Source organism: Pseudophryne corroboree, chromosome 2, assembly GCF_028390025.1.
Source record: "Pseudophryne corroboree isolate aPseCor3 chromosome 2, aPseCor3.hap2, whole genome shotgun sequence".
Classification (NCBI taxonomy): Eukaryota; Metazoa; Chordata; class Amphibia; order Anura; family Myobatrachidae; genus Pseudophryne; species Pseudophryne corroboree.
The window spans coordinates 351,163,871-351,235,959 of NC_086445.1; the positions used below are offsets into that span (position 1 = coordinate 351,163,871).

Sequence of the window (72,089 nt, forward strand, 5' to 3'; positions counted from 1 at the left end):
GCCGAATCTTCCCCCTGGGGAACAAAACAGTCTCCAGCCCTCCCCAAAAGGAGAGGGCCTTGATAACTAGGGGAGAAGGTGGCCCATAAGGGTCTCACCTAAACCCCAACAAAACTGTGACAAACACAAAAAAAACACAAAAAAGTGCAGTGTGGTGCAAAAAAGTTAATAAATGAATAAGCCCCAGCCCAAAGGCCGGGGGGAAAGTAAAAATGATCCTTGCCCTAGACAAAAGGCCAGGGCAAAGGAAAGTGGGTGCAGACAGGAAGGGTGAGGTGCTCAGTGCAAAAGTGCCATACTAGTGCATGGTGTGGCAGATCCCCAGTGCATTTTCAGGCACCCCTGGCTCTTCCAGCACCAGGGGCACATAGCACCTCAGGCTTCAGGCTGCTCCTGACCTCCAGCCAGACCAAGCCTCATACCCACTCCATGCCAGGGTAAAGGACCAACCCTCAGTACGAGAGTAGATACTAGATCAGGTCGTTCTCCACCCCACGCAAGGGGTGCATTCCCCTCAGAAGGATGTGGATACTAAGCCCTGTATTTCTCCACTCTTGACCAGGGCCTGGTACTCCACACGGTGTTTCTCCATTCCACACTAGGGTCCAGTTGCACCAGTAATGTTGGACTGTTGTTATCTCTCAGCTGTTGTGCCCCACCATCTACCCCAGGAGATGGCACCTGTTCCTTAACCCGCTACACATAGTAACATTAGTGAGAGGAGAAGCCATCTTGAGAAACCTACACAAAGCACTTTTGTGCATGCCTGGTAAAAAGCCAGACTAAAGATAGAGCCCAGAGTTGTGATATTTTTCTGCATGATTATGGAAACTGTTAAAGTTAATGTTACCCCTCCTTTTTGTAAATCAATGTTGACAAATGTCCTAGGTAATTATAATTCCACACACAAGAGGTGGATTTTTTGGTCCTTTGCCCAGGCTTGTCAATGACTTTCTTCTTATCATAGACATGAAATGCTTCCACTGGTGCCTGACAAACAACATCCTCATTATCGCTGGTATCAGCTAAACAAATATCCCCCTCATCCTCTTGCACTTCCAGGGTGGCATCCTCAATTTCTTTGTAATGAGCTATACTTCTACTGATCATTCCCACATATGCAGAGGGAACAGAAATGGTGGAAGGTGGCTTCTCTGCAAGCACAGTATCAGAAAGGTCAGATTCTCACATACTGTAGCACTCGTGGACACACTTAGACTCTCATCAGGGAGCTGTGACATGTATGTTTCTGAGCACACAGTTTGTTTTACTGTCTTAGTGGTTTTCATTTATTTACACCTCTTCTAGGCTCTAAATGAAAAGGTCTTGCATCAGACAAAGATGCCTCACTGCATGTGGTGAATGGTATGTTGACAATTTTATGTCTTTCTGCATGAAAATTTCCCATTAATAGAAGTGTTTTTGTTATTGTCTTTATCCCCTGTAATATTTTTTTTTTTTATATTTCAGATGCCTTGACTTAATCCTTCTATGCACTTGAACATCGGCTTTAGGTGACATTGAAGGTCTAGTATAGTCATCATTACTGATTGTAGCAGTTGCAATGAAAGTATTTGGTTGCTGTTCCTGCTCTTCTCTAAACTGATTGTTATCTAGTTTTTAACTAGCAGTTTGGGTTATACTGCATAGAGTCAGACCACTTTTATATGTACTTGAAGTGAACAAAATGCACTGGGGTAGAGAGTGTACTGGGGTAGAGTTCACAAAACAGTACAAATAAATTATACAACAATATATGTTTTATTCTTTTTTTAATTGGCAGCTTGGATCACACTGCATGGAATCACACTAAGCGCAATGGGGTAGAGAGCATACTGGTGGAAAGTGCAAAGTATAGTACAAACAAATTATACAACAATATATATTTTTTCTAACTGGCAGCTTGACTCACACTGCGTTGAGTCAGACTGCTTTTATATGTACTTGAAGTGAACAAAATGCACTGGGGTACAGCACACACATTATACAAACATAAAAAAAATTAAACTTTTTAAAAAAATGTTTACTTTTTCACTTTTTCGGCAACGGACAATACAGAGTCACACTACTTATATGTGAATGCTGTGGGCGGGGTATGGCCTATGCAGTAAGTGCAGCACCACTGTGTGACAGAATTAGGCTAAGGGGACCGGACACAGCTTGTGGATAGACACAGTGAGCACAGCCACTTGTAGATGGACACAGCACAGCCACTTGTAGATGGACACATCAGAGTACATTGCAGCACACAGCAGTGAAATGGTGCAGAGTTACGGGGGCCTTATATAGAATCTAAAATCTACGAGAATCTGATGCCTGGAGGATGACATTTTGTCTCGATTTGGAATCCATGCCTTGCAGGAAAACCTGAGCCAGGTCTCGGATTGACTCGGAACCAGAAGTTCGGGTGGGTTCGGATTTCAGTAAATACAAACCACTCATCTCTAGTTTAAACTGGTGACAGAGCATGCTCTGTTAAAAGAGATGTGTGTAAATAAAGGCCAGAATGCACGGGTTCCAAGATTTTTTTGCACTTCAAGACTTTAATACCCCTTTCTCACCGCAGTTTTAACCCGGTAAATTGCCGATTTTTCAGCCTTCCTAAACGGTTCTAGCTGCGATCTGAAAGGGCCACCTTGAATTTACTGTTTTCAAAATACTGGTATTTTGAAACGGTTAAAAAGCAGGGTCCTAACCGGTTCAGAACCGTTTCACTGTGCAGTGTGAAAGGCTCTGAAATGGTATTTCCAAGCCACAGGAGGTGATAGGCTGTCTCCATGTATGATGTCACCAGGCAGAAGCAGGAAGCTGGAGGAAAAACACATAAGACACCTGAGAGTGGGTTTAGAAGCGTTTTCTTACTGCAAATATATTATACAAGGGCAACTTGGAGTGATGAAGAGGTGAGAGAGCTGCTAAGAATCAGAGGGGATGAGGAAATCTGCAGATAAATAACTGGGACAGTCAAGGATGCACTCATATATAAAAACATGGTTAAAATGCTTCAAGCTGCTGGGTTCCATCGTACGACTATCCAAATTATTAATAATTAATTAATTAATAATTATTAATAATGTGTGGGCCAGAAAAGTCCATTTAAAATGACAACCACTGTTTTGTATGGGTGAAACAGGTTCAGTGTGAAAGGTACCAAAACGGTAATGAAATGGTAATATACTGGTTACAACATGCGATGTGAAGGGGGTTTAACTGCTCAGACCCGTTTTAATAACCGTTTACAGAACCGTTTCAAAAGCAGGTTTTGCGATGTGAAAGCAGCATAAGTTTACAGTTAAACTTAGGCACTCAACTATCCAGTTCAGGGGCCAAATGTAGAGTGAGAGTTTCAGAAAGTGACAGATTTGGTAAGGATTTGCAGGTTTTTTTAAAGTGGCAATTATTTACACAGCAAGATCAATCTGGTTTCGCAGTGTAAATGATTGCCACTTTAAAAAAAATTGAAAAACCTTACCAAATCTCTCACTTTCTGAAAATCTCACTCTATTACATTTAGCCCTAGATGCGATGTCTCTGGGCTTATGTTTAGGGCAGTTGTTCCCAAACTTTTCTGAATCATGGTGCCCTAGAGCAGTGGTTCTCAACCTCGGTCCTCAAGTACCCCCAACAGTTCATGTTTTCCAGGTCACTTAGCAGTTGAACAGGTGTATTCATTACTCACTGACACATTGTAAAAGACCCACAAGTGGAGCAAATTATTTCACTTGCAATCCTGTGAGGAGACCTGGAAAACATGAACTGTTGGGGGTATTTGAGGGCCGAGGTTGAGAACCACTGCCCAATCAGTATCAAAAAAAATGTTCACAGCACCCCTAGGCCAAAAGTTTCTTATTCAGAAATTTAAAAAGACATAGTTAATTAAGTCAATTGTGCTTTTATGTCATCTTTATGTTTAACTGTGTGATGAGGGAAAAGATTTGATTCTGTTTGTCCATATATTTTATGATTGACAACCACCAGCACTGGTTTTGCTTGTTACATTGACCATAAATCATTTTCTCAAACAGGGTGCCAGGGCACACATTTTGAGAACCACTGGTTTAGGCATTACAAGTGTTGCACTTGGATAGTGTTTGTGGGCAGGTATATTTGTCCAATTTGTCCCAGGTTTCTGACCTACATGTTTTAAAAAATCCCTGGAAAATGTTTAAGTTGTGTTGCTAAGAGCTATTAGAGCAAAGAGTGATAGAAAACCAGCAAAGGATTCATGGGGTTGTGGATGGAGAGTGTGGCAGGCTCCTTCCATTAGGCCCATTCTGATCCTTCAGCTACAGATGTTTGCATTTGCACCTGGGTGTGTTAAAAGTAGAGATGTGCACCGGAAATTTTTCAGGTTTTGTGTTTTGGTTTTGGATTCGGTTCCGCGGCCGTGTTTTGGATTCGGACGTGTTTTGGCAAAACCTCCCTGAAAATGTTTTGTCGGATTCGGGTGTGTTTTGGATTCAGGTGTTGTTGTTTTTTTAAAAACCCTCAAAAACAGCTTAAATCATATAATTTGGGGGTAATTTTGATCCTATAGTGTTATTAACCTCAATAAGCACAATTTCCACTCATTTCCAGTCTATTCTGAACACCTCACACCTCACAATACTATTTTTAGTCCTAAAATTTTCGCAGAGGTCGCTGGATGACTAAGCAAAGCGACCCAAGAGGGCGGCACAAACACCTGGCCCATCTAGGAGTGGCACTGCAGTGTCAGACAGGATGGCACTTAAAAAAATTGGCCCCAAACAGCCCATGATGCAAAGAAAAGAGAAAAAGAGGTGCACTGTGGTCGCTGGACGGCTAAGCTAAGCGACACAAACACCTCAATATCACTGGAATTATTTGTTCTAATCAATGGTATTATTGGTCCAAATCACTGGAAGAAAATGACAAAATCACTGGAATTATTCGTTCTAATCAATGGTATTATTGGTCCAAATCACTGGAAGAAAATGTCAAAATCACTGGAATTATTTGTTCTAATCAATGGTATTATTGGTCCAAATCACTGGAAGAAAATGACAAAATCACTGGAATTATTTGTTCTAATCAATGGTATTATTGGTCCAAATCACTGGAAGAAAATGACAAAATCACTGGAATTATTTGTTCTAATCAATGGTATTATTGGTCCAAATCACTGGAAGAAAATTACAAAATCACTGGAATTATTCGTAAACATTTGTAGAAAGTCGCTGCTTTCTGATTACAGAAATGCTCAGATATTCCTGCGAATCCACAGTCCCTTCCCAGAGGAAAAAGAAATTGAGAAACCGTTGTTTGAGAACGTTTATTCTCTGTCCCTTACAAAGAAACAAACCACTTTCCAAGAAGACTGACGTTTTTGGGATTATGGAGACATAATGTTTTTGAATATAAATCCTAAAGCAGGTGGCGTATTAGAGCAAAAGAGTGCAAGAGACCAGCCATGCAGTTTCTGAAATATTATGACAAAATGTTACTGTATTTCATAAGCACTCATTCCTAACTCTGCTAAGTACTGTTTGGTATACTGTATCTGGCTTCCATGAGGTAGTTTTCCATTATTTCAGCTTCCATTGACCTTTTTGAAAGCGGTAGAAGTTATCGATTCTTTTTTTTTTTTTTTTCCTATTTTTAATTTTCTCCTGCATAGCCCAGTAAAATGTTGCTGTTTTGACTTGTGCCTTCTGGGGGTCCACTTCTTCACCAAACCCAACCAAATCTCATCCTAACCCTCTGTTCCACTTTCTCTATGTACCCCATCTGTGTCACCCATGTCTGTCTACCCCTCCCCTTTAGATTGTAAGCTCTCACGAGCAGGGCCCTCTTCCCTCATGTGCTGATCCTTTGTCTTACTTTAATAATCTTCAACTGTACCACATCCAGCAGTCTTCTGCCACCTGATACTTATTCCAGTGTCATCTGCTGATGTAACTATGTTTATTTACCCTGTACTTGTCCTATACTATCATCAACTGTAAGTTGCTGTTTTCCTGTTTGATTATTTATGTACTCTATAATTGGGCGCTGCGGAACCCTTGTGGCGCCATGTAAATAAAGGATAATAATAATAATATAGGGTGTATAATCCCCAGGTGTATCTCACACATCGCTCAGTACAGTATACAGGGTGTATAATCCCCAGGTGTATCTCACACATCGCTCAGTACAGATTACAGGATGTATAATCACCAGGTGTATAACACACATCGCACAGTACAGTATATAGGGTGTATAATCCCCAAGTGTATCTCACACATTGCTCAGTACAGATTACAGGATGTATAATAACCAGGTGTATAACACACATCGCACAGTACAGTATACATACTGGTCACAACAATGCAGCAGATATTGAGCACTTCTAGGATACTAGAAGTGACACAGAGCTGCAAGATACAGCAAAGGCCTACTGTACTGTACTATATATGTATACTGCTGGTTACCAAAATGCTGCACTGTCCTACTATATACTGCTCACAATAATGCAGCACAGATATGGAATGAATACTTGCAGTGACACAGAGCTGCAAGATACAGCAATGGCCTACTGTACAACTATATACTGTTGGTCACCAAAATTCTGCACTGTAATACTATATATACTGCTCACAAAAATGCAGCACAGATATGGAATGGATGCTTGCAGTGACACGGAGCTGCAAGATACAGCAATGGCCTACTTTACAACTATATACTGTTGGTCACCAAAATGCTGAACTGTAATACTATATATACTGCTCACAATAATGCAGCACAGAGATAGTATACTTGCCACAGAGCTGCAAGATACAGCAATGGCCTACTGTACTGTACTACTATAATTATATACTGGTGGTCCCCAGTCCCCACAATAAAGCACACTGAGCACAGATATTTGCAGCTCACTGAGCACAGATATGGAGCTTTTTCAGGCAGAGAACGTAGACATTTTCAGCACACTGAGCACAGATATTTTCAGCACACTGAGCACAGATATTTGCAGCACACTGAGCACAGATATTTGCAGCACACTGAGCACAGATTACGGAGCTTTTCAGGGAGAGAACGCAGCCATGTCCTCTCCGGTCAATCTCCAATGCACGAGTGAAAATGGCAGCGACACGCGGCTCTTTATATAGAATACGAATCTCGCAAGAATCCGACAGCGGGATGATGACGTTCGGGCGCGTTCGGGTTAACCGAGCAAGGCTGGAAGATCTGAGGCTGCCCCGGAACCATGTAAAATAGGTGAAGTTCGGGGGGGGTTCGGATCTCGGAGAACCGAACCCGCTCATCTCTAGTTAAAAGGCTATATATTTTGATGTTTTATTTTGTTTTTCTGCTTAATAAAACTCGTTGAGACCAATTGTACCAGAAACCCTTGACTTGTGTGATCTCTCAGCTGATGTACACCACTATCAACCCCAGGGGATTTTATCTGTTCCCCTACCACTGTTAATATATACCAGGGTCAGATTTAGGGGTCAATTTATTGCTCCACTTTTACCGTATGTTTCACAGTACATTCCTGTAAGCTAGCTAGATCTTTGTCTGTGAAAAGCTTCCAATTAAAGATCAGTAATCAGTAGCAGCAGGACACCTCACATATTTATTTATTTATTAGCAGTTTCTTATATAGCGCAGCATATTCCGTTGCGCTTTACAATTAGAACAACAATTATAGAACAAAACTGGGCAAAGACAGACAGACAGAGGTAGGAAGGTCCTGCTCGCAAGCTTACAATCTATAGGGAAATAGGCATTGATACACAAGGATAGATGCTACCTGTCACATAATGGTTCCCCAGGTTGCTAGGTTCTTAATGGGTTGTATATGATATGATCACCCAGCAATGTTGGAAGACAAAATGTGAGTTTATGTGGACTGTACAGAGGGGATGTAACTTAATAGGGAAGCTGTGAAGGTTATGTGTGTGGGTCTGAAATTTGGTAGGCTTGTCTGAAGAGATGAGTTTTCAGAGAACGTTTAAAGGTTTGGAGACTAGAGGAGAGTCTTATTGTGCGTGGGAGTGCATTCCACAGAGTGGGTCAAGCTCGGGTAAAGTCCTGTAATTTTGAGTGGGAACAGGTAATACATGTGGATGAGAGACGCAGATCTTGTGCAGAGCGGAGAGGTCTGGTAGGGAGATATTTTGAGATGAGTGAGGAGATGTATGATGGTGCAGTTTGGTTAATAGCCTTGTATGTAAGTAAAAGTATTTTATATTTGACACGGTAGAATACCGGTAACCAATGGAGGGACTGACAGAGCGGATCAGCAGATGAAGAACGTCTGGCGAGGAAGATTAGCCTCGCAGCTGCATTTAAAATGGATTGAAGTGGTGATAGCCTATGTTTGTGAAGACCAGTAAGGAGACTATTACAATAATCAATGCGGGAGATGATGAGTGCATGGATTATAGTTTTTGCAGTGTCTTGTGTAAGATAAGGGCGTATTTTGGATATGTTTTTAAGGTGCATGTAACATGATTTAGAGACAGATTGAATGTGTGGAACAAAGGACAGTTCAGAGTCAAGGGTGACACCTAGGCAACGAGCTTGTGGGGTGGGGTGGATAGTTGCATTGTCAACAGTTATAGAGATATCAGGTTGGTAACTACTCTTAGCTGGTGGGAAAATAATTAATTCAGTTTTGGAAATGTTGAGTTTGAGGTGGCGAGATGACATCCAAGATGAAATGGCTGACAGGCATCCAGTGACACGAGCCAATACTGGTGGTGACAAATCTGGGGAGGATAGGTAGATTTGAGTATCATCAGCATACAAATGATACTGAAATCCAAAGGAGCTGATTAGTTTACCAAGAGAGGAGGTATAGATTGAGAAAAGCAGAGGACCTAAGACTGAGCCTTGCGGTACTCCAACTGATAGAGGTAGAGAAGAGGAGGTAGAATCAGAGAAGTGAACATATACGCATCAGGTCACTGCCGGTTCTGCCCGATTATGTCTAGGCTAATCCTGATGGCATTCCAAACCCCCACCACAGCTACCTACCACTCCACAATTCACGATAGATAGATAGATAGATAGATAGATAGATAGATAGATAGATAGATAGATAGATAGATAGATAGATAGACAGACATTTATATAAACAATAAGAATATTTACATATGAATACAGCCAGTGGTAGTGTAGAAAAACAACAAATATTTATACTGAAATGTACCAGTTATTGTACAGAAACAACAACATAAGACTTCTTATCCAGTATCTGGACTGCTAGTTTTATTCGCTATGTGAGATGATGGGGGTAATTCCAAGTTGATCGCAGCAGGATTTTTTTTAGCAGTTGGGCAAAACCATGTGCACTGCAAGGGAGGCAGATATAACATTTTCAGAAAGAGTTAGATTGGTGTTAAAATTGCAGAGTAATAGGGGGTTATAGAGAAGAGCAACACTTATCACTATGCAAATGAGTCATGTGGCTTTTATCTTCAGTCATCCAAAATTGCAAAGGAGAAATGCACTGAATACTTATACTGTAATCTGTAACCTTTGAGTGTTAACATGTGTGGTCATTTTTGCAGCATCATTCATAACCAGGGCTAATATTGTGATTATATATAAAACATTTTATGACTGTGCTTCCAAACTTTCAATTCTAGCAGAGTCAGGTTACACATGTTAGATGTCATTTTCCGAAGTGCAGAACTAATTTGGGGATTACAACTGGAATGAAATAGCAGGTGATACTGAAGAGAGGATGAAACAGCAAAGGGTGGTATGAGATGGAACAAAATAGACAAGGGACGAGAGCAGGTAGTGAAATGTCACCAGAGTCTCTACAGAGAAATGAAATTATGTGTTGAGGAATCGGGAGGAGGAGAGATGAAAATCTATACAAGGGCTTGGCTTAGAATAAAACAAGTGGGGTGTGTAAAGATGTGTTGGAAAATGTTTGAGAGCTTGGCCTGACAGTTATATAATAAAAAATGGGGGGACATTTTCATCTATGGCCTGTTTTTTCCAGGTAACTTGGATATGTAGAAAGTGTACTATTAATAATAACCCAGTTTTTACTGATCTTCCTCTGACTTCATGTGCAGAAGATTAAATGTATTACAACATAGAGGGCCCCGAATACCTAAATGTCTACATAAATTCAGGGAAGCGATTTCTACTGCCGAATCATCTATATAATAATCGTTGGTGGTCTGCCCTGTCTCCATCTGCCAACAGGAAAGTACAAGCTTGTCAGTTTGTTATAACACTGCGTAACAAGCTTAGGGGTCTATTTACTAAGCCTTGGATGGAAAGAAAGTGGACGGAGATAAAGTACCAGCCAATCAGCTGCTAACTGCCATGTTATATGCTGGTGTTTGAATAATGACAGTTAGAAACTGGTTGGCTGGCACTTTATCTCCGTCCACTTTATGTGCATCCAAGGCTTAGTAAATAGATGTCCCCTTAATGTCCAATTTAGTCAGATACATGGGTTGCTAAATGAGGGGGGATCTGACATTTGAAAGATATGGGTTGCTAAATTAGGTGGGATCTGGTATTTGCAAGAGGTGCTATGTAGTAGATGTATCATATGAGCATCCTAAAGAGTGGAAAAGTGGAGAAGTTGTCCATAGTAACCAATCAGCTTCTACCTATCATTTATCACAAACATTCCAAAATATCATATAAGAAGTAGAAGAAGCTGATTAAGCTGTTATGGGCAACTTCTCCACTCTTTAGAAAGCTTGATACATCTTCCCCTATGTAATTTCTGGACCACTTAAGGGCCTGTTAAAGTGGTGAAATAATGACGGACTAACAGGTGAATAGTTATAATCTTACAATACAATTTTCAGACATACCCAAGAGCTAAGTGGGATCATTATCAGACTTTCTATTTGTTCTGTTTCCATACTTAAGGCCAACGTGTTTGATAATAAATCTGATTTCTTACCACTGATATTCATTGATGATGTCTTCAGGCTACTTAGAATATAATACTAGGCCAGTCACACTATATCTGCTGTTATATTGTAGTGTATGTGGTCATCAATTGTTAAAGAATATCAGACATACTGTATCTACTACACTGAACATGATGCAGAACCCTACGAATAAATAAGAAGAGTAAATATGTACAGGTATGCTGATCTTTCTTGGTATCTGGATGATAGGTCAACAGTGAAAAGGTCAACAGTCAATAGGATGACACAAAATGGTGGACATGTATATGGTCGACATGGTCAAAATAACGATTTGGACAAAAGGTTGATATGACAATGGCCAACACATAAAAAGTTTGAAAATTTGTTTTTGTTTTTATTTTCAGGACTTTTTCATACTTTACGATCCACATGGCCTACAATTGGAAGTAGTAACCTGTACGGAGTGAAGTAGAGCAGAGCAAGGCACACCGCCCGAAGCATGGCGAGTGAAGCGAGCCATGTGAGGGGACACTGTGCACTAATTGGTGGTTCACATGCTGAAAGGAACATTTTGACAACACACAAAAAAATAAAAACTCATGACAACCTTTTGATGTGTTGACCATTTCCATATCAACACGCCGACCATGTTGACCTTTTCACCATATTGACCTTGTGCATGTCCACCATTTGGTGTCAACCTAGACATTGTCGACTTTCTGACTGTTGACCCATGAACTAATATGAAAAGAGTTTAAATAATATTGGACTGTAAACTGTTCTATTACACCCTTTAGGTAGAATCTGTTGTTGTTTATTTATTTATTTATTTATTTATTTATTTATTTTTCTTGTAATTTATTTTTACATCTAGGTGAGATAGGTGCAAACCGACCTCAGCATTTTCCATGTGATCATGGATATATATTTTGGAGTACATGCCAGGGGCATTAGGTGACTCAATAAAACTAGCACTTATTGTACACTATTAAGGTAGACAGCTTCAAATCCAGTGGAGTCTAATCCCCACTATAATCACTACAATATAAAAGCACCTCTTCAGCACACACTACATGTCCTGTTCACTGCTCCCTGGTGATAATGAGGGTAAGCTGAATAGTTCACTCTGATTGAACTGATAAGTATTTTGTCCTTAGCAGTAAACGTCTACGAGTATCACCCCCTCTGTGAAAGAAGGACTGCTCCCTTCTGTTTTAACTAGTTTTCAAGCAGTAAAAACATTTTTATTGCTCTCAATAATTGTACTTTAATCACCAGACTATTGCAGTAACTAATGAACATACAGAGTTGTTTGTAAAGGACAGATTTAAGGAGGTAGAAGATGGGTGGTACAGTATTGGCATAGAATGTGGGTTTAGTTTGTTTATATGTTTGTTTGTTTGTTTGTTTGTTTGTTTGTTTGTTTGTTTGTTTGATTGATTGTTTGTTTGTTCATTATATTTGTTCTAACAAGGATAGAGAACATCATAACATAAAGAATAGACACATGTTAATACACCAGTCAAATTATTCTGAACAGTATAAAAAAGAACAAAATCTCACCCATTTGTTTGTTTCATTGTATGTATCAATAAGTGATGAATTTCACTGAGTGATAAATTGCACCAGCCAATCAGCACCTAACTGCCATGTTACAGACTGTGTTTGAAAAATTACATTTAGGATCTGATTGACTGGTGCAATTTGCCACTCACAGTGAACTGTATCACTCATTGATATATAAGGGCATTAGTATATTACTCATTTACCATATTAAAGATGACAATACAATTAAGAGCTGGTAACGTCACTCACACTTGTAAAGATGTATTTTCCAGTGAGAACAGTCTGGTGTTCCACCACTAACACATATGGATCTTGTTTAAATCTACATGCTCAATGGAAGGAAAGAGGATGAAGAGTTTCATTAATGTGGATCAGAGCCTGTGTGTAAAATATGTGGCACTTGATAGGCTGTCCTGTGTTCTATTCAATTTAACTTTGACGTGAGACAGGATGCGCCCAAAAGTGAAAGGGTGGGCTGTCATTGGGACACTTTGATGTTACATAGAAGGTCAGAGCAAACAATGACATGTACAAAATACCACAAAGTGAGATGATGCTGGGGCAACTTCGCTCTATGTTCAACATTAACACATTAAAACCCAGTACAGTGTTTTGGCCTATTTTGTTGCTCATATTGTTTTACTGAATTGTATGGACGATGGTTATGATTCAAGTGAATTTGCGATTATAGGTACACTTGAGGCATCTGTTCAGGGGAATCATTTGCAATGATTATTTTATCTAAACCATCCATAGGTCTACGGTTTCAGCATAACATAGAGCCTTGAATCAAATTTGTAACAATATACTGCTTTAGCAATAACATTAGACTGTGACAAAGTCGTTTATAATATAACCATGTAGAGAAACCGAATATCCTGGCTCTAGAACTTTGCTGTATCAGTCGGCATTCCCGGTTCTTAAATATGTGAAACACATTCTGTTATCTTTAAAACCCCGCCGAAATATTTGGAATGGGCGATTAAACTGCCTGTGTTTTGTTATATCATTATGGCATGTAATGTTCTTGTTGCATTTTCCTCTAATATTTGCATTATTTCACCAAGTTGAGCAGTTTAAACTGCATGACCATAGCATACTTTGCAGTTTATTTGTATATTAAAGCATACATAGTAGTGTACTGTGGGCTGATATGTAACCAGTACATTGCGCCCTACATAAAGAACTCATGCTAATTGGGACCACCACCCCCTCCTGATTTGGATCCCAAATTGTGCAAGATATGCAGTACTCTGCTGTAAGGTGGGAGGCTGGCTTCTGCCCAGCCAAGTCCAGCCGCTTCTTACTGTAGCTTTGAGCCTTGCCTGGGGCTAAAATGCTGCGCACTGGTTTAAAATGACCAGCATAAGCACCCAACCTACTCTGTACCAATCTCCATCACCCAATGTCTACTGAGCAGGTAAATGAACTGATTGCTCCATTAACGCACTTCACCCTCCAATTATATTCTAGAAATCAAAAGAGAATGATAAGCGTTTAATTGCTTTAATTGGCCTGTGCAAAAATAAAAAATAAAAAAATAAGCACTTAAGGGGTTTCAGTAAACTTCTTAAGTTGTCTCTTTTTAGTGTCACTTTTACACTTTAATAAAATATTTGTCCTGTTGTGTCCTTTTTTCTGCCGTGTTATCTTTGCTATAAGTAGCATAGTAAATAAATACTTGTCATAGATTGCAAGTGATCCAGCGATCAGTATATTAAGCATTTTACCAATAAAAAAAGGTTACAAAGCAATTAGTCGTAGCAATTAATTTAAACAAAAACATAATGACTCTGTAAAGACTATAGAAGTAATAATTTGAAGAAACCATATAATAAACTTCGTTATGTAAAGGCATTTAAACGCATTCGTTTCTGTGCATACTCCAAACACTACATTGCTTTCTCCGGTCAGCCAGGGATTTGTATGAATGATATATTGCCTGATGAACGCTGTTAATAAACGAAGGAAATGAACAGTGCATTTAATGACAAAATATTTCCTATCGCAACATTGGAGCAGATAATGTAATTATGGGTCCAGATATGGCCGACATAAGGGCACATTTAATTAGTTAAAAATATTAGTTTCAATAATTAGCTATCTGCCAATGAGATGTACAGTATATGAATTAATTGCAAACTCACACAATTTTTCCTTTTTTTCCATTTTAGTTCAGGGCGAAACATAAACTTGAAGATGTAAACGAAAATAGGACTATGTTAAAGCTTATAAATACAAATTAAGCAAAATATAGAAATGGAGGATGTGAGGGCATATACGGTATAAAGCATTTCTGTTTTATAACGCGATACCCGTGAAAACATTGCTAGTGCCGTGAGAAAACACAGCTCTCTGCTTATATGGGACCTTGACAATTGTCTCTGTGTAAGTGTCTGTATATTGGGTCACTTTAATTCACTGTTTTTTTTTCCTTGCTCCCAGTTGCTAATTCCGTGCATATAAACTTAGTTTACAACTTGTACATAATATTCCCCTGAGTTGCACATTCTTCTGAAAGTAGATGGCACTGGGACAAATGAAACATCACACGTTTCCCTATATTTTCCATTTACAGATGTAAAGTAGCTACTAAGTTAATACTAGGTTCCCGAATGATAAATACTTTTAGCCCAATTAAATCTAATAGCTTGTATCGTGTCACAATCTGTCATGTCCCTGGTTACTAATTGCCTTAATTAAATATTCGTGTCTATTGCAAAGCAATAGGGACACCGAAGAACTTATATCACCAGCTTAACTATTAAAATACTTTTTATTAATTAATTAATTAACCAAAAAATATGCAAAAAAAAGGAACTGACTATTTGATAAGTCTTTATAGATTAACTTCCCGGTTATATGAAATATGGCTCATGTTTTTACCAAATGAGGGGAAGAAATTATACAAAATGTAATGAAAAAGAAAAAAAAAAGGAAATCTTATAGCTCATAATGTTATTTTTCATAGGTATATTTCTAGATAATATAATTGTATAAATAGGATCTACAAATTCAATAAGGAATTGTAGCTTTATGGTACGCCCGATTTGTATAGCACTATAACTTAATAAAGTAATATAGGTCCATAACAGTAGTCGTGTGATATATATAGTCTTCTACTTGTTAATAAAAACAGCCTCTGGCTGAGAGGAAACATAGGTAGGAAAGAAATGAAGTTTATGTGTTTAAAAGAATCCGGTCTAATTATGAAAATGTCATTTATTTGTGTGACGGAAACGTTCAGGATCAATCAACCTCAAATAGGATTAAACAGTTCATTCAATGAAATCTATTAGCGTCTCATTTCAGGCACAGATTCTGTGCGTAAATCAATAAACAGCATAAAAGGGAGACCAGTAGCAAAACATAGGTTGCTAAATTAAAAAAAAAAAAAACTTACATCCAAAAGACTTGTAAAGAGTTAGGCGTCTGTGCAATCCGTAACCCGTCGATCAATACAAATGAATATTTAATGTTTAAAAGACACAAATTGAAATCCATTAACACGGCATTCTACCTTATTATTAATATAAAACGCCCTCGGATTTATTTGCTGAGGAGCAGCAGAAAAACTGCATATGCACTCTCTGGCTGCATGTATAATCTATGTGCACTACCATTTTTCCAGCGTTATTAGCAGATTGAGGCAGTATAAATGCTTCTCGTTATTCCTGACTCTATCAAAGAACTGCAGATAATATAACACCCCAATGTTAATCAACAGACCTCAAAACTCTACTAGGGCTGAGTTTTATAAGACTCCATCCGTGACGTCACAGACATATAGGAAGCAAACTGTAATGTGCAAATTGTATATTACACAGAAATGACCTCTTCAATAATGTGGAGAGACCTCAAGTTCAATGAAACCGTCTGATTTTGAAAATAATTTCAAATTCAAATTGTTTTTACAGTAAATTATTTGAAATACCATTCATGTGGTTGGTCTGGATGCAATAGCTGGTGCATGTGTGTGGCTTTATTTTTTTTAAACTTTCGTATTTTGCCTAAATACACTAGCCTATTGATAGCTGTATGACAGCCAAACATGGCAGAGAAATCCAGTCTGCGTGAATGCAAGAAGTGCAAGAAGTATGTTACATTTTTAAATCCCACTGTCTAGAATAGATCAATATTTATCTGTTCCCATGTCATTTAAACATAATCCATTACCGCAATTAATTGAATTATTAATATATGAATATCTATCTGTCTGTCTATCTATCTATCTATCTATCTATCTATCTATCTATCTATCTATCTATCTATCTATCTATCTATAAAATCACTTGCCCAATGTGGCGATATAGTTAATTACTGTATGTCTCCCAAGTCCCACTTGTTTTTTACTCCTAATCTGCCCAATTATAACATGGATCCTACATTAAGTTTATGAGGTGTAGTACTTACAGCAGTGCCTTAAAATAATAATGGATTGTTGCTTCTGTATCTGATGATGAATTACTTCGATTTTTATCTTTAGTTTAATGTGATACTAAAGAACGAGACTATTTATCAGTACAATATAAATTGCATTTTATGGATGTAAAGTTCTTGTAAAATAATGAGACTGGCAATGGAGTAAAACTTTCCAAATCTCCTTTCGGCCCCTTTCCTTCACCCACCCACAAAGAAGATTATTTATTATGATTTATGCTTATTTTATATATATATATATATATATATATATATATATATATATATATATATTTATATATTTATTTATTTTATCTATATGTGTGTGTGTGTGTGTGTGTGTGTGTGTGTGTGTGTGTGTGTGTGTGTGTGTGTGTGTGTGTGTTTAGCTGTATTACAAGCACGATACACTATGTATTGTATACAATATTTTAGGCCTTTCTCTCAGGGCGCTGCAATGTCCTGCCCCTGCTATATACTGTGCACTGTATCACACTAGGACGCTGCTGTATCCTCACAGCTCACTTAGTCTACACAGTAATTGTCTAATCATGATATAGAGACTATTAATCACAATCACTGTGATCCCTCGGATCACTTATCTGTTATACAGTTTACCTATACTGGTAAAAACGTGACCAATGCAGGGCCGTATGGCAGCCTCTATATACACGTGGGGGAAACCGCATAAGGTATTGTCGTGTCTGTTTCATAAACCGGCACCGAGTTGCTTGTTATGCATCAGTTTATGAAAATGTTTGAATCACTGTTTTAAATAGTTTGATCCATACCAATGTGTATATGTATCTATGTGACAGAACATTAGATTTCAAGCAGCACTGAGGCGAGGAGTAGATCTCAAAGGCAAGACAGTCTCTACAGCGCTGCGTAATATGTGTGCGCTATATAAATAGCTGGTAATAAATAATAAGTTACTAAACGGTGCCATAAATGCAATAAGAGTGTGCAAAAATAGATATGCTTTTTTTTCACAGGATGACATGTATACTATTGCTTGGCTTTCCTTTATAGGCCAGTTACTCTAATATTTCACCTAGCTCACTCACCCCCAGTAAGAGAGGACAAGCTAAGCAGTGGCAACAGAGAGGTTAGTGGACAGAGCCAGTCCATGCCGCTTTAGGCACAGAGCACCGGAGATTTGATGCGTTCTGTTACCATGGAAACGCTTAAGTGAAATGAATCTCCATTCCAAACATGATATAGATTTAAGACAAGACGGATTTTACAGTAGTTACTTGGAGCCAGTGTGGTCTGTGCATAGGATCATAGGCACACTTGCATGAGGGATGCGATTCCCATGGCAGGTCACCTCTCACACGTGACTGGTGGTTCTCAGACCTGTGATTAATGTCAGCCTTTCATGTTGGAAATATCCTGCCATAAAACCAACTTTTAATTAACGTAATCATGTGTTTATTTTATTTCTGTTCATTTATTGTACTCGAGTGTGACACATTCTGTTGCGAACAAAAATTAGCATTAGTAACAATTATGTTTTTTTGTAGCATTCTGATTATCAGTTTAATGTATGTAACAAGCTATTTTGCATAACATTAGTAGGATTTAAGTGTCAGTGCACTGGGAGCCTTCATCTTACTCAGGGTGGAGTGTAATGTGCTATTTCTGCTTGGTGATTGATGATAGATGAAGCTCAGGAGTCGTTAGTAAAGACACACACTTTGCATGATGCTTATCAACGTCAGTTGCAAGTTACCATATTGCTCGCCTCATAGAGAAATTGAGTATTACTTCTCATTTTTTACTTGGCGCTTGGCTATATTTAGAAATTTTGCCCTAGTTCTGTCTTTTACACCAGTAGTGTAATATACTGGTAGCCGGGGTAAAGTTATAGATTTTTATGCTCAAGAGGTATCATTTCCTCAGACTGCCTGTATGCTTTTGAATACCGATTTGGGTTGGTGGTCATTATGACCTCCGGAGTTCGTGTAAATTCGCACATTCCTTTGTATTACTGTATGTGCAGAGATTAATACTGTACGCCCCTGAAACTGGCCACAATACTGGCCACAATAACACCAACACTCTGAGGTGTGTGTGTGTGTGTGTGTGTGTGTGTGTGTGTGTTGTGTTGTGTGTGTGTGTGTGTGTGTGTGTGTGTGTGTGTGTGTGTGTGTGTGTGTGTGTGTGTGTGTGTGTGTGATAACATGCTGGAGGGAGGAGACGACAGAGCTAGGATTCATGATTTTATGTAACTATAGTATAATTATTTAAAAATGCATTGCATATGTCTATCTATCTATCTATCTATCTATCTATCTATCTATCTATCTATCTATCTATCTATCTATCTATCTAATCTATCTATCTATCTAGTTATATTTATCTTCATATATGTGGTGGTGTGTGTGTGTGTGTGTGTGTGTGTGTGTGTGTGTGTGTGTGTGTGTGTGTGTGTGTGTGTACACACACACACACACACACACACACACACACACACACACACACACACACACACACGATACATTTATTATTTATTTCTGGGGCGTTACATCCATACTCTTGTTTAATATACACCAGATGTAAATTAGCAACCAACCTTTCTCCAGACTCAGGATGCCCCTAGACCCTTGTACTTTGCTTGTGCTGTAACATAAAGACAGGCGTTTAAAAGGAATGTTATAATATTTCGACTATTGAGAAACGTTAACCACTCACTCATATAACATTCTGCATCAGTCATCAACAAAAGTGTGCTATTTATACAATAATGTACATATAAGCTGCTCATAAGTAATATTCTTACATTTAATACAGAACATTCTAAATAAGGTAATAACAAGAGGCGTGTACATATCGAATCATGCATTGAGGAACATATATTTATATAATAGTAGTTAAATAGTCAAAGACCTACATCTAGATAGATGATACATGGAGAGAGAAAGAGAGAGCGAGAGATAGTGCCAACATATTCCGAGAGGCTGTACAATCATCTCAACATATATCAGTACTAAGAGCCATTAGTTGTAAAATGACAAAATAACTGATACAAATGGATTTATTTAGCATGTTTTCATGAATGAACGCTTAAAGTAGAAATTATCTGAAACATAATATAATATCAGATGAGGATTATATGTCAGGAATAGTCCATCTGCTACAGACCAGAAACCCCGCCAGCATCACCTTGCTACATGACCTTGCCGCTCGGGCTGCACCAGGGTGTATTGCGCCGCCAGACATTGGACCCAAACAGCATCTAATCTAAGGGAGAAATTGAAACAGATCAATGACTAGATTGACGCTTCAATCTCCTATTCCCAGACCTGCTTGTACCCTACCTTGTACAGCCGAGCAGGACAACACTACAAGGGGAAACAATGTTAGTAAGTGCTGATCTTGTGGTCACATATCATTCATTTAACCCATCACGTCCTTTGAAATGTGGATAACACAGGATGTGGAAATATTCCCTGAGCCAGGCCCCTGATCACATTATCCGCTATCCTACCAATCCATCAGCACACTGTAAACTTAATTCTATTTATAGTTAATGTTCAGTGTAATTATTTTTTTCCTTGTAAACATGTTAATACAGTTTAATATTTACACGAAACTGACTCACAACCTCATAATTGAATGTGTTTGAAAACAGATCCGTCTCCTGGTGTTTGGTAAGGATATGCCCTTTTCTAAAAGTATTTTCTATAAACGCATCCTCTATAACAATAGTAAATGGGGATTAAATATGTTTTCAAAAAAATGTAAGGAAATGTATATATGCGATGTGTGATAGCAAAGGTGATAGTAACAACCAAGTGTTTTTTTTTTTTGTGTATATGTGTACTGCCTTGTATGAAAGTAGATATTTAAATCAATAAGTGGATCGTGACTGTGATCATGGATTTCTTCTGAACTTGATAACAGACACTTTCTATTATTTGGCTAATTCAATGCGTTTTCCTGGTATACTGTTAGGACTTCTTCATTTTCCTCGTAATTAGACACTTCAGGGAATGGAAACTAATTACACCTAGTTTCTGAGTAACTTATGCAAGATCCCATGGAGAATGGACTCACACATCTTAGGGTGAGCTCAATTATGTAATGTGATTAAATGATGATCATGAGGATGAAATCATGCGGCCAAAATGCTATCACACAGCGGAATTTATAAATTTATTTCATACAAGACACGTTTATTCATAAAATGAATCTAACCCAAAGGCAATAAAACAGATTCACTTTGTCAAATAAATATATATCCAGTCTCCGGAGAGCAATGCATAGGTTTACACGTTTGCGTTAGTGAGTTCCATGGCGTTGGAGTAGTTTATATTTTGACATTATTTTATCTCCTAAAATCCTTACAAATCCTTTAAACGCTTGGAAACGGAAACTAGTTGCTATTTACCGGCGATAATAAAAATATATAAAAAAACAGCACTTTATGATGAAAAATTCTCAACATTTTCAAACATTTTATATTAAGAATATGTATGGGTGTTCCTGAGTACTTATGGACGACTAAAAATACATTGTTCTGCTTACACATTCTTCAAATACAAAGCAACATGCATAACAGGAGCAATTATACAAAACTATTATAATCTACAAGGATCCCCCAGTTAATCAATTATCTGTTTCAATTGTCTTCCCCTGTTATAACCTACCCTAAATCCATTACAAAACAAATGACACCAGACAGTTGCCTTTAGCTCCAGAAGTCACAGTGCTGCTTGCAAAGAATCTCCTGATTATACATTTCTTGACTTTGTTGTGTATTATTGGTATTATTATTATTTTGAATGCAGATACCTGATGTCCCCCTGCCTTTTGCTTGCTTTATTTGCCTTTTTTTCCCCCTCTCATTTTGGAGCATCTTATTTCTCTAAATCAAGGTGCATTGATGCCAAACAGTGATGAAATAAGAAGAAAGCCAATTGCTGTACTGAGGTGGGGGATAGCTGCTAGGAATCCGCCTGCAACTGTGGAGAACTCAGTAATTGCTGGAGACAGGGAGAGCTGGGGGCTGGGCTGAGGTATCCATGTATAAATAGTGTGATCTCAAATTGAAAGGCATAAATAACAGCAGGAGTGATCTAACCCTATGCAGTTCATCCTCGACGTGAAAAAAAGGGGGAGAAACAATAAAAAGCTTCCAGGAGACGTGGAGATCTCCTAGTGAAAAAGCAAGTGGATCTCTGTGGATAGGTGCTACAAGATCACAGGGCAGCCATGGAAGAACTTACAGCTTTTGTATCTAAATCCTTTGACCAAAAAAACAAGGATAACAGTGGCAGTGGCAACAGCAAGAAGGAGAGCATTACATACAGGGAAGTTTTGGAGACGGGCTTGGCTCGGGCCAGGGAGCTAGGGAACTCTGATACAAACCTCCAGGACATTACAGAGAACAACAACCACTGCTCGCTGCATCTCTACAAAGAGCACACAGACATTGACAAAGACAAGCTGAAAGACTACAGCACGACCAGGATTTCTGAGGGTAAGTATGTGAAACCTCTATGGATGTAACGCAGCAGATCTGTTGCATTGGATTCTCGATGCTGTGCTGGAGTAGGGTCAGGAAAAAGTTACAGCCATATAGAGACAACACACAGACATGCAGTGCATGCAGAATCATTACTAGTATTATGCTGCGATCACTCCTGGTAACTGGACAGCTTCGAGTCATTCTACTTTACCAACACCATGATTACACTACATTCAACACACTACTTTCCATGTACAGCATGAGGTTGGCAAGATCATTTTTAGTTATTTATTAAGCATGTAACATGAATTCAATTCGAACGATTACACACATTACGAGCTGTTCCATGCAGGCCAGCGTAAGCATTGTATTATGTTCTAGTTAGAAACAGAAATGATGGTTACATCTGTGCTGTATATTTTATACCCAGTTAGTAATTAGCTGTGTGTTTTGAACAAAAACGGGAAGGTCATACCTTATTGAGTGCAGATCATTTGATATAGCAGGGATGTTGGAGAAATATGGGTCTGAAATGACTATTTTCGGTTCTTCAGCTGATAGTGTTGGTGAAGTTCCCGGCTGTGTAAATGCTAATAATAGGAAGTGATATGACAGTGCGGCCCAGTTCTACACTGCACACACACTGCTACATGTACTTCCAGCATAATACCCTCTGTTGCACCCACTCTATCCCTTCATCTTTGTCAGAGCCATCAGGAGGCCAGACACATGGGCAAGACCCACAGAACAGTTTCTGACCCGGGCACACAGGTGTCCGTCCCTCTTTCAAATTGCTATCATGGCTGTTCCATACAAAAAAAAAAAAAAAAAAAAGACATATTGCAAACAGCCTGTAAAACATGTGGCTCTGGGAGAGAGGAGGCCAAAACGTTTTCATCTGGTGTAACTCAAGGTGAAACTAAATTAAAAACAAGACATGTAAGAGAGCAGGATGAGGAGAGTATAAATGAGGTTTGTGTTACTATATGTTTCCCTTGTGCTAGGACACGCCATCTGTGTGAGGCACACATTGCAATTTTCATACACAATCACATCTATTCAGATATATTTTTTATTTATTTTTGTAATGCAAAACAACTGTATAGAAATAAATCGTATAATTCCAAAGCAGAGACTGCAGTATGATGACGGACCAGTAAAATTTCACATGTATTTTTGAATATACTACAATCCAAGTGGAGGTTTCTACAAAATACCTTGTTACCACAATAATCCTTACGACGATCAAAATTTCAGATCGTTTGAAAATGTAATATTTATTGCAATAGCAAATGTCACCGCGTGGCCATTCTAGTCTAATATATCACACTAAGGAGAAAATGGGATCCTCATTGTATAATTAAATGTCAGTGTATCGCCTCGGTCAGCTGTTCGCTGCCACTGCCCATCTCGACGTCTGTAATGCCACTTGCATGCATTCCTTTCAGCCTAACTGCAAATGTAATAAAGTTTAAGTGTAGTGGAAGAACAAAAGGATTAAAAAATGATTAAAACTACATAGAAGTACTCTATAAACACATGGAAACAATTACACATCCATTTTCTTTACAACCTTTGCAAAGTTAATTTTATGTAATGGATTACACCAATCTGACAGACGTTTTTGCATGAGGGTCTAATAACTACTTAAAAAAAAGAAATTTAATGTACTTTATAATTGACATAGAATTAAGATTTGGTATCTTTAGGTGAACAATAATAATAGGAATTAAAACTGTTACTTAGACACAGGAAACATCATTATTATTATTATTATTATTATTATTATTATTATTATTATTATAATTATTATTATTATTAATAATAATAATAATAGTAGTAGTAATAATATTTTACTGTTGCTGTTTTACAATGTCGTTCATTTTGCATATCATTAGCATATTACAAGTTGTAGTATATGTGTGTGTGTGTGTGTGTGTGTGTGTGTGTGTGTGTGTGTGTGTGTGTATATATATATGTATATATATATATATCTCCCTCCAAGAGCATGAATGTATTTATAAGTAAAGTAAAAGGTTTGGCACTTGACTATCATATTCCTAATTGAGGCTCCATTAACCCCCTCCAGAGCACTTTCTTGTCTTGCTGATTGAAGAAGCATTGATAAAAGCTGAGATTTTGTACAACACTGTGCTGTGCTGATGTCAGAAGAGCATACAGGGAGGCATGCTCTAATACACCATGTGCGATATAGCTGTAAACACCCTCCAATTCTATCTATCTATCTATCTATCTATCTATCTATCTATCTATCTATCTATCTATCTATCTATCTATCTATCTATATATCTATCTATTTCTCTCATCTATCATCTATTATCTGTCGTCAATCCTCATCGATATTTATTTGTACGATTTCTACTATATAATATATTATAGCAGTTTATGGATATTGTCTGTGGACGAAAAGTTATATATATAAAATGATAATAAGTGTCAGTACTGACATATAATAGATCACAATGCAAAAGAATAAGAGCCCCAGAGAGTGAGTGCAATGTAACATTTGCTGTTAATCTATTTATCATGTGTAATGAACCAAAATTGCAGAGTCTGCAGTGCCATTGACTGGATTCATTATCATTATTAAATGATTGCAAATAGATACAAATCCTTGATCCCCTTGTATTTGCATTCAGTATGTCTACAATTGATCTTTGTGCCTGCGCGCCCTACACCGCTATTGGACTAATAAAAATCGATTGAGAATACATTAGAACATATCTGTTACAGCGGAGTAGTTCATGAAATACATGGCGGATGAAGAGTAATTATTAAGATTACTAGCTTCTTCCTACCGAAGGACAATCAAATCGCATCGATCATTTTTTTTCTAGGGTCAAATAAAAAAAATATATATACAATTGATAAAATACAGGTTGTTAATTGAAGTTTATACATTGGGTCATTTGTCAAAGGGGTTTCGATACGTATTGCAGAAAGAGAGGGGGAAGAGGCTCATGTATCAGAAAGATGAGCTGTTTGAAGCAATAGGGGTTTTTGTTCCATAAAACTCGCTGGAGTAGTGGGAGAGCAGTGAAGCTTTGATAGCAGGTCCCCACCGAGCTGTTTCTTTAATGACACTGTCTTCATTCTTGCCAGGGATCTACGAGTGTAAAGACAAGAGAGAAGACGTGAAATCAGAGGATGAAGACGGACAAACCAAGCTGAAACAGAGGAGAAGCAGAACTAATTTTACATTAGAGCAGTTAAATGAACTTGAAAGACTGTTTGATGAGACTCACTATCCTGATGCATTCATGAGAGAGGAGCTGAGCCAAAGGTTGGGACTTTCTGAAGCCAGGGTACAGGTAAGGAGAATACGATCTTAAGGAACACACTGTTGAATTGCTATCGCATATACTGTAGTAGATGCCCTATAAGAATGCTGTACACTGCTTCATATAGAAAGTGTTGTATTATGCAGATATTCTTGTAGCAGAGAAATATGAGACTGAATAAAATGCAAAATGTCTGCAAATGTGGCCATAAGGATGTGTACCTTTAGTAAAATGGCATAAAATATGCAATGCTAATATAAAAAATTGCAACAATATTATTATTATTATTATTATAATATTTATTATTATTATTATTATTATTATTATCATCATTATTATTAATAATAATAATAATAATAATAATAATAATAATAATAATATATCATGCATTTTGAACATATTTTAATGAGGGACGATAATTTGGCTCCTACCAGTTTAGGCATATAAATTATGCGCTACCAGCTTCCTGGAGATTTAGCCCCATACATACTTATATATCTGTATTCTGTATCAACAATATTTTGGCACAAGAAGCAGATCCCGTCTTATTAGTTTTCAGCACAGTTTTCCACCTTATGTCGTTGCCACCGACGAATAAAATAGGCCTTTTTAAAAGGTTATTTGGCTGCTTTGGGCTGGATTATCATGAGCCGGGGGGTAAAGGTGCCCCAGCTGACCTGCTTGACAGGCATATGGATTTATGACATCCAAGTCTATCCCATCTGCTCTCTTGCTGCTTTGAAAGTGCTGGAAACACAATCCTGAAAATTATTATTTAGTCAGTAAAACGTATTTACGAGCTTTTAGCTGAGCGGTCAACGTTTATGACAGGACGCATTGAATTAAATCTCTATTAGACATAACTTTTCCTGTCTAAGAATTAATCGATCAAGATAACAATTCAAGGACTTAAAAAAAGAAAGAGGAAAAGAAAAAGTAGAGTTGTATTCAAAACAAGTGCAAATTGTGCATTGTAATTACATGCAGGAAGGAAACCGCCACAGGTATCATCCATAACAGTGAACATAATTATACAGTAAGTATAAGAAACTGAGCACTTATGTGTTGCTGCCAGGGAGAGTAGGCTTGTTAAAACATCTTTAAAAAAATATTTACAAGGAGAATATATCAATTGCAGCAAAATGTAGAAAAATGAAAATATGCGACATGTAGAGAACAAATAATCTTTTATTATTATTTACCTATAGAGTATTTCAGATGTGTTTATGATATGAGTGTAAAATGTGGCTTATTAGAAGGGTATGTGTGTGCTATACTCTGCCCATATACAAGATTCATCTGACCAAACTACCCAAATTCATTTAAGAAAATATATTTAAAAAAATTAGTATTTTTTTTATTTAGCTAAAGGGGATATCAACTTGTATGTTATTTCCAGTTCTCATGGTCATGATCTGTAATATCTTCTAGTGCCTTGATGTACTGTTTCTGTAAAAACAAATTACTTGTAATTTCATTTTGCAGTCCTTCGTTTAGTACTTTATTACAGAGTAGCACCTTAACAGGATGTTCAAAGTTGCAGAAAATTGCTCCTTAAACTGTTTTCAGATCTTGAAAATCTCAGCCAAAATGTCTATATTGATTCAGGTGGGGACATGAAAAAAACTTGGCAGCTTTTTTTTTTTAATTTGTTTGCATTAAAAATAGTTGGGCATTTTCAGAAAAAGGAAGCTAATTGTGTGAGTGAAACGAAGAACATTCCTAATAACAAGTATTAGCAAATGAAAATAAGAGGTGGATTTGGGCAGGGGGGTAGGGGAGGGGGCCAGATATGAAAGTAGAAGACAGAAAGGCATTTTTTAATACTTTCTTGCTTGTTGTAATAACCTCCTATCAGCACACACTGTCCTTGTTGTTAGAGGATACAGTTTCAATTTAGAGTGGAAATTTGCTGTAAATAAATTGATGTTCCTATGCCTGCCTGGTCCTTATTAACCTTTTATTTTTAGCGTGTCCGGGAACCCCATACCACCCAGCTGTCAGGGTTATAATTGAAAGTTATGAGACCATGGTGAGGAGCAGGCAGTAATTCAATTACAAGAAATATCTCTTGGTTTATGGCGCACAGCTAAATTAAATGTCATTATTCACTGTCTCTAATGGAAATCAAAAGGAAATCAGATTAGAGTATTTGTGAAAGAAATCACTGAGTGATCCTTAATGAAGAAATAACTGTCTAAAACAGTGTACCGCGCTTTACTTAGCATATTCGTGCTTAATTGGAATTGATCGCAAATCGCGCCAAGACTGATTTATTATTGCTTAACCTACTGGCTAATTTATCACTATTATTTCTCATAACTTGATTTTTTTCCCCTCTCTCATGACTGAAGTCGGTTCATTTCTCACTCTTAAGTCGTTTTATTATTTCCAAAGGTGCCGTGCCAATACGCCAGGAGCAATGTTCAGCGCACCCGCAGATGCCACCAAATCAGTATTAGATAATCATATTACACGCTGCTTATTACAGCTCTCTCTTTGTCTGCAAGATCTACATACACAGCAGAGTGCAAGTTGTCCTCCCGGCCGCCCCAGTAACTTTATAATGCCCATTCATACAGGATGGGTGCTAGTGCCTGGCTGGGATAGACAAGATCAGTATTATGGGGCTAGTCAGAGATTATCGATGGGCATGTCAGCTACACTGAGCCCCTATAACACAGTGCATCTATTAAATCTCCATCTAATGTCAGAGAGGAACGTCCAGGGCATGTAATCACATCTAGCATAGCGTGGCATTGCACTGTGAGCACTGCAATGATAAATGCCTTAAGAGAGTTTCTTGCACTAATTACTGACTTGTAAATGACCGTCATTAAGGCAATTGAACAAAGCTTGGAGGGGAATGCAATGAAGAAATCGCAGCTAGTATTAATTAAACTGTAGGATCACTTGACAGACATTAAGCACTTCCAATTTTGGGCATTTGTGCAGTAAGTATCTATTGTAAATGCTATACATGCACTTGTGATAGATCATAGCATAGTGGTATTACAGCTTAGTGTCATGGTGAATCATCTCCCACCTTTCTGTGATTCCTTCCTTGCTGATTTATCGACACTGATATTAGGAACTAATGATCCTGCATATTGTGTCTGCAATCGATGTTGATTTTTATGGAGAGAAAATGAAGGAAGATTTTTCATGTATTATTAGTAGCAGAAGTACGCCCCCATTGTCTTACTTATACCCGAGAGCTGTTTAGCAGGCAGCAGTAGAGGTATAATACAGTCAGCCTAGTACAGTATATTTCATTTTATGCGTCCTACACTTGTAGAAAGTGATTGCAGCTATTGTGTGAAGTTGCGCTTATTAAATAAACCAAGCTGCTACACTGCTTACCGTCTTAACTGCTCAGTGTAAATCTATGTTACTCTTCTAGAATGTAAGACAGGTCCCTGACGCCTCACCTGCCTTAAGCACGAATATTGAGTGATTATGAACAATTAATGATGCCTCATTTCAAGGTTACATGGAAAATGTTGTATTTTTGTATGTAGATGAGGTAAATGACTGGAAAATAATGGATAATTAGCTAGTGTATGTTTTGAAAAGAAAAAAGGTCTAGAAAAGTATAATGTTGCTACAATATTGACCCATTTTATCAGGTTAAAGAGACCCATCAATAAGCAAATGTCTGACATTGACCAGAGTACCAGAGTTGCAGGGTACATTAGTTTTGTAGTCAAACTTTGTTTACTATATTTTTTTATTAATTATTAGAGCATAAGGAAAATCCCATATCTATCTATCTATCTATCTATCTATCTATCTATCTATCTATCTATCTATCTATCTATCTATCTATCTATCTATCTAAATGCTGCACATAATTGAAACAACAGTTTCCTCACATGTATTAAAGATTTACTTTTAATGAGTTGTACATTATCAGCATTACAAATTATGAGCAGCCTTCAAGGTGAAGGAATTTAAGCAATTGTAAAATGCATAATTACGTTCTGTCAAATGAAAATGTTGTGAGTGTGCAAAATAATTATGCATATACAGCAGGTATTTTATATTTGCCCAATAGATTGAAAACAGATAGAAATATAGAAACTCTCAATTGTGCTCTCTTATTGGGGGTAATTCCGAGTTGATCGCAGCAGCAAGTGTGTTAGCAGTTGGGCAAAACCATGTGCAGTGCAGGTGTGGCAGATATAACATTTGCAGAGAGAGTTAGATTTGGGTGGGTTATTTTGTTTCTGTGCAGGGTAAATACTGGCTGCTTTATTTTTTACATTGCAATTTAGATTTCAGTTTGAACACACCCCACCCAAATCTAACTCTCTCTGTACATGTTATATCTGCCCCCCTGCAGTGCACATGGTTTTGCCCAACTGCTAACAAATTTGTTGCTGCGATCAACTTGGAATTAGGCCCCTTGTGTAGACAAAGTCACCATATATTACATTATAAGATGTAAGTATAGTAAAGGGCAGGTTTAGTTTAAGTTTAACAAAATGTCACTGTGTACATATACACATATATACACATATACAAATATCAAACACAACACTTTACAATAATTTATTGATTTATAGTGCAATATTCATGTTATATAAATATTATATGCTAAGGCATTCACAACATTACGTGTGTGTGTGTGTGTGTGTGTGTGTGTACACAAATACACACACACACACACACACACACACACACACACACACACACACACACACACACGTGAGGTTCAAAGTTACAATTTCAACTATTGCTAGGACTGCAGCCAGTCTTATACAGTATATTATATGTATTTGAGCATGCACAAAAATTAATCTTTGGTGCAAGTATAACCAGTTGATATGGTGATATATATCTGGATAGCACAAAGTTAAAATAAATATAGGATCTATGTGAGGTGGGTGACACTCTTCGCTATAAATAGATTTCTCTCTCTCTCTCTCTCTCTCTATATCTATCTATCTATCTATCTATCTATCTATCTATCTATCTATCTATCTATCTATCTATCTATCTATCTATCACTTTGTATTGGTCTCAATAGCTTTCTTTAGAAAGTTTTTTTGGCATCTTTGTTAAAACATTTATGATTACTGATTGTTAAAAATAGCACTATACATCCAGGCAGTATGGGCATTACACCATCCGGGCAGTACGGACAATGTAATGGTTAGCATTACTGCCTCACAGCACTGAGGTCATGGGTTTGATTTCCACCACGGCCCTAACTGTGCAGAGTTTGTATATTCTCCCCGTACTTGCATGGGTTTCCTCCAGGTGCTCCGGTTTCCTCCCACAATCCAAAATTATACTGGTAGGGTAATTGGCTTCCAACAAAATTAACCCTAGTGTGAATGTGTCTGTGTGTACATGTGATAGGGAATATAGATTGTAAGCTCCACTGGGGCAGGGACTGATGTGAATGAGCAAATATTCTCTGTACAGCGCTGCGGAATATGTGTGTGCTATATAAATAACTGGTAGTAATAATATTAAATATAATATATATATATATATATATATATATATATATATATATATGTACTGTACAATTTCATCATTTATATTATTATTATTATTATTATTATTATTATTATTATTATTATTATTATATTAAAAGTATAGCTAATATATAAATATTTTGACAAGTAAAAACCAGCAATTCATGCTATCCTGCAAATCATAGTCAGTATTGGTACCTTTGCTTTACAGTAAAATAGACGGAACTGCCTATGGTGGGTTGTTCTGTTGTTAATTTACTGAAAGCTGAATGCAGCATGAAGGGTCGTTAGAGACAATTGATCATTATGAGGACCAAATTCTCAGAACTTACTGTATGGTACTAACTTAAATGCTGGCCAGACTTTTAACACCACTTAATGCATGTTTGATATTGTAAGTCAGTACTGTGAGAACTGACATTGAAGTGCTCTTGTTGTTTTTACAGTCACATTCTGCAGAATGCAGCATTATTGTCATATTGCAGCCATTCATTTAGTCCGACTGGTTTGGAAGAGAATCTTCCTATATATGTAAAGACTGCATTTTGCTAAACTATCTATGTACTATGAGAAATATTTCACAGGCTCAAAAATAAAAAAAATCTGTTTACTCCAAAAGTGTATCAACTTACCATATAATTTTTTCTCTTACAGACATGTATTGATAATTATTTTATTAAACATATTTTGTGTAATACATACTATATATGTAATAAATGTAGCAGATATTGGGGGGAATTCAAATGTTTGAAAAGTCGGTTGGGTGTCTGTTTTTTTCTATCTATTAGATAAGAAAAAACAGACTCCCAATTGACTTTTCAAACAATTGTATATCCCCCAGTGTTTGTATAGTTTTCCCCATAATGGCCCAAAAGTTATCAATATAGGAGCTAATTTCAACATCTACGCAAGTATAACAGATCTTGCAAATGTAATCACTACGCTTGCTCCATAGCATACCACCTGTATCTACAGGAGATTCTGTTCTGAGTCATACGTCTCACAGTCACAACTCTACTTGCAGCTAAATGGCGTAATTGGTCATCAACATGCTGTCCACAAGTAGGCTAGGTTTAGTGAGGATGTGTAAACGGACTTGTGTGCTATGATGAGTTGTGAGCACACAGATATATATCTGATTTCAATCTCTTGCACTTCAGATAGGGGAGGTGCAAGTGCTTGCTAAAATATGATGGACATTTAACCAAGTGTATGCATGGGATGCGGTCAAGATCCCACTGGTCAGAATACCGACACCGGAATCCCGACCGGCACAATCCCAACATATTCTCCCTCTGTGGGTGTCCATGACACCCATAGAGGGAGAATAAATTTGTGTGCCGAGCGTAGCGAGCCCACAAGGGGCTGCATTGTGCTCGCCCCCCTGTCTGGATTGTGCCGGCCGGGATCCCGGTGTCGGTATTCTGACCGCCGGGATTCCGTCCGGCGGGATTACGTACTGATCCCGTATGCATAGAGGAAAAGTGCAGACACATAGATGAATGCAACTTAGCATACAGGTGACTATCGACCTTTAGTTCCAGGTACACAGTCTTGGTGTAATTGCGTTCAACAATGAATTGTTACTTTATTCAGCAATTATGACATCAGTTGGTCTGTACACTACAGATGTATTTAATACCGACAGCTATACCATTTATGAATAATTCCTGTAGGATGAAGGATCCTAACCCACTAAAATATGTTTTATAGGTATGGTTCCAGAACCGAAGAGCAAAATGTAGAAAACAAGAAAATCAAATGCATAAAGGTGGGTATGGTGAGTACCTCCAAATTCGTTACACTTTCTTGTCTTTCCAGTAAAAGTGGTAGAGGGTTGTTTTATTTTAGAAATTGTAACAATGATATGACTATTAGTCACTTTGAAGATATTACATCTGTTAATGGTAAAATATCATTAATTGCTTGCAAAATGTTCTTATTGAGCAGCTTGCTGCAATGATACACAAGGTAAGTAGTAGGCCCCAGATACACTAGGCAAGTAGTAGGCCCCAGATACACTAGGCAAGTAGTAGGCCTCAGTCTTCCTAGGCAGCTGTTACTTTTTCAAGCACTTATTTAGTTATTTGCCTTAAATAATATAAATCTCATGTGAAAAGGCTTATGGGATATGAGAGTTTAATACTAAACATTGTTGGTCATCAACATACTGTCCACAAGTAGGCTAGGTTTAGTGAGGATGTGTAAGCGGACTTGTGTGCTATGATGAGTTGTGAGCACATAGATATATATCTGATTTCAATCTCTTGCACTTCAGATAGGGGAGGTGCAAGTGCTTGCTAAAATTTGATGGACATTTAACCAAGTGTATGCATGGGATGCGGTCAAGATCCCACTGGTCGGAATACCGACACCGGAATCCCGACCGGCACAATCTCAACATATTCTCCCTCTGTTGGTGTCCATGACACTCATAGAGGGAGAATACATTTGTGTGCCGAGCGTAGCGAGCCACAAGGGGCTGCATTGTGCTCGCCCCCCTGTCTGGATTGTGCCGGCCGGGATCCCGGTGTCGGTATTCTGACCGCCGGGATTCCGTCCGGCGGGATTACGTACTGATCCCGTATGCATAGAGGAAAAGTGCAGACACATAGATGAATGCAACTTAGCATACAGGTGACTATCGACCTTTAGTTCCAGGCTTTTAATGGAAGGTATTGGTGAAACTTTTGAGAAAAACTACATTTCATGTTGTGCATATTATGGGGGATATTCAATTGTTTGAAAAGTCAGTTGGGTGTCTGTTTTTTCCTATCTAATAGACAGGAAACAACAGACACCCAACCAACTTTTCAAACATTTGATTTCCCCCCTATAGGTCTCTTTTAGAGTTGGGAACAGAAACAGCTTCAGGGTGCACCTCGATAAACCATATAAATCAGGGGTGAAAATGCATTTTTGTTTTGGTTGATTTTAGAGTTCAGCTAGAATGTACCCGACTGGTCATACACATGACCAACTTGCATCCAACTATCTAGCTAGTTGGTAAGAATGAAAATCTGGTAAGGTATGGGAGTAAGTAAAAATCATCAATTTGCTCCCAAATCCTGGACAATGGACAAAAACTGTTGTTCAGACAAATAGTTTCCATACGTTTTTAACCATTTTCCTGTGTTTGGGATCTAATTTTGGTGACATGCGGTTCGTCCGCATGTCAGTCCGCGGTCTCCTTCCCTCCGCCGCTTGTTGGAGGGACACGGAGGGCCCATTCCAACAAAACCACGCCCCTTTTTGGCGCGCACGCGCCTTCGGCGCGCGCATATTTATCCCTTTCTTTCTCCCAATTATGGAGCATGAAGGGGCAGGGGGGGGGGGGGGGGCGCCAAAGAAATGTTTGGCTTGGGGGAGAAAAATTCTATTTACGCCACTGGTCCCTGGCCATGCTGCAGCGCACAGCAGGTAGTGTACCTGCTGCGGGGGGGGGGGGGGGGGGGGGTGTCTGCTGCTGCAGGGTTGTGTGTGTTTGTGCTGCAGGTGTGTGTGTGTGTGCTGATGGGATGTGTGCATGCTGCAGGGGGACTGTCTGAGATGCAGGTTGGGCTCGGGGGGGGCGCACAGGTGGTGCTCAGGGTTTGCCAACACATTTACTGGTGGGGGCCCCCACAACTTAATTGCCCCTGGGACCCCACCAGCCTTAAGCCAGCCTGTTTGTTGGATAGGAACAGAGGAGGCTTTTTGACCACTGGAACAGGTCAACCTCACCGCCACCTGCATCCTTCCCGCACCAGCCACCAGCCTCTTTCCCGCACCAGCCGCAGGTACCGTCCACCTCACTGCCGCCAGCATCCTTCCCACACCAGCCACCAGCCTCTTTCCTGCGCCAGCCGCAGGTACCGTCCACCTTACCGCTACCTGCATCCTTCCCGCACCAGCCACCAGCCTCTTTCCCGCACCAGCCGCAGGTACCGTCCACCTCACCGCCGCCAGCATCCTTCCCGCACCAGCCACCAGCCTCTTTCCTGCGCCAGCCGCAGGTACCGTCCACCTCACCGCCGCCAGCAACCTTCCCGCACCAGCCGCCAGCCTCTGTCTCGCGCCGGCTGCAGGTACCGTCCACCTCACTGCCGTCAGCATCCTTCCCGCACCAGCCGCCAGCCTCTGTCCCGCGCCAGCCGCAGGTACCGTCCACCTCACTGCCGCCAGCATCCTTCCCGCACTGGCCGCCATCCTCTGTCCCACGCCGGCGGCAGGGGCTTGCCACCTCATCACCGTCAGGTTCCATCCTGCCGCTCAGTGCCGTTTCTAGCGGCGGGCGAGCCGTGCAACCGCACGGGGTGCCCGCCGCGGCACTTTGTTACTTCTTATCGCCTCTCTCGAGCGCTCCTGCTCGGGGGGGGCGGAGTTTCGCGGAATGACGCGTAGCGTCGTGACGTCACGACGCAAACGCGTCATTCCACGAAACTCCGCCCCCCGAGCAGGAGCGCTCGGGAGAGGCGATAAGGAGATAAGCATGAAGGAGGAGGCGGCCGGAGCGAGGCACGTGAGGCGGCGGGACCGAAGAGCGGGAAGACGTAAGTATTCTCTCTCTCTCTCTCTCTCTCCCCCTTCCTTCCCCTCAACTTGAAACCTGCCTGCCGCACTGTGTAAAATGGGGACACCTGCCTATGGGGATTCCTGCCTGCCGCACTGTGTAAAATGGGGGCACCTGCCTGCGTACTGTGTAATATGGGGTCACCTGCCTGCGTACTGTGTAATATGGGGGCACCTGCCTGCGTACTGTGTAATATGGGGGCACCTGCCTGCGTACTGTGTAATATGGGGACACCTGCCTGCGTACTGTGTAATATGGGGGCATCTGCCTGCGTACTGTGTAAAATGGGGATATCTGCCTGCCGCGCTGTGTAAAATGGGGATACCTGCCTGCCGCACTGTGTAAAATAGGGATACCTGCCTGCGTACTGTGTAATATGGGGGCACCTGCCTGCGTACTGTGTAATATGGGGGCATCTGCCTGCCGCACTGTGTAAAATGGGGATACCTGCCTGCCGCACTGTGTAAAATGGGGATACCTGCCTGCCGCACTGTGTAAAATAGGGATATCTGCCTGCCGTGCTGTGTAAAATGGGGGCACCTACCTGCCGCACTGTGTAAAATGGGGATACCTGCCTGCTGCACTTTGTAAAATGGGGGCACCTGCCTGCGTACTGTGTAAAATGGGGATACTTGCCTACCGTACTGTGTAAAATGGGGACACCTGCCTTCCGTACTGTGTAAAATGGGGACACCTGCCTGCCGCGCTGTGTAAAATGGGGACACCTGCCTGCCGCGCTGTGTAATATGGGGACACTTGCCTGCTGTAATGTGTAAAAAGGGGACTTTTTTATTTTTATTTTTCCCCCCTGTGGTGGGTGTGATGATATCAGATGAGGCCATGCCCACTTTAATGAGACCACGCCCATTTTAATTGGGCCACACACCCTTGTCGGGAGCGCGCATGCTTTTTCTTTTTATGGCTATATGGGGGGGGGGCACACATTTTTTTTTTTAGAGCAATTTGGGGGGGGGGGGCGCATTTTGAAATCTCGCACTGGGAGCCAAATTGTCTAGAAACGGCCCTGCTGCCGCTGCCTTCAACATCGCAGGGACCACCTCCAACTACAGGAGGGACCAGCCACTTTAGTGCAGTCAGGCTCCATCCCTCACAGGCTGCAAGGACCACTGCCTTCAACGCCGCAGGGATCTGCCACTCATCGCCTCCTTCCCGCTCCAGCTACAGGAGCCAGGGACCACCTCACAACACTGCAAGCTCCAGTCGCAGGGCACATATGGAGCTGTGCAGCACACACGCACCGCTCCAGTAACATAGTGGGCTCCAGCCTGTCGGACAATCCACGGAGACCACTTAGGTGGTCAACTATTGTCCCTCATACACTTAAGATATGTGGGGGTGTGAGAGAACGAGAGAGAAGTGATGGAGAGCGAGATGTGAGGATGCGAGAGAGAAGTGATGGAGTGCGAGATGTGAGGATGCGAGAGAGAAGTGATAGAGAGCGAGATGTGAATGTGCATGTTTTGAGTAAAAAAAACCACTAAAGTACTGTAGGCAGGCACTATCCGCCTACTTCGGTGACATCACAAGTTGGACAGAGGTTGTCAGGTTGGTTGGTCTGATGACAAGTTGGTTAGATGTGTGGAGCACTGATAAAAAGTTGGTTAGATGTGTGGAGCACTGTTTTAGTTGGACAGATAAGTTGGATGGTTGGAAGTTTGGAATGTTGGAGAAAAGTTGGTCTGATGTATGGCTAGCATAAATATGCCTGCACATTAAACCCACCTCCCCCACTCCTGCAATGTAACATGGTTTTGCCAAGATGCAAAATTGAAGCTGTTTATCTGTATTTACCTCCAATTTACTCCCAATAAGGACCTAAATGTGCTAACGATAATTCAACTCAATACTGAAAATTAAGGTTTAGATTTATTATTGGATCTTATACCTCATCCTAAAAGTTTACTTACATGTGCCAGCATTTACAAGGTTCTGTGGGTTTTGCAACAACTTGCATACACCCGGAACCATCTGCTGGATCCTGCTCACTCCTACTGGCAACATGATATCAGTGGATAACATTCTACATGTCTGAGAAATGACAAGGATGGCAGGAACAAAGTGTTTTCTACACTCTTCTTTCTCATGCACACCTGGTATTTTGTTCAGAGACGCAGTGGGATATTCACAGACAATGCAATGTCTGTGGCGTAAGCTGAAGCCAACAAATTGTTGCCAGGTACATGCAGGACTATGTGGGAACTGCTGAATGATGGGACATTTAAACGGTTTCATTATTGGGGGAGCTATTATTTAATTATTTACATAGCTTTAATAACATACTATTCATCTAATAACTAAAACATTATCTAAAACATTTTCATAAACATGTCTTAATCTTTCAGTTAAAATATTACACACATTTATGTGAGTTCCTGTTAGAAATGAAATCCTTAACAGTAGTATCAGTTCTGCTATTGTTACTGGGAGAAAATAAATAGTGTTAATGCATAGTATTAAAGACAGTTCTGTTGGAATAGAAAGACCAATAGGGTCTATTTATTTATTTATTAATTTATTTATTTCTATTTCTCTTATAGGTGTCATTCTTGGAACAGCAAGTCATTTAGAAACATGTAGAGTCGCACCTTATGTGAACATGGGAGCACTGAGGATGCCTTTCCAACAGGTACAAATATAGAAATGGACTTATAACTAGTCATATACTTGTTAGACTTATAAATACTATCTATCTATCTATCTATCTATCTATCTATCTATCTATCTATCTATCTATCTATCTATCTGTCTGTCTGTCTGTCTGTCTGTCTGTCTGTCTATCGCCCCTATCCTATCCTATCCATAGTGCCATACCAGCACTACTCCCTATTGTATAGAGTGATGAACTAGCCAGCCAGAGAATCTGTGCAAATCTATTGTGCTTCTTTTTAAAAATGTAACCTGCATTATGTATCCACAATCTGTGCTTAACCTCCATTGCTATGCATTTGATTTTATAACACTTTAAAAATAGTCATGTGATACAAATAATCTAATTACTTTCCAAAAGAACATCAACCCATATTGTGGCTAGGGCATGGTTTGACCATTCTGCCCTACCAGTTTAAACATGATTTATCTCAAAGTACTATCAATGCATATAGAATGAAAATGAACATAATATTGGCTTTGTGCTTTCACTTTGCCAACCACATTATCAGCCACATGGTGCAGACCAAATTGATAACAATGCTATACAAACCCCAGGTCAGCTGCATTGCCATTATATATATATATATATATATATATATATATATATAATTTATTTTACATTTTTATATTTTGGAAAATTTAATCATTGCCCTTTCTGACTCTTATGTTAAAGAACAGCAGGGTTTTTAAAAAAAAGCAAGCAAAGTCTGTTAGGGCTTCGATGAGCATAGGAAAACCCTTCCACTCTAAAAATTCCATTCTTGCAGCCTTTCCATAAGCTGGCCTCTTATTTCCCTGAAATGCTAGGACCTACTGTACATATCTGCAGTGCTAGTAAGTATCTGCACAGTACCCATATATTTACACCCCAATGCTATATTATGCCCCTTCCAATATTAATTGAATAAGGGTTATTGACTCTTGTCTTTTCCCATTGCTTCTGCTTTTGCTATCTCCATCCTCAGTTATGCCTTTGACAATGACAGACCAGATTTACAATTAGAGCTTTCATGCAGATCTGAGATCTAGTTGTGAATTATCATAAAACTTTTATATAATAATAATAATAATCACTTTACATATTTTCCAGAACGACACTAGAATGTATTGCACACTTGAGCTGAATTCATATATAAATAACCAGTATATTGGACCTGGCATATGCAGGGTCATGTCAGTCTCTGTCCTGTCCACTCTCTACTTTGTTTAGCCATGCCTTCCCCCCTCCTCTGCTATTCTGCCCACCCACTCTACCACAGCCCTGTCCCGCCTATTACCACTGCCCTGCTCCCATACTTTCCCCTTTCCTGCTGGCTGGTACTCCTCTCCTATGTCTGCCCATCTCTCTTGTATTGGGAGCCATTGGGGCGCATGCCCTAGCTTCCACAGCACATGCATTGAGGAGATGGGACAGATCTGAAGTTATTATACAGATATAGGTAATTTATTATATAAATATAAATTAGGCATCAGACACAGCTCATATCTACAGGGATCAAACTCTGAGATGAAATCCAACATTATTCTAATCTAAAACAAGCGTCAGGATGTAATGGAGTCCGAGATTACCGGAGGTGCGTGATGCTGGCCAATTTTAGATGTTTTTTTAAAGGGCCAAATGCTTACAAGGCAAAACCATCCTTGTATATGATTGCCCCTTTAAAAAAACATCCAAGATTGTCCGGTATCCTGCACCTCCGGTGATCTTGAACTCCATTACATCATGCGGATGATGTGTTCTTTTTTTATAGGACACTGGGATTTATAATATATGCTAAAGTGATTATTGTTATCCACATAGTGATCAATAACCTATTTGTATGAATATTATTTACAAGTCTTTTATAGGTGTTAATGTACCCCCATGTATAAATTATTAGGATGTTTGACATTACAGACAAACTCAATGACCATATAAAGCCACAGGGCAGAAAGCCAAATGCATTTAAATAAGGAATGCAAACCCAAGATCAAGTCTTTATACATATAATCTAAAGTACAGAAATGTTGCTCATTATAATACAATTTTCAAAATGAATACCAAAGAGATGACATAAGAATTCCCTATTTACAGCAATATCAATTGTACCCTATGTGTATTATGCAATGTGTTATTAACATAGGCATATATGGTTCAAAATTAAATCAATATAAACAATTACTAGTGGTGTCAGCATTTAACTAACTATTGAAGATTTTTTAAATGTATTTTTGATACCCTAAAGTTTCATGTTTGCAATTAAAGCAGTAACTATTTGTTCTATATTATATAATTTGACATGTAGAATTGCGGAATAGACACACATGCTGTAAAATGTAAATAAAAATAGATATTTTGATAGTGTAGGTACAAGGCATTGATCATATACCATCCACTGTATGTTCATGAGTTTTTTGGGAGCCTACAGAGCTTTTACAGTGTCACAATGGGACCAGAACCATAATTGCTACTCAGCCAACACTTTCAATTGGGACTCCTTTTTGCTAAATCAATATATAAGAGAAGTGCATGAATAATAGTAGAGAAGTCAGTGTAACTAGAGATATGTAAATTGAATAATTCTGATGCAGCCTATACACTATAAAAATATAGTCTGCTTAAATGAGCCATAAAAATATAAAAAAGGGTGCCTAATCCAATTTAATCACTTAGAGTATAAACTGGTGTATCAGAGCCAGATTAAGCTTTCGGGGGGCCTGGTGCATTTACAATAGGGGGACGGGGGACCCTACCACTCTTATCAGTACTAGCCCCCTTACCTTGGTGGAGTGGGTGAAAGATTAAAAAAAATATTTTGTGCAAAAGAGGAGGAACAAAAATTCTGAGGCAAAAATCTTAACCTCTCCATTATCAGGGACTTTAGGGGCCATTGGGGAGGTTAGGTTTAGGCTGCGGGGGGCAGTTAAGGTTAGTTTGCAGGAAGGGGTGGGTTAGGGGTTAGGCACCACCGGGTAGGGATAGGCTGTGGGGGAGGGAGGTTTAGGTTTATGCTGTGGAGTGGTAGGATTAGGCACCACCAGGGAGGGCTAAGTTGTGGGGGAGAGAGGGGGTTATTGGGGATTAGGGTTATCTTTATATATAGGGGTGGCACTCATTATTATGGCTGTCGGGATCCCAGCACTCAGTATACTGGTGCTGGGATCCTGACCGCCGGAATACTGACAACTATTCTCCCTCTTGGGGTGTCCACAACATCCCTGGAAGTAGAATAAATAGTGTGGCGCCACCATGCCTGCAGTGTGGTGAGCGCAGTGTGATGAGCACATCATGGCGAGCACAGCGAGCTCACAAGGGGCACTTTTGCATTCACCCTGCTGCAGGCATTCCAGCTGTCAGGATCCTGGCACTGGTATGCTGGGTGCCGGGATCCCAACAGCCAGCAATTCGTAGTACACCCATATGTAGATAATATATATATATATATATATATATATATATATAATAAAAAATATTATATATATATATATATGTATATATATATATATATATATATATTTATACACACATATATGTATAAATACTATATATACCCTGCGGAGCATTAGGGTTAGGCACCACCGGTGAGGGTTAGGATGCGGGCCTTAGGGTTATCTATATATGTATATATATATGACCCAGGACCTAAAAATCAAATATAGCCAGCCTTACTTTTTTATTCTGCTAGCTCCACACACTCAGAGTGCTCCCTCCTCTTCTTCGCACAGCTGCTGCTTCTATATTATTGGACAGCTGAGCCATCGTTCAGCTGCCCTGCTGCCTGTGCTGCTGCCAGAGTTTCCTATCACACAGTGGGGGTCAGGCACTGGGAGCGGCAGTGGGTGGCAGGGGGCCCATTTGGAATGGTGGGCCTGGGGTACTACTGTGGTGCATTGATCTGCACTACTCTGTTTCAGGGATTCATAATGATCCCATAGCCATTTATAAAGATCTAATGACCAATTTGTTGTGGAAAATTATATTACTTTCCTTAATGGAGAATATAAAACAGTAAATTTACTGTTTAGTTTTTTTTTTGAGATGTGATTGAACACAATGGTGCTGTATACGGAACTAAAAATCTGACTTAAAATTTTACTTTTGGTGATCCCCCAATGTTACTTAAATGAATGAATGAGCTGCAAATATTGTGCATTTTCAAACTTCTACAGACTGATATAATTTAATATTCAAGCATGAAATGGCATAATTTGAAAAATATATATTTTTTAGCAAATCTAAATGCTTATATTTTATAAGCAAATCTTCTATAACAGAAATTGCTCATGTTTATGAATGCACTTTTATTATAACCAATTTTGAAAAAAATCTAAATATTTTGTGTATTTCATTAAGTATCAAAGCTCCTCTTTGTCTGCTGTTAAACAGATAAATACTGCCACTCATTTTCACAATATAAGCAGGACTTTATAGGAGTCTCTTGGCCACCAAAAGTCATATTGACTAAATTATGTTTGTATGGAGAAAGTGGCAAACTGCGAGCATACATGTGGTTACTGGACAGATGTCCAAAACAAATGTTTTCAATCAAATTTATTTTTTCTTAGGCCATTTCAGCTAGATTTTATGGTATAAAATGTAGACAAACACAAGTACCTTATAACAAATTTACACTGTGCCACACACAACCTTAGAAGAGGCTGCAAACACATTTCATTTTCTCTGGTAGTAATGAAATACAGCCTCATAATGTCCTGCATATATTACTGTTTTAGGTGGGCTAGGAAAAGATAACATTAAGTCCTACAAATAGAAAATGACTGTTAATGCTGCTGCTCTTAGCTGAATTTATATGTTGTGCCAATTTATCCAAATCACTGAAAAAGTATTCATATTTTCCCTACAATTTTATAACGGTAAAATATGGTTAATACAGCTTTCAATGACGTTCAAGACACCAAGAAGCATCATATGCATATAACTTGTTTCCTTAAAAATTCATCATTAATACATTTTACACATATAAAATAAACAACACTGTACATTTTGAAATTTGCTGAATGGGTGGTATGTTTTATTTCAACACGCATGATTGTTGTATACATTTTAAGTTTGTCTAACTGATTAAAGTGCTACTAATCCTAAATAATAAATATTTTAAATTTGATCCATGAAGGTAAATACAATCCAACATGGCTCTGTTAAAAAGTAAAGTACCCCCATCTCCATTCCATTAGAGACAGTTGAATATGTCCCCACAAATGTTGGGATCTGATGCTGCTTAAAAAGCTTAAATTACAGTCATTTAAGTTGCTGTGACTGCCCTTGGTTCTATACTGCCCCTGTTTATCAATCTACCAATCAACATAGTAGATTTCTGCAGAACAAATCTGCCAACTGTCAATCACTTGCTCAGTAAGAGTTGCACAGCAGAGTGAAAGATTTGTGGACATTTTTAGTTAAATATAAACATTGCAGGTATGTTATATTCTGTATATTAATCAGCTCTGAATACAGAATGTAAAGTCAAAGAGTATTTACAAAGTTCAGTAAGTCTAATTTTTATTTCCATGGTGATTGGGCCTGAATTCAGGGCAGGATCATGGCGTTCTCCATGTCATTGGCAAATAATACTTCAGTCTATTGTTCCACTGGCTGTATCCTCTCTATGTGCCATTTGCACATAACAGTTTAGGAGGGAAGGGGTACATAACTTTTGGAGGACAAGGGGAAAATGTAATAGGGTGTGGGGAGCCTGAGGTGCAGGAGTTTGTGCAAGATTGCCCATATTTTTAAAGAGGCAATCATTTACAAAACCAACCTTTAAAAATATGGCCATTCTTGCACAATCTCTTGCACCTCCGGCTTCTTGCACCCTATTACATTTACCCCAATGATTGTAATTATGTCCATCATATCTTTATATTTGTCCTACTGTCTTCAAAATTAAGATGCATTTGATCTTTGAGAAAGTGTGATATAGCTAAAGTGTAGTATTATTCACATTACAGTTTTATCAGTATAAACTTGCTTCTCATTGTCTCCAAAAGCTCACTAAGAAATAGTTGGCAACCCTACATGCATTTCAATGTATTGGATGGGTACATTAAAAAAGGTTTATGTTTATTCTTTCACCAAAATTAATAATTTTTTCATGCTCCTCATACATGCTTCAGGGGAGTACAATTAGTCAAAACATCTGTTCTTTACTTTTTTTTTTAATTTAGACTTCATTAGTTAATAATCCATACATTATCCATTGATCTTAAAATTAACAAAACATTACTTTTTTATTGTTGGATCCTTAGCTAGCTATCAGCAGTATAAGAAGTTATTTAATAGACATTCACAAAAGTAGAACGTGCTCAATTTGACATGCTTACAATATCAATAGCATAATACAGCATAAGTGAATCATACAGAATACACAAAAATCTTACTAGGTGCAATATATTGAGGATATCTCTGCATAAGTCCTTATTTACTTTTGTCTCTTGCAACTTGTATTCTTTGTTAGTAGTCACAATACTTTAAAAATGTTATCAGTATCTGAATAGGATGTGGATAAAGATCTCATAGTCAAGCTTGATGAGTCATTTGACATGTAAATCCTACTGTAGATGGCTGGATTGCGACAGAAACTTTAAATTATTATTTACTATTAGCACAACTTGATTCAGTTCACATTGTTCTATTGTCTTCACTCATTTCAATCCTAACTTAATTTTAACATGCAATGTATAATGTGGTTGGTATTCATTTTTATATAATTGTATTAAGGGGGGTACACACGGAGAGATCCGTGCTTAAAATCTAAGCAATCTTGCTAGATTGCTTAGATTTTAAGCACGGATCTGCCGTGTGTATGCCCTCCAGTGATAGCGATGCGCGGCCCCGCGCATCGCTATCGCCGATGCTAGATTGAGCTGCATGCAGGCTCAATCTAGCGGGTCGCTCACTTCACCGTTGTGTGAAGTGAGCGGCCCCCCCGTCGGCTTTCCCCCTCGCTCAGCACATCGCGCTGTGCTGAGCGGGGTGAGAGATGTGTGCTGAGCGGTCTGTGTTAAGATCGCTCAGCACACATCTCTCCCGTGAGTACCCCCCTTAAGGATGTCAACTGTACAAACTTAGGGTAGCTCTTAGTGAATTTTAATATGTATTTATTTTATTTATTTATTACCAGTTATTTATATAGTGCATATATATTCCACAGTGCTTTATAGAGAATATCTGCCCATTCACATCACTCCCTGCCCCAGTGGAGCTTACAATCTATATTCCCTAACACATGTATACACAGACATATTCATGCTAGGGGTAAATTTGTTGGGAGCCAATTAACCACCCAGTATATTTTTGGATTGTGGGAGGAGACCGGAGAACCCGGAGGAAACCCACGCAAGTACAGGGAGAATATACAAACTCCGCACAGGGCCGTGGTGGGAATCGAACCCATGACCTCAGTTCTGTGAGGCAGTAATGCTAACCATTACACCATCCGTACTGCCCGGATGGTGTAATGCCCGTACTGCCTGGATGTATAGTGCTACTTTTAACAATCAGTAATCATAAATGTTTTAACAAAGATGCCAAACAAACTTTCTTCTAAAGAAAGCTATTGAGACCAATACAAAGTTTTTTCTTTGCAAGTTTCCAGATATAACATTAACTATAACATATTTAATGTAGTCAACTATATATTTTTGAATATATGTAGGTAAATATTTAAATATATCAAGACTGAGGTCAACCATTTAATATGTCAAAAATTCCACCTTACTAATAAAATAACTTATACTGGAAATAAGTAAAACAAAGTGCTGCAAAAAAAATATATAAAAACTGATACCCTTATACATTTTATGTTAAATATCTAATTTTCTATTTCAACTCATGATTCCATGGTAAAAGTAAAGACAATGTGGTGTCTTAGCATTTTGTTGTGTTCAAACTCTATAATACTTGTACTAAACCATGAAACTGGCAATATTAATATTTTATCCACAAATGTAAATTAGCAAACATTAATAAAAGCCTCCATTAATGTTTTTAAACAATCTCCCAAAAAGTATATATTCAGAGTATAAAATATGTTTTTTATTTTCAGCTAATTTTCACTTGGCAGTGGCCACCATATTTAGATTTCCGCTGGGCCAATCATAGCACATGATTCTGGGTGGACATGCTTTTTATTGGCAATTACGATTTCACATATACTACTGCAGGTATGAGCTTTTGGGGCAGGGCTGGGCTACTTCATTTGAATTTTATTAGGTTTGTATAAAATATTGCAAAAACAGATTTATAAGTCTACACTTTCCCCAGCTTATAGTTTCATAATAAGGCCTGCTTCATTGTCTCCTGACATCATAAAACTATGTCTCCCTATTCTTAGACTATATGGAAAACACTTCTGTAATCCACACTTCTGATAATATCCATAACACATACATATATATTAAGGTGCTGAATACATTTTCAGTATTAAATTAGACTTTACTAAAGATGTATATTTTATTTTGCTTAACACATTCCTGTGTGTTCACTTCTAAATCCTATTCAAATTATTGTTTTTGTTAACCACTTCAAATAGGCTGTCACTAATCAAAATCCATATGCATTTTTCAATATATTTTATAATTACAAAATGCTGTAGAAAACAGCTTAAACTTTGTTCAGTTTTGTCAAAATTATTTTGACAGACCTATATATAATGTTTCAAATAAGTAGTGAATAGTAGCAAAATAGTACATACCCACATAATGTAAAAAGGTAAACACAAAGATCATATATAAATAACATAAGTTAAGTTTATAAAGATTTTTTTCTTATATGTAAATCCTGTATCTATAGTTATTGCAATAGTTATATAAATCCATAATCAACTTTAGTAAGTATATGCACAAAAGCAGAACATAACATTGACATGAAAAGCTACTCAAATAGGTATGTTAATTTGCTACATATGTTTAAAAAGTGTAAAATAGAGTATAATGCAATTTATAATTGAACATTTGTCATTTTCTTTAGCATTTAAAACAGCAATAATGGTAAGATGCAAAATAATATATTTAAATCAAAGTGTATTATACAGCTAAAAGGTTATGTATTTTCTTAATAAAAATAAATAAGAAATATAAGTCTATGAAAATTTGCTTAAAGCTAAATATATTATTAAAAAAGTTTCTACTATATTAAGGCATTAGCCAGTATTTGTGTACATACATAAGATCATTAGTGTATAGAATTTTTAGATTAACTAATTATTTAATACATAATGTATTGATTAATGTTCCTTCTTTGTACTTTAAAATTAAGATGTTACCAGTAAATCACTAATTCATATGGCAGTAAAGTTAAAGGAAAAATGTTGTTGAAAAAAGTTTAATCCTAGACTAAAACTTGACATTTCCCTTTTCCTATTTTATAAAATGTTCTGCCCATCATCTGTGAATCACATATTTATATTTCACACTTTAAAAAAAAAATACTGGCCTAGATTACAGATGGAACAAACCATGCAAAAATCAGATTGTCACCCCCCTATTTTTGAGCTAAGATTATTTTACATAGTCTACTGCATAATTTAATATTGAATAACTTGCTTTCCATCAGATTAGGATCAAATGAATTGCTTTTGGTCTAGCTTTAAAAAATATGACGTGTGTGTGTGTATGTGTGTGTGTGTTTGAGATCAGTCTACATATATCTTAAATATTTAAGTTAATATTTCATTGAGAGCATATACTTTTGAAATCCAATTGTGTGTTTTTTAAGAAACTGGGCCTGATATGACATTAATGTTGAAATGGTTTAATCTATACCAATGTTACTTATCTACTTTGTCATTATGCTATTTTAACATAGATTCACATTTGCTAATTTAATAATGGCTACTGTCTTGTCTAATCTTAATCACCTCTATACTTCAATTAAGTTTAGGTTAAACAAAGTTACAAAAAGTTTATTAATTACTATGAAGGCCAAATACAATAAAATACAGTGAGTATTAACTATGAACTACATTACTTATTAAATTATGATTCATTTAAAAGGTAGGCATATTTGACAGATGTGGCATAATCACACTTTTGTAATATTGTAATCATTATCAATTGATGACATGTAAATTTATTTAAGCATCACACATTGTTACTTTATTTGATTTAAAAAATAAATAAAACCCAATTTAGTATTAAAGTTTGAATAATTCTACCCATAGTAAAAAGAAAAAAGTTGCTGTCTATTTTTAAGAAATACATTTACAGAAGAAAATGTAATATATGTACTATTAATTATATACAGAAAAAATAAATTTATTTGAATATGCAATTTCTGAATAATAATAATAATAATAATAATATGAACAACAGCAACAACAACAACAAATTAACTAGGTAATGTCTTGTTATTAACCTTCTTTATGCTATCATTATTAAAAAACAAACCTAAATAAAATACTTTCTATATAATCTGAAATACTAAATAATATTGCACCATCAAATAATTGCTTTCGCTGCATCATTTCAAAATATTACTTACTAGAATGGAAGGTAAATATTAATAATTATAAACAGGGAATATCAAAATAGGTAAACTCTTTGTATTTTTTATCATTCATATTTTAAGCATAATTTTAACATCTAGTCACTGTAGCATGGCATTATTTTATTATGTTAATTTCAGTAAACTTTTTTTTACTGCATTTTCACAGTTCATTCTCTCATTTAACAAAATTTGAATAAGGCCATTAGCTAAAGATGGCAAGGTAGCTTGATTATTTTAATGTTTCATTTGTTAATGTGTCACTATTTAGTTTTATACATGCAGAACATGCTTTGCTTAAGTGTTACTAAAATGCTACTGTGAAAGTTGCAGGGGTTATATATCCATTTTCTGGGATGTCAAAAGTGAAAAAGGTCTACACCACATTCCTAAATAAATAATATTCTATATAACTATGTTAAGATTTTGTTGGGGTGCTACAATATTTTTTATCACTATGACTCTAGATTCACACCTTTTCAATTAAACAATTTACATTATTAAAAGATTATTAAACAGTGTGTGGAACATATTTTAGTGGAGTCAGCAGACTGTTACCAATAAGTAAGCTTTTTTGTTTAATCTTTGGCACTTTACATCAGTGGTATCCCAATGTATTCTAATATACTTTTCAGGATGCTTTAACTGTTCCAACATAAATAAAAACCAGTTGTGTGTAATGAAAAGTTATAAAGTTAGAAATTTTAGAAGGCAATAAAAAGAGCAAACAAATTTGCAAACAGTATATAAATTAGTTGAAATGTATGGCTCTATTCCTTAATATAAGAAAGGGAGAAACCACTTTTGCTGAATATAAGTTATGACAGTGCATAGAAAGTAGTAGAATATCCAATTGCTATTGTACTTCTCTGTTTATATGTTCAAATATAGGTGTATGTGTTTGTGTGCTTCTGTAGATTTTTATAGCAAAATCTTTTGTTTTCATTAAATGGTTTTCTAGACTGGAAAAGTTCATAGTAATTGGAATGTGTAAAGTTTACAAAAATTGTTATATGGTATGACTTTAGATGAATATTAAACAAGAGCTATAGTATGCATTTCCATATGAGTTGCCATTACAAATAATATATTGATTGACCAAACTGGTGGAATTCTTCTATATAGTTGGTATCATAAATAAAAGGAAGTGTAAACCAATAGATAAGTAGTTTGCATTGTACAAATTATGGAGATTATGCCATAAATAAAGATAATATAGTAGTCCACAACTATAAAATACTTTTTTTCTACAAGGAGATAATGTGTTACAAATATGTATATTTTTTATATGTGTAATAAAAAATTGGATTACTTGCAATAATATCTGTGACTTATAGGAACAAGTAGTAAGTTAATCTATTTGCAAATTATACAAATATGTCTTTTTGTTTCATACATAAAAAATGCATTCAAATGCAGAATATGGGGCCCTGTCAAAGTTGAATTGTCCCATAGGATGAAAAAGCTGACTTTATTATAAATTCCATAATTTGTGCTTTAGATTTAATTAGCTGTATAATACAACTCACAATAGTTAAAAGGACATGCACTTTGTGTGAATCTAAGCACAATTGTATTAGCATTCATTATGTGATAAAGCATAAAGATAGGTGCAAACATTTTTTAATACGGAAGAGAGACAAAAACACTGTTTAACATCCCATGCAAGATGGATGCATCAAATACCATTTAAACATAAACAATTATTTAAATAGGTAGAGATAGCATGATGCTTTATGTGTTTATTTAATGATCTACTGTGTATATTAAAATATCTTCCAGTGATAATGCCTTTGCCTAAGAGAGCTTTTTTAATTTTGTATATATGAGTGGACATATTTCTATTATGTTTAGAACAACTAAATGTGACTTGTGTTTCTTCTTACTTTTAGGTCCAAGCTCAATTACAGTTAGAAGGAGTAGCCCATGCACACCCACATCTTCACCCACACCTGGCTGCCCATGCTCCTTATCTAATGTTTCCTCCTCCTCCCTTTGGACTTCCAATTGCATCACTGGCAGAAACAGCATCTGCTGCAGCTGTGGTCGCAGCTGCTGCTAAAAGCAACAGCAAAAACTCTAGTATTGCTGACTTGCGACTCAAAGCCAGAAAACATGCAGAGGCTTTGGGGCTCTGACAATTTTAGCAATTGGTAAAACAGTGAACTGAATTCCTGATTCCCCTTTCTGCCATTATTTGACTCTTCAGATGCCAAATGTGTTGGTAAAAATGCTTTGCAATTGTAAAAGAAAAAAAAATGAGCCTGTACCTGCTTCTCTAGAAGATCAGCAAAGAATATGGAGGATTCTAACTGAAAGACAATTTGGTTTAGTACATTAAGCTCAAAATAAGCTTGAATTACATATTGTGATTTTTCTATGACGTTTTGCAAACACAATGATTCTGAACCTCAATGACAGAAGGAGATAGATAAGAAGTTATTAACCTAGCCTTACACAATTTGGAGAAACATGATAACATTTGAAGCGGAATGAACAACAGAGAAAAACTGAGATTTTTTTTATACCCTTGACAACAAAAATGGACTTAAAAACTACACTATTGGCTGCTTTCAATTTTTCTTCTGCATGTTTCTGGAAAAAATAATGGAAAAACCATATACATACAGTAGATCACTATATTGTAGATAACAGATCATTGGGGCTGGTCTCCATTAAAATGGCATCTATTTGCTGCCAACGGTACTATTTCACTGCCGATAATATCTTTCTTTGTAGTTACAGTCTCCCAAACCTATAATGGAGTTGTGGATATGAAACAAAAGAAGACTCACCCTGCAAAATGTGTAGCACCCTTTTGTCACAAAAGCAGGCAGCAATAATGTATTTTTTCCAATGTTCATATATTGGAAAGGAAAAATAAATGCTATACTACACCATTTATTGGTGCTTTCAGTATTTGAAAAAAAATATTAAACATTTTACCATAGAGACAACATATTATTTAATATTACTTAGCATCATGTGCTTTGTGCCATTTACTTGTAAACAGTTACCATGCCCATAATACAGACTTAGGTAGATTTGGAAATTCCAGAAATGTTAATTTATTGGAAAAGGAAGAAGATGGAAATGTGTTGTCAGGAAATAATATTGATACAGAGTTAATTCTAGTGAGATGCAATTAAGTGCAGTAAAGTGCAATACTGTAAATATTATAGATTTAAAGAATCAAATCTTGAGATGCTGATAAGTACATTTGCATTCACCTGGGCCCAGTCTTTTGTGCTTTGCTTGGGTGAAGCAGTTCAGTTGCCAAATGAGTGTATTCCATGGGAATGGATAAAATAATATTGTCTTCTTCCTTGTATGAAGAAAGCTGCCATAGGTTTTAGTAGGTCAATGTGCCATATTATAATGATCTCAGCTAAAAGTCTGGCCAGGTGGTTTTAATTTCTATTTGCTAATTTTTAAGTACAAAATAAACAAATAAGTGGTCAAGTCCAGAATTAGATCATTTTTGGTAAATGCTGGTTGTAGAACACATTGCAAAATAAGGAATTCATGTTAATGCAAATACCAAAGTGTTTGATTTTTTTATTTAATTTTAATATGAAATCATCTGACTAAATACTTTAAACACCATTTTATAATCTGATCAACACAAGAAATAGCTTTTCTGTTTAGAAACAAAAAACTGACAAAAGCATTTCCCCATTTTTAGTTTGGCATTTGTGTTTGGTATATACAGACAGGAAAATCAATCTGTTTCTTTGTAAAAAATGTACGTGGATGTTTTATTTATTATTCTGTTTGAAATTTTATAAATGTGTAATATTTTAATTATGTTGAGTGTAAATTTTACAATGCTTTGCATTTATTTTTATATTTTGGAAACCTGTTGCTTTTGCAAAATGTTGCAGGCTTATAGCCAAATCTGCAAATCTAGACTTTTTTTTGTCATTGGCTATACCCATATAAATGTAGCCCTTTTGATTTTAGCTGGAGACATTGCTACCTGTGATCAATTAATTACATTAATTTGAATAATGTATAATACATTTTGGTATGACTTGTTAGATCTTTTCATGCCAAATATTTATTAGCATCATGTCATCTAGTATAATTAGTGGGGCTGCATATATACACATTGTATGTCTGGGTTAACAGACATTTCAGGGATCGTAGATAGGAAGACTAATAGCCTGTCCAAAGTCAACCATTATTAAAATCTGTCATATTGCATACTTTACATTTTCTTAGCCAAACTTCCATACCAGCATGCTTCAACACAGATTCACTAAACATGTTACGTTCAGTTTGAGAGTGTATTTTGGTAAAAAAACATGGTATGAATGTTCATCTCATACAACAAGTGGAACATTAATAAATGTATTAATATTTGCAATTATGACTTAGCCAGTGCTTAAACATACTTTACAGATGTCTTATGAGTCATGTGACTTGAAGTTGCAAAAATTTCAGGAACCAATTACAGATATTTCATGGCAGCATTTCTTGACTTCAAGCATAAAATGCAGGATGTGGCATTACTAATATGCACAATTTCCATACAGTTTAAAGGATGGAGAACTGTTACAATAACACATTTAATGTGTTACCTGCAGGAAACAAAACATGTCATAGCTATGGATCTGGTACATGTGTATTTAACACTCAATTTAACAGAATCTTAATAAAAATATTTTGCCATACATTATTAATGTAAATGACTTTTTTTCATGAATATTACAAACAAAATCAATATAATCCTCATCAATTAGCTAACTTTCCAAACTTTATAAATTAGGAAGCTTTCAATATGGAATCCAAAATTATTATTTTTTTTTCTAACCTAGTGTTTGTTTTGTATTTTTTTTACTACTAATGATGCACAGATGATAATAGTGACACTAACCAACCTTGTGCCTCTATTTCATAAAAATAGCTGCAGAATAAAACAACAGTAACTCCCCTGTCACAAAGCCTTCTAAAAATGCAAAACATCTGTGTCGCATTTAGTTACTCCAAGCCTGAGAAGCAGAATTTCTAGGCCATTCATTAACCTATCAATCCCCCATGGTGCTGCTCTTGGGTCAGGCAAATACATTATTTTATTTCCTGGATGCAGCAAGTGTATATAAAAGTGTAAACTATACGTATACAGGCAGATGTAAGCTGTATTAGGTAAGAAAGATGGGTTGGTGTGTATAAATTTATATTTTTATTCATCTGGATAACCTTAGTTCTTAAAATTGTGATGGGCTGAATAACTACGTATGTATATACATTATATGACAGAGTAAGTTTTCCTGCACACAACAATGCAATGAATCTGAAGACCTTTTTTAAATCACTTTATACAAAATGATTATTATATGTATTTATAGAAATTATTTACAGAACACTAAAAAAGATACTTTTTTCTCTAAACCAGGTGTTCTGTTAAATAGGTAGCCACAGAGCTGCAGTGAAAAAATGTGCAATCCAGCACTAGAAGGAGCCACAAGGGGAGTTAATTTGTGTTCCGTTGCATTGTGTACACACCGTCACAATGGAAACTCACACTCCCTGCGAGCTGTTCATTGGTAATTGGATTCCCCCTTAGACTTTGAATTAATGAACTAAATTAAAATAAGGAATATTTTTTGGATTGCAGTTAGTTATATTTCATTTTCCATTCCAAACATAGATTACATTTCTATATCTGTATCTGTGGCATAACATGCATCTCTCAATACATGAATTCCATAATGATGTTCATTGGCATCCTCCAACATGTTCATTTTTTATTAGTTTAACAGTGACCATCAATTAATAATCAACATAGCTCAACAAAACAAATAATAAAACTGTTTAAAATAATTTAAATGCTTTGGGGCTGAGTGATATCTGTGTTAAACTGTAATATAGAACATTTTCATATGTAGAGTGCGTAATTGTTGTAAGTTATTTAGAAAAGATAACAATAATCTAAACAAACCCATCATGCATTTTGTAGCGCAATGTATTGCCATTTGCAATTTCATCATAAGTTATGTTTGTTTTTTTACAAATGTAAATACTGTGTTCATCTGTCTGATTTAATATTAGAATATTTCCAACTTTGTGGTGTAATAGGTGAGCAGAAGACTTGAGTCCCTTATCTCACTTTTTGAATGGTGCTAAGTAATATAATGACTATTGCTATCTAATTATTAAAATTTAGTACAATGGTCTAGAACAGGCCTAGCTATCCTGCAGCTCTCCAGCTGTTATGAAACTACACAACCCAGCATGCCCTGTCACAGTTTTAGCATTCCCCAATAGTAAAACAGTGTCAGGGCATACTGGTACTTGTAGTTTCACAACAGCTGGAGAGCCACAGGTTCACCAGTCCTGGTCTAGAATGACAGGTGTCATCTAAATCCCCTAGTACCTATGGAATCATAAAAGCACAGTGACCTAGACTGCATTTCCCTGCATGTCCACTTAATAAGGTAGAACCAGATGAGGGCTGGGGCCTTTCTGAAACTGCTGCAAAAGCATTTCTGTTTTTTTAAGATGAGACTAAAAGTATCTTCATCCTACCAGGCTAAGTGAAATATGAGATTGTATTGCTAATCTCTGGGGCAAGTATCTTAGGTTTCAATAAAATCTAACGTATATGGGTCTTGGGACTTAACTTACAAATGTGATTGTTTAAAAACTTGTTGCCCTTTCCCTCCAGTGTTGTACTTATTTTTCCTTGGTTTTACACCTCTGTGGCCATGCCGATGTCATCCTTATGATCTGAGAATGCTGTTAATATGAAGGCCTGCTGTCCACACACAGTTTGAAAAATACAGGCTTCATAAAGTCCAGTAGGCAGCATTAAATTGTGCTGTCAGTATCATGGAGTGAGAGTTTAATGTATGTGCGCTCAGTATTTTGTGGGTCTCATACGGTTAGTCTGATGGAGTAAGTGTTATCTGCCAGTCTGTGTGAGATATAATATGATTATATTGATGATATACACATAAATATAACATTGTACAAAAGTATTCAGGGATGAGAATCAACAGACCAACAGATTAGAAGTGTAGAGTTCCATGAGCTAATTAACCCTTGTTTGCCATGTTTAGGAATGTTGCATATTTTATGTTGGGGCATCTTCAGTCAGAAGCACACAGCAGTTTCCATGTGTAGCTGACCATTACAATAGATTAAGTTAATTAAATACAAAAAATAATAATACCTTTAATGCATGCATTACGAATTATCTCTGTGCCCTGACTATAGCAGTTGGAACACTAACAATTTTTACTACTATAACTAATTTTACTTTATACAAGTCTCCTCATATTGTAATTAGAACTGCAAAGTGCCTGTGACACCTCAAGTGATAAATCCTACTATGCTGATGATGTATACCATGTCAAGAAATACCATCAGCTGGTCTGCAATCCATACTTATAAGATGTATTTCTATATCACTACAGTACTTACACATTGACTGCGAATTGATAACACTCCAACACTTATCCATTCATAGGTATGGAGTGCTGTTCAGTGTCCCTTATTGCTGCTGCTTGTTCTTCTTCTACATTTTACAGTTGGATCCAAGAGTCCTAATCATTACAATAGTAATACGATAGTACTGTATACAATAGTACATACAATAGTACTGTATACAATAGTACATACAATAGTACTGTATGTTACACCAATTTATCCACCTTACTTTCATGTGCACCCAAATATGTTACCCTCATTGAAAATACTTCAGATCCATAGTTCCAGTGCAAAATTATCACCCACAACAGTGGTGTATGTTCATCCCAGACGCCCACAGGCAAGATAAAAGTTGGTGCACCCATAGATCAATAGATAGATAGATAGATAGATAGATAGATCGATAGATTAATAGATAGATAGGTGAAACCAACACCAAAGTAGGAGAGATTAGTAGATCATTATATCTGTGAGGAAGCTGAGGGACAGAACATAGCAGGGGTGGTATAAAGAAGTTTAGCATGACAAAGTTGTGTGCACATACAAATGTAAGGCATACCACCCCATGAAGTGCTTGAGCACATTTAAACATTATACATGTACTAGGAAAGTGATTTATCCATCTCATCGATACTGTAGTAGATGCAGCAGCAGTACAGGATTAGAATGGTATGGAGTGCTTGGATATTCACAACATTGTGTTAAATTCCCAAGTACATGGTGTTGACATTAAGGCTTATTACCAAATTATAAGTTTGAGTTCTAGTTTCACTGTTTCAAACATCAGTACCACTCAGAATAGGTTTAGACCCCATAATGCACAGTGCAGTTATAAGATGCCATCTTATTATATAAACATAGTGGAAGTCTAAACAATTCCAAACACAATGCAATTACACTTTCTTTGCAACATGTAGATGTCTGAAATACAGGGTTAAACAATATGTTCTTCAAACTTCTGTCCCTTTCTTACCTTTATTTTTCTCCTGTTCACTCTTACCCCCCAACTACTCATTACTCTCTCTCCTTTTGCTAATTACCCTCACTACTCTCTTACCCTTTTTCTTTTTAATTATTTTCCTTTCATTTTCTTTCCCACTCACCTCCCTAATATTTCCATCTCTCTTTCATGTGACTCTCTCTCCACATCCGATCTACCAATGTCCCCCCTCATCTCCTCCCCGCTCTCCTGATCCTCGGTACCTGTCTGCATTTATCTTGTGTGGGGTTGACTCTCCATGTTTCTGGATAGCTCCAAGGCCTCACTGCTGGCTCTGTTCTCTGGCTTCCCTCTGGGACTTTGGGCAATCCACACTTACCACTGCCACACTGTGATTTGGCTCCTCAGTCAGGGTTGCAGACAGTTGATATGTCACGCCCTTGACCAGTCACAAGAGTGCCAATTAGTCTTGGTCATGAAGCAGTAGTACTGCTGATGGCATTCCGCTTGGCCCCCATGTCACAGTCAGCACACAGAGCTGGAGACAATGGAGGAGATGGGCAGGAGCAGCCAACTCCAATGTCTTAGTTCCATCTCTGCCCCACACAAAGATAGATTAAAACCCCATGGTGCACTAGGGCAAGATATAAATTTTAAACCCACCAAGCCACCCACACACACCAAGCCCAATCAATCTATCTCCTAGTTATTTACCCTGTTTAGATCAATTTATTTGCTGAAAGCTTTGTACACAAGACAGAGCTGCAACAAGATATGTTGGTGTCCTGTGTCAGAAAGAGAATTGGTACCCTCTACCCCACCCATAAAATAGGGACAGTGTGCTCAGAAGGTGCATGACAAAAATTTAGGGGCATGGCTGCATATGGAATGGGCATGGCCACAGAATAGTACCAATTCACATTACACCACAGAGTAGTATCTGTTATTCAAATTACACCATACAGTAGTGCCCCTTATGCATGTTACAACACACAGTAGTGCTACTTATACATGTTACACCACAGTAGAGCACTTTAGCAAGTGACACCAGGTAGAGCCCCTTATGCACATTATGCCCGGTAGAGACCCTTACACACATTACAGAAAATAAAGCCCCTACAGAGAGAATGAGAGAGAGAGAGTGAGGGAGTGTGTGTATGCCTTTGTCTGTCTGTCTATCTGTCTGTCTGTCTGTCTGTCTGTCCCCAGAACAGCCATATTTTGCTTATATGATGTGTGCCTTTTCCGGAACTTCAGCAGTCAGCAGCCAGTTCCTGTACCCAGAAGTCCTGCAAGAGAGGATGAGGGGAGGTGGAGAACACGGAGGACATACTTGGACACTCTCACTACCAAGCACTGCCTGCTGTAATGTATACGGTATAGGCGGCCAGCGCTGCAGCTGTTGGCTGATGCTATTCGGGCTGTATGTGGACAGTACACCCGAGAACAAATGCATAGTGTTCAAGGCACCATCTGTACCACCCTAGTTATGGCCCTGCCACAGGTACCCATATAGTCTCCCAAAAAGTATAAATATAACAAATAAAGCAAAACAACATGAGGAATCTTAGTATATAACAGGGGTGTAAGTTCACCCAAGTCGCCTGGAGGCAAGATTAAGTTTGGCACCCCCCTAAAAAAAATGGAAAAATAAATGTGGTGTGTATATATATATATATATATATATTTATTTAGTACACAGGCAAGAGTTGCACTCACAAAGTTCACAAGGTTACTTCTTTGCTGGGGTGTAAAATACTCAGGCATCCCAGGGAGAGTCCATAGTCAGCCACAATATATCCAGATATAGAGAGTATACTCACCAGTCTTCTTTGTATAGCAAAAAAGTTCATTTATTTAACCATCATACGTCAACAAGGCAGATGTCGACATTTTGGGCCCAGCATGGCCCTCTCTCAAGATGCAGATGCCCAAGTGGAAAAAGCATAACTCATCCCAGTCCCATCTGGACCTATATATATACCCAAATGCTCATCATAAGGTCCAACCCCATGCCTCACAAACAGTAACTAGGCCACAATACCAATTTGTTACAATAGGAGCTTACATTATCCTCCAAAAATACCAATGACCTAATTATTAACATATATAGGCATAGTAAACATGAGTCTCATAAAACAAACATATTCTTAACTAATCCAACATACAAAGAAACATTGTTTTGTGTTCCAAATACCAAGCCAGAAGTACCGGACCGCTGCTGAGGACTGTGATACCCCTTTCACCATACTGCCACAACAGTAGCTACAACACTTGTTCTCCATGTGTGCGGTATAGCGACGACACACTACTTCTGCCCACCGCTGACCATCACCAGCAGCCGCAGACCAGGAAGTAACAAAAAAACGGGGTCTATAGGTCATGTTAATGATGAAAAATATATCCCAGTGTCACAAATGAATATTTCTGAAATTTTTCCTATGAAATTTCCACTGAGAGCCTGAACCCCTAAGTGTTACATGACCTTCTTTAGAGATTATCAGGCACAATTGTCCACAAGTGTATGGGCATGAGGCCAGTCCGATTGTTGTGAGTGTCTAAAAACACTATCTTATGGTACAATCCTCAAATGGTTAACTCCTCAATTGAGATAAAACCCCTGATGAAGTCTCAGCATGAGACAAAATGCATTGGGTATTCTATCTTGTTTTGATTGACCTCCAATCTTCATTATTTGAAGGAGTATATAATGAAAGAAGTTTATGTACACCTATGTTGATTTGTACCCCCATTACATGTGACATGGGGCTGCTTTACCAAAAAATATCTTCATGTATATGGACACTGCTGCTATTTTTTTTTTTCAAACAGAATTTTTATTGGTTTTCAGAAGAGGGTAAGTACAAGTCATAACGTACGACATAATAATTCAGCATCGTAAGCAAACAAATGAAGAAAGTTACATGGGTACACAGAGAAGAACGTGACTAGAAATATAGGTCAAATAGGGACCAATAATAATGTGTTCAAGTAGATCACCAGCTTCAAAAGTAAACAGTAATATGAGGACAATAAGCGGTTATTCAAAAGTCTTATAGAAAATATATCAAATTAGGAAACCTTAACATAACCCCAAAGTCTAATATGTCTGAGAAAAGTCATCAAAATTACATTGTAGGTGTCTACAATAAAGTCACGGTGCTATTGGAGATCATATGCCAGGCCCATATTGTGAATGTGGCGTTTAGAAATGTACGACCCTCAAAATATAAAGAGAATATGAAAACATTGAAAATAACAATAATCCAGAAAACAAATTAGAATCTAAAGACTGGGGAGGGGGGGGGGGGGGAGAGAAGAAAGGGGTCAGGAAAAATTTGTCAGATAATGCAAAATATAACATTGAGCTCCAAAGAAAAGTAAATGCACAGAGATTCAAACCGGCACCAATGCAGGGAGGAGAAATAGATCTAAGAATCCGCTATATTACGGAGTAGTTGACATTTCGAGTTCTCAAAAACTTGCATAAAACGTTTCTGAGTCTTAATATTAAGAGAGTCAATAAATGGTGACCATTTTTGATAAAAAAATTTCTATGTATTTATCCACATCAGACAGGGTAGATCTCCTATCAAAATATAAGAGTTGAAGTAGTTTGGTTTTAACCTCTTGTAAAGATGGAGATTATCTAGATATCCAGTGTACAAGGATAGTTTTTTTCGCCACCGTTACTATAATGGTTAGTAAGGGAATATGGTCAGACAAATGGTGTCCATTAATCCAGTTTTTAAAATTCACACATAAACATGCTAGGGGTTTAAGGGAAGGTGAGTATGAAGCAAGGAGTTAATGTAATACAAAACTTTGTTTCAGAATTTTTTTATCTTCCCGCATTCCCAAAAGCAATGAAAAAATGTGGCATTAGAGTTATGGCATTTTGGACAAGTAGATGGACAATCCGGGAGCATGTGAGATCTTTAAGCAGGGAAAATATAGGCTCTTTGTATAGTTTTGATGTGCACCTCTTGTAAATTAGATGATTTTAACCATTTAAGAGTGATAAAATAGTGTTTAGTCATGGTTGTAGTAGAAACAACATCTGGAATGTCTGTATGCCAAGATGATTGTAGGGAGCACCATATTTTAGTATCTGAGTCTGGTGATAAAAGAGCATACAAGAGTCTAATACAGTAAGGCACATGTTGGAGAAAACGGAGTAATGTATTGAGGGGGTCAATGGAATGAGCAAAACGTGTAGTGGGAGTTACAGTCAAAGCATAGTGTCTGAGTTGTAGATACATATAAAAATTACGATTAGATAAAGAAAATAAAGATTGTAAGTCTTGAAAAGATCACAGGGTTCCCCCTGGGTCAAAGACTTGTGAGGTGAGTGTTAATCTTTTAGTATGCCAAGTGTAAAAGGCGGAATTGTGTAAGGAAGGAGGGAAGGTAGGATTTCCCCAAATAGGAATAAATGAAGAGGAATGAGGATCTTTTGAAAGTTTTCTATTGATTGATTGCCAAGCCCAGTACGTAGAAAATATATACAAGTGCTGCGCTTGAAGTGAGCTTAGTGTTTTTTGGGGGAATCAGCAGTCCCCCAGTGCGTGCAGCCGTTGTGTAGCCTTTCAATTTGTTCAATCAAGGTGCGCCAGGAGTGGGAGTGTTTCTACACCCCCAAACAATTCCTAAGCCCAGTACGTATCAGAAAATATTATATTATGTAAAATAGTTTGTGGGATGTCACATCTTTTGGAGTGGATGAGAGGTCCTGGGGAGTAGGGAAAAAGAAGGGCTGTATCTAAATGGAGATCAGTGTATGTAGATTCAGCAAGCAGCCAATCAGAAATGTATCTAAAGTGTATAGCTAGGGCGTAAAGATGTAGGTTAGGGAGAGATAAACCACCTTTAGATCAGTGAGTCTGAGATCATGAAAAGCAATTCTAGGGTGTATCTTGTGCCATATAAATTGAGAAGTGAGGCGATCAAAGCGTTTCAAATCCACTTTAGTAAAGCTAATAGGCAACATTTGTAACATATAAAATATTTTAGGAAAGATTATTGATTTCACTACAGCTATTCAGCCAAGGAGAGATATGGGTAGGTCCATCCAAGATTTATGGAGAGAGAAATTTTTGTAAGAATAGGTGTATAGTCAATTTGTAGAGCATCGTAAGATCTGAAGAAATATGTAATCCTAAGTATTTTAAAACCTGCATGAGCACCAAAGTCTTCAATCAAGGACAGCAGAGAAGGGAGAGAAGAAGGATTTGACAAAAATAAAAGCAGGTCATCGGCATATAGAGCCAATTTCAATTCAACATCATTAATAAAAATTCCTTTGACTGTAGGGGAAATTCAAATTGTGACTGCAAGGGGTTCGATAGTGAGTACAAAGAGCAGTGGCAAAAGGGGGCAGCCTTGACATGTACCTTTAGGGATGGTGAAAGGCTGGGAAAGGTATCCATTACAATTAAGTTGCGATTTTGGTGAGGAGTATAAAGTTTGCAAAACAGCAATAAAAGATTGTGGGTAACCAAAATTATGCAGTGATTGGAATAGATGTGACCAGGTTATAAGATCAAATGCCTTCTCGGCATCTAAGGCTAATATAAGTTTATGTTCTGAAGAAGGTGTTAGGGGAGTATGATGGATAACAGATAAAATCTTACATACATTAGTGACCGAATGACGCCCCCATATGAAACCTGTCTGGTCAGGATGAACTACATATGGAAGGGATTGTTTAAGACAATCTGCAAGAATTTTTGTAAATATCTTGTAATCTATATTTAATAGGGAAATAGGACGATATGAGCTAGGGGAAGACGCATCTCGGCCAGGTTTTAATAAGACTTTAATGATTGGTGAAATTGAAATGTACAGGTAGAGAATGAGATTCCATTATAGATTTATACATAGCAAGAAGATGTATGTCTATTTTATCTATGAAAAATTTATAGAATTCGCTTGAAAGGCCATCGGGGCCTGGCGCCTTATTTGGTTTAAGATGCTGAATCGTACTTCTGACTTCTTCCAGAGTAATTGGTAAGGAAAGAGAAGAAACACAATCAGGGGGAATTTGTGGTAAGTGTGGAAAGGTCCAGGAGGTTGAACCAAATCGGGTGGATGAAAAGGAAGCTTGAACAGATGTAGGAGTTGTTGAGGCGATAGGGTTTGAAATTGCACTTTGATGATGAGTATCAGGATTGGAGTATAAGGATTCATAGTAGGATCTCAAGATATCAGAAATTTGCAAAGGGTCTGTAGTAAGTGTTCCATCAGATAGTTGTAGAGGATGGACCTTCATAGGTTTCGTGGTACCTTTTAATGCAAATGCAAAATAATATAATCCGGCGTAAACGCTGCTGGTCACACCCCAGCTGCAACACCGATGAGGGAAATATGGACAAGCATACATAATACAACCGACAAGCCTGTCTATGTAAAACAATACATATAATGCAAAATCTGCAAAATAGCAAACTATATAAAATAAAAATAGAGTAATTAGAATTGAATAAGTGGCATAGGTATGACATTAAGAAAATAAAATATTATATGCAGTTGCAGCTATTATTTTTCATAGCGTGCCATTTGTAATATAATAAACCAAATGTATTGAGTGATATACTATTATCACTAGTCAGAAAAAGTAGTATATAAATGTTTATAAATAGAATAAACATGTTATAGGATTAATTGAGGTTAGGAAAACTTCTGCATATAAAAGTTAGGGCTCGGTAGGTGCTGAAACATCCGAAATATCAGCTTGGTCACCGGAGGAGTCTTCATTGAGGTACGCTGTTAGGCGCCGAGGGTCCGCCCGTCAGTGCGGCCCGGCGCCTAGCAACTAGGGACGCCGCAGGCAGACAGCCGCCGGCTCCCTAGCAACGCTAGACGCCGGGCGCACGGAGCCGCTCAGACCCTAGCAACGGGGACGCCACGGTCAGACCGCGTTCCCCGTTGCTGGGTCTTAATTAATCAGTGCTTGTGTATTCTGGCCGTGCAGCATGCAGCTGCACGGCATCATTATGTGATTACCCTGTCTGGATCATGATTGGAGGGCTCCCAAATTTAAGCACTCTCAGGACTTCTCACAGACGCCGGTGATAGCTTCCTGTTTGCTGTGTCAGTTACAGAGAGTTTCCAGTCCTGCTCAACCCGGTTGTTCCTGTCCTCAGTGATCCAGTACTCGGAATTTGTCATCTATTCCTGGAGTCCGACCGAGCACCTTTAACATCCTGTGGTGTTCGTGAGTCGCGGCGTAGCCGTGTGTTGCGGCTTGACCGCTTACTATTTATTATTTAGTTTATTGTGTTCTGGAGCTTTTGCGGAGGATTCCGCTCCCACAAATCCACTCTGGTATCCAGCGGTGCTGGATAGGAGTAACGGATCAGTGGATCTTTGGTTGTCCTTTTCCCTGGCGGTTTGTCCGCACATACTTTTAGTTTAAGTTAGATAGCTTGTAACCCCTGGCCTGGTTGCTTAGTCAGAGGGCCCCTTGTTATCACCCTGTCTCGGATTTCCCTTTGTCTCCCATTAAGACCTGAGGGGGCATCGGGGTTGGGCAGACATAATCCGCCCTTCGAACGCGGCTGCCATGGGCTCAAGCAACCATAGTCTCGCAGGGGATTTCTGATAACACGGGCGAGACAACGGAGTTAGGGCGCCAGGGGTTACTAGGCATTCCTGCTCCCGTACCAGCATATCCTTCCAGTACTCAGACCTCTGCCATAAAGATCTCCTCTGGTCTGGAGTACGGGAATCATAACATTATCACCGGCCTAACTAAAATTTAAAAATTAAACAACAGTTAATTTTTTTCCCCTTATTCTGTTGGGAGATTTGTCAGCCTCATGAATCCCTCCGGTGTTGGGCCAAATCCTGGCCAGCTTTTAGTTAGCCAGATTCAAGAGCTTACTCAGATGGTTCAAGATCTGTCCCTTCGGGTGAGGTCACAGGAAGATCTGTTACGGACTTCCCCGAGGGTCATTCCTGAACCAAAAATGCATCTGCCTGACCGTTTTTCTGGGGATAGAAAGCAGTTTTTTAATTTTAAAGAGTCTTGTAAACTGTATTTTCGTTTAAGACCAGTCTCCTCAGGTACGGAATCTCAGCGGGTAGGAATTATTATTTCTTTGCTACAGGGGGATCCTCAGACCTGGGCTTTTGGCTTAAAGACAGACGATCCGGCTTTATTGTCTGTAGACGCCTTTCTGGGGTCTTTAGGGCTATTGTATGACGACCCTGATAGAGAGGCATCCGCCGAGAGTCAGTTGCGTGCTCTCAGACAGGGTAGGAATCCCGCAGAGATTTATTGTACGGAGTTTCGCCGTTGGTCGAACGACTGTGGATGGAATGATCCAGCCCTGCGCAGTCAGTTTCGCCTCGGCTTATCCGAGTCTATAAAAGACAGTCTCCTTCAGTATCCCGCTCCTGAGACTCTCGATAAACTCATGGAGCTCTCTATTAAGATTGATCGTCGTCTCAGAGAGCGGAGGGCTGAAAAAGGAGCATCTGTCGGGTCTTCTCCTTGTGTTTTTTCCATTCCTGTGGACATAGAGGAGCCCATGCAGATAGGCCTCTTCAAACTGTCTCCTGAAGAAAGAACCAGAAGGCAAAATTCTGGTCTTTGTTTATACTGTGGGGGTAAGGGACATTTTGCCCGTAGTTGTCCGAACAAGTCGGGAAACGCCTCGACCAAGTGAGTTGTGAGGGGGTTCACTTTGGTCTGCAGCTTATCTCCTCAAATAATTCACTGTTGGTTACAGCTAAAGTTTCCTTTGGCAGCCTCTGTTCCTCGATCTCGGCTTTTGTGGACAGTGGAGCTGCAGGGAACTTTATGGATTTAACATGGGCTAAGGCCTTAGGTATTCCTCAGTTAGCCTTGGGTAGGTGTATCACCATGCAAGGTTTAGATGGGAGTCCCTTGTCCAATGGGGTTATTTCTCTCTGTACACCTCCTGTTCTACTTTCGGTAGGAGCTCTGCATTCTGAAAAGATTGAGTTTTTCCTTACCCATTGCCCAGCAGTTCCTGTGGTTCTGGGTCACCCTTGGCTGGCCTTTCATAATCCCATCATTGATTGGCAGTCGGGGGAGATCTTACAATGGGGTACCATCTGTAATAAGGAATGTATTACGCTTCCCATCAGAATAGCTGCTGTCATTCCCGCACCCATTCCTGTGGAATACCAGGATTTTGTTGATGTATTTTCCAAGGGCAATGCGGATATTCTGCCTCCCCATAGGCCTTATGATTGTGCTATCGAGTTAATTCCTGGTGCCACTTTGCCTAAGGGAAGGTTATATGCATTGTCCGGACCTGAAACTGTGGCCATGAATGAGTATGTTAAAGAAAGCCTAGGGAAAGGATTTATCAGGCCATCTAAATCCCCTTTAAGTGCAGGCTTCTTCTTCGTAGAGAAGAAGGATGGATCACTCAGACCTTGCATTGACTTTAGAGCCTTGAATAAAATCTCAGTAAAGAATACTTACCCTTTGCCGCTGATTTCTGTCCTCTTTGATCAGCTACGTTCGGCTGTGATTTTTTCTAAGATTGACCTGAGAGGAGCATATAACCTCATCAGAATCAAGTAAGGGGATGAGTGGAAAACGGCATTCAGTACTCAATCAGGCCACTATGAGTATCTGGTTATGCCATTCGGCCTGTCCAACGCTCCGGCAGTTTTCCAGGATCTCATTAACGATGTGCTCCGTGAATTTCTTGGAAGATTCGTTGTAGTCTACTTAGACGATATTTTGATATATTCTGACTCTATTGAACAACATGTTACCCAGGTGCGTCAGGTTCTAAAAAAATTACGTGAAAATCACCTATATGCCAAGCTGGAGAAGTGTGAATTTCATGTCACGGAGGTATCCTTTTTAGGGTACATTATTTCCCCTCGGGGATTCTGTATGGAACCAAAGAAGCTCCAAGCCATCCTTAGTTGGGCGCAACCCACCAATTTAAAAGCAATTCAGCGCTTTTTAGGGTTTGCGAATTACTATAGAAGATTTATTTACTCTTTCTCTGACCTAGTTGCTCCCATTGTGGCACTGACTAAAAAGGGAGCAGATCCTACCAACTGGTCACGTGAAGCGGAGTTATCTTTTCAGGCCTTGAAACAAGCCTTTGTCTCAGCCCCGGTCCTCAGACATCCCAACCCAGAATTGCCTTTCATTGTTGAGGTTGATGCCTCAGAGGTTGGAGTAGGGGCTATCCTATCTCAGAAGGATCCGGATTCCCTGGAATTACATCCTTGTGCCTTCATGTCCAGGAAATTCTCATCTGCTGAATCCAACTACGATGTTGGTAACCGGGAATTACTGGCTATTAAATGGGCTTTTGAGGAGTGGAGGCATTGGCTTGAAGGAGCCACTCATACCATTTCAGTTTTGACTGATCACAAAAATCTTCAATACATTGAATCAGCTAAACGGCTGAATGCCCGGCAAGCTCGTTGGGCTTTATTTTTTACTCGTTTCAAGTTCATTATCACCTTCAGGCCAGGTTCCAAGAATACCAAGGCAGATGCCCTGTCACGCAGTTTTCTTCCAGTTCAAGACAACAGTCCTGTTACTCCCATACTTCCGTCTTCAGTCATTCGGGCAGGTCTCACACAAGATTTATTTACCCAGTTAAAGCAGCTTCAACATCAAGCTCCTGGAAATACTCCTGCTGGTCGTCTTTTTGTCCCCGAGTTTTTGAGAGCAACGGTTTTGACAGAGTTTCATGATAGCAAGGTTGCCGGGCATCCGGGGATCGCTAAAACTTTTGAATTAGTTTCCCGCTCGGTATGGTGGCCTGGTCTTTCCAAAGACATTAAGGAGTTTGTTTTTTCTTGTCAGGTCTGTGCACAGCATAAGGTTCCCCGTTCCTTGCCTATCGGTCAACTTATGCCCTTGAATGTTCCTCTTAGGCCATGGTCTCATATTTCCATGGATTTTGTGGTGGACCTCCCTCTGTCAGCCGGATGCCGAGTCATATGGGTGGTAGTGGACCGTTTTAGAAAAAAGGCCCATTTCATTGCTCTTCCCCGATTGCCATCTGCCCAGGGATTGGCAGTCTTGTTCCTCCGCCATGTTTTCAGACTCCATGGGTTACCCACTGATATTGTTTCTGATCGGGGTCCACAATTCATTGCACAATTTTGGAAGTCTTTTTGTGCCTCATTAAAGATGAAATTATCTTTAACGTCTGGCTACCATCCCCAATCCAACGGGCAGACTGAGCGAGTTAATCAATCATTAAAACAATATTTGCGTTTGTACTCGGCCAAACTCCAAAATGACTGGTCTGAGTTTCTTCCGTTTGCAGAGTTTGCTTACAACAATGCCTGTCATTCCTCCACCAATGTATCTCCATTTTTTACAGTTTTTGGTTTTCACCCCAGAGCTAATTCCTTTTTTCAACATTCTTCTGTCTCCTCACTGACCTTGACCTCTCATCTCAAACTCATTTGGAGAAAAGTGCACCTGGCTCTCAGAAAAGCGGCATTTCGGGAGAAAAATTTTTCTGACAGGCTCCGGCGGCCGTGCACTTTTAAAGTTGGAGATAGGGTATGGTTGTCGACTCGCAACATTAAACTTCGACAAACCTCAGCCAGATTGGGTCCTAAATTTATTGGACCATTTCATATTATCAAAAAAGTCAATCCAGTGGCTTTCCGGTTACGTTTACCAAAAACTTTACGGATCGGAAATACCTTCCATTGCTCCTTGTTAAAACCATATGTTTCGTCCAGTAGATTTCCTCGCAAGATCTCTCAGGGGAAATCACCAATAGATGTACAGGGTCAGCAGGAGTTCTTAGTGGAGAAGGTTCTCGATTCCAAGTTGTCCCGGGGTCGGCTTTATTTTTTGGTACATTGGAGAGGTTATGGTCCAGAAGAAAGGTCTTGGGTCCTGGATGAGGATCTCCATGCCCCGAGGCTCAAAAGGGCATTTTTTCGAGAATTTCCTCAGAAACCTGGCCTTAGGGGTTCCTTGACCCCTCCTCAAGGGGGGGGTACTGTTAGGCGCCGAGGGTCCGCCCGTCAGTGCGGCCCGGCGCCTAGCAACTAGGGACGCCGCAGGCAGACAGCCGCCGGCTCCCTAGCAACGCTAGACGCCGGGCGCACGGAGCCGCTCAGACCCTAGCAACGGGGACGCCACGGTCAGACCGCGTTCCCCGTTGCTGGGTCTTAATTAATCAGTGCTTGTGTATTCTGGCCGTGCAGCATGCAGCTGCACGGCATCATTATGTGATTACCCTGTCTGGATCATGATTGGAGGGCTCCCAAATTTAAGCACTCTCAGGACTTCTCACAGACGCCGGTGATAGCTTCCTGTTTGCTGTGTCAGTTACAGAGAGTTTCCAGTCCTGCTCAACCCGGTTGTTCCTGTCCTCAGTGATCCAGTACTCGGAATTTGTCATCTATTCCTGGAGTCCGACCGAGCACCTTTAACATCCTGTGGTGTTCGTGAGTCGCGGCGTAGCCGTGTGTTGCGGCTTGACCGCTTACTATTTATTATTTAGTTTATTGTGTTCTGGAGCTTTTGCGGAGGATTCCGCTCCCACAAATCCACTCTGGTATCCAGCGGTGCTGGATAGGAGTAACGGATCAGTGGATCTTTGGTTGTCCTTTTCCCTGGCGGTTTGTCCGCACATACTTTTAGTTTAAGTTAGATAGCTTGTAACCCCTGGCCTGGTTGCTTAGTCAGAGGGCCCCTTGTTATCACCCTGTCTCGGATTTCCCTTTGTCTCCCATTAAGACCTGAGGGGGCATCGGGGTTGGGCAGACATAATCCGCCCTTCGAACGCGGCTGCCATGGGCTCAAGCAACCATAGTCTCGCAGGGGATTTCTGATAACACGGGCGAGACAACGGAGTTAGGGCGCCAGGGGTTACTAGGCTTTCCTGCTCCCGTACCAGCATATCCTTCCAGTACTCAGACCTCTGCCATAAAGATCTCCTCTGGTCTGGAGTACGGGAATCATAACATACGCCATAGCATCATCAGGTGAAGTGAAATCATAATGAGAGTCTCCTTCATAAAGGCGCAATTTGGCTGGGTAAAGTAGAGTAAATTTACATTTGGCCATCACTAATCTTGAACAAATCGGATTGAAAGCCTTGCGTGCACGAGTTAATTCAGCCAAAAAGTCTTGAAATATGTAAAGATGGTTGTTTTCCCACTGAATATGTCTTAGTTTCCTAGATGCAGTCCAAAATGCAACTCTATGCAAGTAGTTGAGGCATCTAAAAAGCGTAACACGAGGAAGACTTTCAGAGGAACGAGGAGGTCCAACTCTATGAACTCTCTCGATTACCAGATCCTTACAAATATCAGTGATGCCTAAAATGGAGGTCAGAGTTATTTGTACAAAATTCACCAACTCAGCTCCTTTTACAGATTCAGGAAGGCCACCAGGCGGATATTATTTCTCCTTGACCTGTTTTCAGCATCGTCTAGCTTATTCCATAGCTGATCATTTTCTTTTTCAAGACGTACTATGCGGACTTAGGCCTCTGCCATATCATGAGCCAAACCACCAATCCTATTCTCATTAATATTCACCTTCTGTGAGAGATGCTGCAGTTGACTTGTAATGTCTGACACTGCCTGTGTAAGTAATGGCGCCACTGCATGAGTGATAGCGTCAGTTAGATCTGCATATGTTTTTGGGGAGTCTGGCGGGTGACTAACCTGAGGTAAGCCAGTGAGTGGCTGTATAGCTGCAGCCTTTTTTGAAGCTGGAGATGCTGGTGGTGTAGTAATGCTGGGCGCCATGTCTGAGTCAGCCCTGCACTTCTCTTGGCGTCTGAGTGGTACAGCGGGAGCCGGTTTAGCTGTCGCGCCAGGGGTCAGGAACTTGTCCATGAGGTGCTGCGTGAGATGGAGAAAGTGTCCGTCTCGATGGAGGCTGTCATACAACCGTGCGGCGGTGTTATCAGCCGGGAGGCCCCGGAGCTGAGCAGAGACGCTGCTTACAGCATGAAGCCGCAATCGGAAGTCCACTGCTATTTTTTATGAATTTTAAATATAATTTGTGTATTGGAACTTACTGTTTTTTTCTATGATGTACAATATGTTCTATTGTATTATTGTGTTATAATTGTTTGCGACGCCATTCCACTACTGCTATACATATTGTTCACTCTTGTTTTTTGTTCTTTCTAACAGGGAACATAGTGGAATAGGGCAGCCCACTAGTCAGATACCATTCATTCACTTTTCAAATAGCGCAACAAGGAAGTCTGTGTTTTATATATATGTATATATATATAGTAATGCAAGGACTGGCACTCCTTAAGATCCAAAAACAACAAAGTAGGTGCCCAGGTGCCAGATGTAAAAATTGGTAGCAGAGTGAAAGGATCCGGCACTCAAAGGACTTGATATAAAGCAATAAGCTGGTTCAAATATCAAGCTGACAGCGCAGCATTAATAAGTCAACGTTTAATTTATTTTCATAAATTTCGTCAGAATGTAAACAAACGTGAAACAACAGATATCAGAACACTGCTAGGAAGTGATCAAAAGGCAGGGCATGCATTAATATGTACATATTGCAGTTGTAATAATGTATTTATAATAAAAAGACATATGCCCACTAATATAAGAACTATTTTGTGAAGGCATAAAAAGAAGGTCTAATTAACCCTATGGTGTTTAATAGCCTGGATTTATAATAACTAGTCAGACACCATGAAATAATAATTTAGCCTGATAAGAAAACAATACATGACTAAAGGAAGCACCCCAGGTTAAACCTATTAATGCATGCCCTGCCTTTTGATCACTTCCTAGCAGTGTTCTGATATCTGTTGTTTCACGTTTGTTTACATTCTGTAAGGAGATCATCTTTTGTTGTTATTTCAGCGCTGTGTCTGCCTCCAGCGGGTAACCATGGAAACGGCACTGGAGAGCGCGCGTCGCCCCGGGGTGA

General features: G+C 38.7%; 1 protein-coding gene and 1 long non-coding RNA gene across 3 annotated transcripts; one reads left to right on the plus strand and one right to left on the minus strand.

Annotated features, from left to right (window-relative positions):
- Positions 1 to 1,767: 1,767 nt before the first annotated feature.
- Positions 1,768 to 20,103, minus strand: LOC135019377 (uncharacterized). Its single transcript, XR_010216958.1, has 3 exons — positions 20,013 to 20,103; positions 19,423 to 19,469; positions 1,768 to 2,808 (listed from the first exon to the last, which is right to left on the minus strand). It is a non-coding gene; the product is annotated as an uncharacterized LOC135019377 (long non-coding RNA).
- A 1,668-nt stretch (positions 20,104 to 21,771) lies between these two features.
- LOC135019351 (short stature homeobox protein) lies at positions 21,772 to 53,188 on the plus strand. 2 transcript variants are annotated; one of them, XM_063953094.1, is made up of 5 exons: positions 21,772 to 22,332; positions 25,444 to 25,652; positions 32,825 to 32,882; positions 38,222 to 38,310; positions 50,709 to 53,188. In XM_063953094.1, exons 1-5 carry the CDS (start codon positions 22,065 to 22,067, stop codon positions 50,952 to 50,954), a joined length of 870 nt encoding a protein of 289 aa, XP_063809164.1. In that variant the 5' UTR covers positions 21,772 to 22,064; the 3' UTR covers positions 50,955 to 53,188. The 2 variants fall into 2 exon arrangements, with proteins under 2 accessions (XP_063809164.1, XP_063809163.1); XM_063953093.1 differs by having other exon boundaries at positions 21,774 to 22,332; positions 32,825 to 32,891.
- Positions 53,189 to 72,089: the final 18,901 nt, after the last annotated feature.

Excerpts from the sequence above, each read along its gene's own strand:
- LOC135019351 (XM_063953093.1), top strand. The coding sequence starts at position 22,065 with ATGGAAGAACTTACAGCTTTTGTATCTAAATCCTTTGACCAAAAAAAC. Across the intron at positions 25,653-32,824 it reads TTTCTGAAGCCAGGGTACAG|GTATGGTTCCAGAACCGAAG; the intron begins GTAAGGAGAATA and ends TATGTTTTATAG. Across the intron at positions 38,311-50,708 it reads TGAGGATGCCTTTCCAACAG|GTCCAAGCTCAATTACAGTT; the intron begins GTACAAATATAG and ends TCTTACTTTTAG.